Raw genomic sequence first — 72,089 nt, 5'->3', positions numbered from 1 at the left:
AATTACCGAGACTTTTACAAGAAAAAAAACAAGATTTTAATTTCCATCAAAACGGCTCACAAAGAGCATTGTACAATATATGACATAAATAAGACAATAACAATAATAGTATAGTCAGTATACATATAGTTTGAACATCACGAACTACACACATATATAAATACAATGTATATATATATTCCTTCCTTCTCAGGTGAACCCTAACAATAAGTTCCAAAAATATTAAAATGGCAATGTTCTTAATGTGATCAGAACCGTATGTGTTGATTTGAAGCAAAATATGTAATTCTGTCAGAAAAATATATGACGTTCCAATTTTAATAGCTAAAGAAAATATCCTTTTGCAAAATGATGAGAGCATTTTAACATTTGTGTTAAACCTAATAATTTCTTAAACTACTTCGTGTCTAGAAGAGGGACGAAAGATACCAAAGGGACAGTCAAACTCATAAATCCAAAACAAACTGACAACGCCATGGCCAAAAATAAAAAAGACAAACAGAAAAACAATAGTACACACGACACAACATAGAAAACTAAAGAATAAACAAAACGAACCCCACCAAAAACTAGGGGTGATCTCAGGTGCTCCGGAAGGGTAAGCAGATCCTGCTCCACATGTGGCACCCGTCGTGTTGCTTAAGTGATTACAAATCCGGTAAATAGTCTAATTCGGTAGGTCATATTCATGAAAGGGAAGGGGATTGTAGTTACGACGTAAGGAACATATCCGATATCATTTGTGAAACGGTTATTCCATAACGGTCAACCAACTCGTGATGGCGTCCGTAAAATTTACGAAGGGATGATTTCAACTTCACCATTTGGAACTCTTGGTTTAATAGCTTCCTTGTGAGCAGCAAACCTCTATCAAGAAAATCATGATAGGAAATGCAAGCACGGGAATATCGTATCAATTGGGAGATATATACCCCGTATGCAGGTGCTGCTGGAATGTTGCTACTTAGAAATGGAAAGTTCACAATTGGAAAGCTGAAATCATCTCTTTTGTCGTAAAGTTTTGTTTTCAACCGACCCTCATTGTAGAAAATGCATGAAATGTTTGCCACTGGACGTTAAGCCCCCAACAATCGATCAAATGTTGCTTTAAAAATGAATTAAACAATACAAGCCACAATTATATTCAAGACAGCAAGTCTGTGGTCTGTTTTTATAGTAAACATTTTATACTGAATTCGTTTTTGTTCACTGAGAATATATTCCTAAGACGAGTTCAAGTATGTTAATTAATTCATAGGGTATCATGTGGTAGTTGAAATTATCCAGTGCAATCATTTTGTGTCCAATGGTGTCTTTAAAACATATCAAATGTTGTATCCACTGTCTGCTGTTCCGTAGTCTGTTAGGTCGCGGTTTTTTTTAAACTTTAGCCTCCCACTTTGGCAATACCAAATCAAAGAGGGGGAAGGGCGGTTACTCGGGACAAACTTTTTTTTTGTCAATTCATAAAAATATCGTTATAAGTAACAACTTTCTGTATTTTAAGATCTGCTGTGACATCACAACATTGAATTCACCAAGGTATACTTAAGCTTTTATCTATAGATGTCTTATTAAGAATAATAATCACGGAATCTCAAAGTATTTTCTATGTTAAACATATATAATGTCTGAGATATTTTCTTATGCAAATAAGTTTAAAATTTTCATTTTTCTAAGATAATAGAGTAATCATGCAGATATGTAATTTGACCCATGTCTTGCGGTTCATCGATTTTCGGTAAAATCAAAGAAAAACTGGCTAGTTTAACATTGTTAAATACTCCATTTATTTTTTATTCTGTTTATTTTATTATTTTGAGTTTATGTATTAAATATCAATTTCTAACATAACATGATTTTGTTTTCCATTCTCAATTTTAATAGTACTTCAGTTCTTCTTGTCAAGAGTGTCATATTATAAGTCCTTAGTGCACTTAGGAGTCCTAATCAGTGTTAAGACACACTAACTTCATAAAATATTATATAAAATGATATATAGATTTCTGTACATAAGAAAAACCCAAATAATTACACACAAAAAAGAACCAAAGATTTCTTGTTTATGAATGTTGAAAATTTGTTTCTTACTGATGAACAGTCACGAATTAATTTATTGATTATAACATTCTTAAAAAAACTTTTATTTCTTTCAGAAAAGGTATCAAAAGTTATAGGTACTTTGGGAAATGACAATTGTTTTTCTAGCCCGGCTCCTTTTTTTTCCTCCCAAACTCCTATATTTTTTTTTCTATTGATTTTAATAATGTTAGCATTTATCTGTATATTATGAACATACATTAATGTAAATAAAGTGTATTAATCGGCGGATCCAAAGGGGGGGGGGGGTCCGGGGGTTGGAACCCCCCTTTTTTCACCGATCAATGCATTTCAATGTGGGCATATATATGGAACCCCCCCCCCCCCACCCTTTAACCTGTGTTGGGATCCCCTCTTTTTAAAATGGCTCGATCCGCCCCCGATCCACGGCGGTCATTGACATATTATATAGACCCTCCCTGTATAATAAACTCAGTGACCGCCGTGGATAGCAAACTTGAAAATGATAGCAGATAGCAAATACACGTTATTCATTGTCTTTGGTATGTACAAAGTACAGAAAACCCGCAAACCGGATGTCTAGTCTGACTTAAAATTTCGTCCAATGACGGAAAAATATGCGGACGCAGTTTTTTTCGTTTTTCTCCAAAAATAACCCAAACTGAATAATTATAAGAATGGATGACAAATGCGACAATACATGGTACCTATAGGACACAGAGGCATGATGATTAATTTATTGTGGAAGGAAGAGAAGCGACACCCAAAATGAGGTCTTCTCGTTTAATAGTATAGATATATTGCTATACAATAAAAGGGTTATTGCATGAATATTGGGTAATATTGTCCCTCGTAGAACATATATTGCACTCGCAAGCTTGTGCAATATAAAATTCTACTCGGGACAATATTCCCCAATATGCATGCAATAACCCTATAGTATTAAAAAGGCAAGCTGATGCTATAAAAACTGTACAGTTTTAAAGTAAAAATGTTTCTGGCATTTTAGATTTGAAGGTAAATGACATATGTTATAATGATAACAGATTGCAGTTATAAAAGAACTGTTAATGACCTAGCTTCTATGCAATAAACTTTAAAATTGCTTGAAAAAATGGAAAGGGATGGAAAAAACAGATCTTTCATTGATCCATGTAATTTGTGATGGTAATCAAAATAAAATTAGTTAGCATATATTGTTAAAATATTAACCCATTCTAAGAAATCTGCTGACAAACAATGAGGATAAAAATATGTTCAACATGTACTTTTAAACCATTACATGAAATTTGTCGAACAGAACAGAGATATTTTTTAGGACATTTTTAATAATGCACAAAATTGCAAATAAAAGAATTTTTTCTACAAATATGAATCTTTTAAAGACTATTTAGTGGAAGTGTTACAAGGCCGTAACTACCCTTGAGGCAAGTGAGGCAATTGCCTCCCTAAAATTTCGACACTGATTATTTTTTTTTTTATACATATATATAAATTTAATAGTCATTTGTTGTTCTGTCTCAACCTTGATTGCTATAACTTGTCATCATTCCTTTTAAACTATTCTTCCTGGATATAACTCAGCATCTCAGCGGGTGATGTTTCTCGATTACATTAACCTAGTAACGATAATCATCATGGATCTTTAGCTAAAAACAGGCTCTTGCAGAAAAAGGAAAAGCGACACTGAAGGTAAAGAAGGAATAATTCTAGTAAACTAGTTTTTTTTTTAAACAGAGTCACTCTGAGTATTGCATATAACTTCATTAGAACAATCCAAAAACGATAAGTAGACTGACAAATCAAGTACTGGTCTTCGGAAGGGACAGTCCTGTCTGCGTATTCATTTCTCCGTTTCACCAACTTTTGACAAATCAAGTACTAGGCATCACAAGGGGCAGTCCTATCTGCGTATTCATTTCACGAACTTTAATCTTTCTCTTTACAGATAAATAAAATATAAATAATATGAAACATGAATGCATGGATTAGTTTTTATCCATGTTTCTTTAACCTTAAAAGTTGAAAGAATATCCCAGATTCCAATTTGATATTATTGCGAAATGGTAAAACCTTCAACACAGTATTTTGTCTTTACTTATTCGGGACTACTGAATTTCGTTTCTTTATATTCGGGGTTTCGGAATCAGACACCCCAAACCCCTAACCCCTAAATTTATAGATTCTGAAACTAAAATACCACCAACTATTTCCAGAAATAATTTGAAATTACGGTACTATACATGTAAACGTCCAAAACTCCATTCCAATTTTCCTGTACCCATATCATATATACTTACTCTATAGATAGAATCATATCACATGTATGTTATCTCATTCTATCCCTAGCTTGTCTACTCTTTGTCAGCATAAAAGCGAGTTTAATATTTTGTAACTGCGACTGTATGATGGTGCTTACAGGAAAGCTTAATTCCCTTTTGCAAACAAAAGCTGCTACCGAATTGCTGATGGAGAAGGAATGGAAGAAGACATTGATCATTGTGTTGATGATAATGTGCTACCTTTAGAAACACAGACTGCCCTGAAACGACTGAAAACTTGGAAAAGAGCATGCATGAGTGGCGAGAGATTGTGCGGTCTTGCCATGCTCCATGTTCATCGCGATAAGAATATCAGCAGACCAAATTATGATTCTGAAACGATTGAACCGGCCATAGAAAAATTTGGCAAACTCTTCTGAATCGATGTTTGTTCTATGTTCTGGCAACAGACTCAAACCAGTGATATTTGAATGATTGTCTTACATATAAATTTAAATAAAGTTGTTAAAAATTTGGTGTTAGTAAAAGTCTTAAAATATGAAAAATTTATATAAAAAGTGTCCAAATTCAAAACATTATCAAACTCTCTAAAAATGCCTAGAATGCAGGATTTTGCATCATTCATTTCATACCCTCAAAAAAAAAAAAATCGCCTCGCTTCGCTCGGCTCAATTATTTTGCCTCACTAAAATAAGATGCCTAGTTACGGCCTTGGTTACAATAGAAACTATCCCCAGATGAGTAATATTTTTATGAACATAATTTTATAACATTAAGCAGCTTGTTATTTTACTTTTAGATTCCCTTATAAGTTGATCTAGACTTACCGCATTGTGAATTTAATGTTTTCTGTCACTGATTCAAACATTTTTAAGATGGTACCTAACACTACAGAGAGATAACTCTGTAAAATCAGCTAAACGTTTTAATTACGTCGAGTTATTAAAGGAATATTAAGCTTCTCAATGATCAAAATTAGTGTTTGTCAAACTGCTATGTAACCAGTGTATTTTTTCTGATAAATTGGTTGGTTCAAATATTTTGAATTTTTTATATTTTTGTCAAAGGGTCAAAGTAAATACTTTGTCAAAATTTCATGAAAATTAAACAAGCCAAATTAACCTCCCTAGTTTTTTTATTAGTATGATATGCTTTAATAATTGATATTTTCTCTCATCAACAAAACAACAATAACTTTTGATATCTACACTTATTGAGATATATATCTATGCATTCAGCTTGCACTGAAAATAAATATAACAAGCATAATATGGCACGCCTGAACCACTTTTATAGATAATCCTAGATTATCTCAGATAAACCAGGATTTTCTCAGATAAACTAGGATTATCTCACTTTTTTACATTAAGCTCAGATAAACCGGGATTATCTCGATTTTTTCCAGATAATGCGGGTTTTTCTCAGAATTTTCAGATAAACCGGGATTTTCTCCAGATAATGAATTTTCTATATTTTCTCAGATAAACTAGAATTTTCTCGAATTTGAATTAAGCTGAGATAATCCTAGTTTATCTGAGATAAACCGGGATTATCTGAAAATTCTGAGAAAATTGATTATCTGAAAAAAAGGAGCCAATAGAAAGTCACGACACATTGGAAGATATTTCATGGTCATAAGGGATAAGATATAGAGACCATGGTACATCTATACAGACAGAATAATGAAAGATAAGACTCTTACGGGAAACGTTTTAGAACGTTTAATTTTTCTAAATTTTATAAAAAAAAAACAATTGATTTATTCAGGATGTACATGTATTACAGGTATATCGATATTAATGAAGATCAGAGGGAAGTTGTCTTGAGAGTTTCTTTTAAGAGAATTTGAATGTAATATCCGTATTTTTCCTTATGAAGATATTGAAATATGTTACATAAATCTGACATCCGCACAATTAACTAGGACAAATAATTTTAATGTTGAAATAAGTTTAGCACAGATGAAATACACCATTTAGAAGTCCTAAAGGGTTTCCTTTTAGAAAGTTATAATTTTAATTAAAAAAGATATCATACATTTTATTGCTTAATGTTACATTTTAGTACTTACATTTTGTATTTAGTAAATTGAAATATAAAGTTTTAAGTGTTTTTTGTCAATTAGATAATCTAATCGTGATGATGACAAATGCCCAATACCTGAAATATTTATTACCTTACAACTCTATTATATTGTTTATTAGTTTGTTATTTAACGACACGTGCCCAGTGCATTGTTAACCATTAAACAGACGCGGGTCCGTAGAAATACCGCAAAGGACCTCCTTAGTGCACTAAGAAGAAAAATGTGCACTAGGAACCTGATGGAATGATACAACTGTCACAAAGGACATGACATATAGAAATAGACTTTGTAAAAATACATAATTTCAAATTTTATGATGATATCTTTTGTAATTAGAAAGTTATTTTATGTTTTATCGACACGCGCCTCAATCAGATGACTGTCACCTGTGTAATCGATAGAAATTCATGTTTGCTCAACCATGACCGAATCCACTTTGTATACTGATTACACATGTAAAATTGAAGATGCGAAACATGTTATATTAGACTGTCCTTTATGTGCAGATTTACGTGAAAGTTTATTTTATGAAGTTAAAAGAAGTAATGGTGATTTTAGTATTTTATCTGATGATGATAAGTTTATATATCTTTTTAAAAGTACTGCTTTGGTGTGGTTGACAAGACCTGATGAAATATTCTAAGTAGAAGAAATTGTTTTTTTTTATATGCTTGATTGATAGTTATGATTTAACAGACCTGAAATATTTTTATAGACATGATCAATGCAGTTATATGGTGTTTTTTGTATTTCTGGCGGATATATTTTTTACTTCTATGTATTAGCGTATTTTCTATTCTTATTGTAACTCACTTTTCGTCCGTCGTCGTTAGCTCTTACAAAAATCTTCTCCTCTGAAATCTGAAATCTGGGCCAAATTTTAGTTAGGTATAGAACAGTAATTTTGTTCAACCGAAATACTAATAAAAGATTATAAGAGTTTTATTTGGAAGCAATACAGCTTAAGGATACATTTAGGTGAGGTAAGGTTAAAATTAATAAATCAAGAATTTAAAATTGATACTATAAGATGTTAGAGCATATGTTAAGGATAAAATAACCTAATAATATTGATAGGTCATGGACCTTCTAGTCGAGATATTTGAGATTTAAAATATTGGGGGAAAAGGATGACTCGGACTTTAACCTTATTTTTGCATTGGTATTATCAGAGACATATATGTCTCTGGTATTATTTGGATCTCAAAACAAAAGAAAGAAAATCAAGAATCAAAGACCTTTCATGAGCTATTAAGTCTCATATGAAAAAAATAAATGGTTGTTATGGGGCAAATTGTTTTACCTTGTATTGTATGGAAAAACACCAAGGAGTCCGAACATTTGACATGATTGATTGATTGTCGGTTGCTTAACGTCCAGTGGAAAATATTTCATGCATTTTCAACGAGAGCAAGTTAACAATACATATAACAGGAAGGCCTTGTTATGATAGAGGCCACCCGGGATGATGGGCGGGGAAATTTGGACTGCCACTGGAAAACGAGGGTATATTGGATAGGGGCAGACATTTTGCCTTGCAACAGGCCACCTACGGACCCCTCAAATAGTTGTTGCAAACTGACGTGCAAAGAGCGTGGCACTCTCTTTACGTCTTTACACGAGGCATCGGATTTAACGTCTTTATTCTGACCGGACGGGATTGCGAACTTCATACATCCCGCACAGCCAAACGGACCCCCCCCCCCCCCCCCTAAGCTAGCGTTTTACTTCCGATCGGGAGAAATCCAAGTGACCATGTTTCGTTTCCCTAGTCACTCTTGGGGTCATTTGACACAAATTCTAAACCTCACCCAAGTAGATCCTTAAAGAATATACGGTTGATATTATTTTTTAAAACGCATCAGTGTTACATTAATAATATAATTGAATTTTATAATTATACAAAATACACATATGGCGGAGAATGACAATAAAAACCAATGACATCCGTAATAAAGGTAGCTTTTATAGAAAGACAGATTAATATGATTATTCTCTTTTTGGTATTTACCTCTTGAAGTCTTTCTATATCACTTCTATAATCGGGTTTTGAAGAACATGTTTTACTCTCAAATGTCTTTCAAGGTATCTCAGAAGCATTTTTTTCTCAATTTATATCTCAAAACTGGCTTCTTAAAAAAAGTTTACTTAGCAATTTCCTTCAAAGCAAAATAAAACAAAAGGCAAAGTAAACACAAAATTCATTTTTTTATTTTTCTTTCATCAGCTTGAAATTAATACACCCTAATCCGCTATGTTTATTCAACAAATATCATTAACTATAATCAATTAGTAACGATCAGAAGACGATTGTTATTTGGATATGGTTGATTGAACTTGATGATTGGGAATTTGCAATAAGCCGTTGGTCACGTGCCGAGTGGCACGCGCTGATTGAAAAAGTAATTTTACTTCAAACAAGGATTTGTATAGTACTTACTATACAAATCCTTGCTTCAAAATTATAATATCTATTGATACCAAACTTTTTATTTCTTAGTTATATACTCATATCCTCTTATATCCATGTTCTTTGTGGTCTTAAAACATCGTTTTAGTGTCCTTAGTGCAAAACCTTTCTTCTTAGTGCACTAAGAAGTCCTTTGCGGTATTTCTACACACCGAACAGACGCTGTTAATACGGGTGTTTGATCCCCACATTTTGCATTGAATTAGATCTATTTTTTTGCAACTTGTATCTTTATTTTTGTTCTAAGAAAACCTTTCGTACTCAGTGCAATCAGGAGGTCCTGGTCGGTTTTAAGACTTTCTGGAAAATATTTTTTTTTACTGTTAAATGAAATACATGTAAATTCATGGAGAGTCAGTGAGTTTTAATTTATTATACAAATGAGAGCCCAACTTTGGTAGTCCAGATTGAACACATTGGGCAATCGTATATATGCAATCAGGAACAGATGTATCCACAAAATTATAATAACATTTTATGTACTTTCCTGCTTTAATAAATCATTTTTAATACACAATACTATTTATAAATCAATGTTTAAAAGTCACCAATTTATGCTAATTAAGATTAAAACTTCATATAACATATTGTAATACTTAATCTTGTAAAAATTTTCATTAATAAATACTTTTTAGACTAAGATTAAAATTGCATGTATCATTCGGTCATTTCATGTGTCATTCAATCATTTCATGTGTCATTCAATCATTTCATGTGTCATTCAATCATTCGTGTTACGTATCTCTAGTACTTATCTATGGATAAGCGCTAACACTACCAAAAACAAATTCACTAGAACATGTAGAATTAATCGAAAAATTCTAGAAAAAACTACCTCTAAGCTTATACTCTCATTACCAACTTATGTAGCAGATGTTACTATCATCATCCTAAACGGAATACTACCAATAGCCCAACTTCATATTAGACTATTGAACAACATCTTTTGCGTAAGGAATCGAGTGGCGCTATGTTCAAAAATCTGAAACTATAGGGCTAAAAATTTGAAGAAAAAACCCAGAAAAAAGTGGGATTGACCTATTTTATGGCTTTCTTGAGAAAAACAATGAGGGGAGTCACCGGGTATGACTATTTCGGTCTTGTAGAAGAGAAACAGGCGCATCTTTTGCTCAAGGTATCTAGTGGCACTATGTTAAAAAAAATATGAAAAAATGGGGATTTTTTTCATAGCCTCTATAGAAAAATAATTAGGGGTGTCACGGGGAATAGCGTGGTGATAGATATACAGAGTGATTGTAGATATACAAAGTGTTGATATACAGAGTGGTGACAGTGGTGATTAAATTCTTTTAAATTCGACGTCCAATTGTTTGATACTCAAATCGACGCCCAATGACAATGTGCCGTCATGTATTGCCAAAACGAAGTCCGACTTATAGTAGTCTTCTCTTATCGATGTCCACTATTAATGAATAATAGAATAACAAATTGCTGCACTTACACTTAACGTAAGGGTACCCAAATTGCACCGAGTACCGAAATTGCACCTATTTAGACTGTTACTGAAAAAGCAAAATGTACGAAAACGTCACCATGCGACGTCATCAAAACGTCATCTTTTTAAAATTAGCAAATACAATATATTATAAGTATCCATTTCGTAAAATATGAAGAGTAAGCATGGACTAATATCCAAATGTTCAAAATATTTGAAGAAATTAAACAAAAGCTCGGTTATTAGACTTTTGACGATGTGAATTTAAGCATGGATGCAATTTGGGTACTCCTCATTACCGAATCATGGATAGTTTGGAGGTTGATTTAAACCCATTTTTGTATGACTCAATATGGATTCAAAATTAAATCGGTGTACCTATACAATAAAGAAGGATATGGCTACAAAATAAACACAGTATGGACATTTTTTTCTTGATCATAAAAAAACGTAGGTGAAAAAACTGTCAAAATAGGTGCAATTTGGGTACCGTCACGTTATACATGTAAATGCATATTGATAAATGACATGCGAAAGAAAACTAAACGAAATATATATATAGGGCAACACTCCGTCTTCAACAATGGACAAAATAATGAAGTATAAATGCCAACTGTTAAAGTATTATAATTTGGACTCTGTAAGAAGTTATATACACTTAAGGAAATATATACAGAGTGATGATAGATATACAGATTGGAGATAGATGTGGAGGGGTGATAGATGTATAGATGAGATTAGATAAGCAGAGTGGTGGTAGTTAACGGAGTGGTGGTTGATATACAGAGTGGTGATATATATACAGACTGCATGGTGGAAGATATACAGAGTGGTGATAAATATACAGAATAGGGATAGATTTACAGAGGGATGATAGATATAGAGAGAGGTAATAGATATACAGAGTGGTAGTTAATCTACATATTGATGACAGATATAAAAACGTTGTGGTAAAAATAAAAAGTGGTTTTAGATAAACAGGGTGGTGATAGATATACAGACTGGTGATTATATACAGAGTGGTGATAGATGTATAGATTGGTGATAGATAAGATAAGATAAGATAAGATAATTTTATTGACCAATCATGGTGCCCAAAATTTGAGCTATACAATCAAATGAATTACAAAATAAAGCACAGAAAATGATTAGAATGATTAAAGTACAATTAAACAAAAAACCACATGAATACACATTTACACTAATTAACCTGATATAAACCAAGTTATTGATAGATGTACAAAGTGGTAATATATATAGAGTGGTGATAGATATACAGACTGGTGATTATGTACAGAGTGGTGATAGATGTATAGATTGGTGATAGATAAGATAAGATAAGATAAGATAATTTTATTAACCAATCATGGTGCCCAAAATTTGAGCTATACAATCAAATGAATTACAAAATAAAGCACAGAAAATGATTAGAATGATTAAAGTACAATTAAACAAAAAACCACATGAATACACATTTACACTAATTAACCTGATATAAACCAAGTTATTGACAAAACATAGTTGTTATGGGTGCCACTGTGACCTGGAGAAATTACATAAATCTTTAGGATAGTTCTAGGTCTATGGGAGACAACTCCTGATCAATTTTAATTTATATATATATATATATATATCTAATATATATTTTTTCTTCTATTTTTTTTTTTTTTTTTTTTAAACAACAATATTTTCTATAATTTTCTTTCGTTCTTCAAAAAGGGAGTGCAATAAATTAGATAAGTTTGAAGTAACAAACAAATCTTCAGATGAAAGAATCCAAACAAATTTCATTTCATCAGATAATCTTGAAAAATTTTTGAATTTAGAATTTAAATTAGATAGATGTTGAGATCTAGTATCTTTTAGAACAGGACATTTTAAAAGAAAATGTAGTTCGTCTTCAACTGCGTTCTTACATAGCTTACACTTTCTGTCTTCAGCTTTAATTCCAATATACCTCCCTCTTTCTATTTCAAGATCATGACAGCTAGTTCTAAATCTTGTGATTATTTCCTGTCTTTTTTTGAATTCATTTTTAAATATGGTTCAAACATAAAAATATTTTTAAATTTTCTGTAAGTTCTTAATTTATTGCCAGATTGTAAATTAGTACACTTCCCAGAATTGCTTTCTAAACTCGCTAACCAGCTTTCTTTAAATTTAATAGTTAAAGATGTTTTTACTTTTTTTAGAATATGGTTTTGTTTAAAGTTTGACTGGTTAACAAATAGATATTCTAAGTCTAGAAATTTAAATATATGTTTAATGCTTCCTATCCAAGATTCCTGGTTATGTTTGTCCATAGAATGAGATAGATTTATGGCTTCCCTTAGAATAATATTTGAAGGTTCAATATCTTTCATAAGATGGATCCAATATTTTACCATATTCATTATTACATAATACAGTGTAGGGAGTGAACCTAGTTCTCCTCTACATGCCATATTTGATGTTTTTATATTAACTCCAAGTGAAAATTTACAAAGCTTAGTATGAATTTTCTCTAGTACAAGATAATCAGTTTCTTTTGATATAAAGTTATCCAAATGTATTTGTTTCTTATGTGGTATATAACCCCAAATTTCAGATCCATACAACAAGATTGGTCGGATTGTATGGTTATAGATGTGTAATAAAGTACTAGGTTTTGGGCTTTCCACTGAAAAGGTCTTCCTTAATTTGAAATATGCTTTCATTCCTTTGTTATAAAGTTCTTTCTTTGCTATTTGGAAACTCCCAGACGATGAAAAATTTATACCTAAGTATGTGTAGTTCTGTACACATTCTAAAGTCTGGTTTCCTAATAATATTTTAATATTTTTAAGTCTTCCTGATTTGTTAAATACAAGAACCTTGGTCTTTTTTTATGTTAACTGTCATTTTATAATCAACTGTAAATTTATTTAATTTGTTAACACAATTTTGAAGTCCTTGCTCTGATGATGATAAAAGAACTACATCATCAGCATACATTAAAATATTCAAAGGATGTGTATTTAATGGGATTGGGTCACATGTTTGGTCAAAATAGGTTGGCAAATCATTTAAATATATATTAAAGAGACAGGGACTAAGATTATCCCCTTGTCTTACTCCTATATTTGATTTAAAAAGGTTTGTCCTGTGTTGGTCTATTTTCACACAAGTTTCTGTGTTTTCATACATACATTTTATAATGTCATAAAATTTTGTTCCAACACCTATACATTTAAGTTTGTAAAAAAGGTGGAGATGTGAAACTGAATCAAATGCACGCTTAAAATCTACAAAGCATATACTTCGAATTATTTTTCACAAATTTTTGAATGATGGTATTTAACACATACATATGGTCTGTTGTGCGACATCCTTTAGTAAAACCAATTTGCTCACTTCTAATTATATTTCTAGTTTTTAAAAATTTTGTCAACCTGTTATTTAGAATTGAATTAAATAACTTGCCTATGTTATCTGCAATAGTAATGCCCCTGTAGTTTGATGGATCATGTTTAGATCCAGACTTGTGAAGGGGGGTGATAAAGCCTTGGCCCCATAATTTTGGATAAATATGGGTAAATTTTGGATAATAATTTTTTGATAGATGTACAAAGTGGTAATATAAATAGAGTGGTGATAGATATACAGAGGGGTGGTGATAGATATACAGAGTGGTGATTGATATACAGATTTGGGATAGATTTACAGAGGGATGATAGATATAGAGAGAAGTAATATATATACAGAGTGGTGATAGATATACAGAATTGGGATAGATATACATATTGATGGTTGATAGACAGAGTAGTGGTTGTTAGACAGATTGATGATAATATACAGTGTGATGATAGATAGTTAGGGTGGTGATAAATATACAGATGGGGGCAACTAAACAGTTTGGTGATATATTTATATATGAGTCTAAAAGATTGTGTAACAATACCGATAAATAGATGGAAAACAAAACACTAAAAAGTGTTGAATATCATCGCACATCATTTGTGCGAATTATGATATTCAACACTTTTTAGTGTTTTGTTTTCCATCTATTTATCGGTATTATTACACAATCTTTTAGACTCATATAATTTTTCCTGTTTGTGTAGTATTGTCAATTTTGATGATCCAATACCTATTAAGTTTACTTGTTGGTAGATTCTTATAGACTCTCTCTCTCTATATATATATATATACACTAGAACATACCCGTGATATCGCGGGTCCGTGACTGAATTAAAGTACATAATTATGCGTAAGCCTTATTTTAGTATTGGTATTGTCATCTTATAAAGTCATGCCGATTATAAGACACACAGTTTTCTCTGCTTTCAAACTCTTTATGTGTGAACCCTTCGACCAGGAACTTATCAATTATTGGTAATATTAATTATTTGGAAAACAAAAGGTCCTAGAACGGAGTATTTTTTAATCAACAGCATTGTCTTATATAAGTTATGAATAAAGTTGAATTCTTTGATTCGCTGTTTTACGTAAAGTCCAGATTTTAGTATTCGTATTGTTATCTTAGAAAGTCTTACTGATGTAAAATACTACAATAGGGAACACTTTGACAACGATTGAATTTAGAAGTGTCAACCCTGTGATTATGACCCGTGTATATATAACAAAATCCTAAATACACCGTTTGGTGGTGCGCCTGTCAGATGCGGAACGTACAGATAAGATAATAGATAACAGGTGAATATACTTTTGGTATCGGTATCGGATTCGACCCGGAACTTGTTAATTATTGGCTATATTATTTATGTGGAAAACAAAAGGGTCTAGAGTGGTGTAATTTTTAATCTACACCATTGTCCTATATTAGCTATATATAAAGTTGAATTCTTTGATTTGTCGTTTTTACCCGATGACGGCTGACAAATTGGACCTCATTATTTTAGTATTATAGATATATTAATAAGTACGTCTGAGTCAGAACAAAACATTTGCGAAAGCAAATTTACAGATCTAACATTGTTGGGTTGATGTTTAGACGAGTTGTATATATATATTTATATTTGCAATTACAGAGGAAGGATATCTGTTATCCGAAATATCTAACATATTGTTCGTTTTATTGTGTTTTTGGTGATGTTGTACTCTTTTAGACTTGTTATATATTTATATATATCTATTACCACTCTAAATATCTTTAAGTGTATCTACCACCACTCTGTATATCTATCACCATTCAACACTGTTGAATTTCATATTGGTATAGTAGGATATTGTTGAATATCCTATATATATTTAACACATGGCAAGAGTAAAATCTCTTTGTTCTTACTGTGGTATAATCTGGATAATGCACAGCTAAGGTGTGCATTAACTACCTCAGATAAACTGCACAGTTCAAATCTATTTTTACCTTTAGGGGCGGTTCTTGGATTTTGAAAGGGGCGTTGTTCTATCAAGTTAAAACAAAATCCCCGAGTGAAGCGAGACTAAAGACAATATTGACGATTTGAAGCTAAAACACGATACTTTGTCAAATCCAAGGGTTAACGACCTTTTCGCCCCCACCCCCGAATCCACCATCTCCCTTGAAATTACGACAAAGTTAAACTTCGGACAAACATCGTAGTTTCCAAATAGGAAAAAGAAAGGTTTCTCATTCCTTCATTTTTTTTTTATCTAAGCTGGGACATAAACTATTTTATTATATTTTGTGTACAACGTAAATCTAAATCAGTGTTTTAAAGTTAAAAAGAAAATTTTTGTTAATTTCTGCCCAAAAAGAATTGTATCTAAGAAAATCCGAATATAAAGAAATCAATCTGATCTAGATTAGTTTCAGACTCAATGGAATTTATAACGACTTTTTGAATATCCGAATATAAAGGAACTATTTTAGGATCGAATTTAATGAGGACAATATTTAAGTTTGTTTTAAAACAGGGGGATTAGCTTGAGATCAATCAGACTTCATTTAGATGGATGTGTCTTAAAAAGTAATACAGAAGAGAAAAAGAAATTGGGGAAGGGGGGGGGGGTTGCGTTTAGTAAAAGGTTTTGAATGAGAAACGTATTTTCTGTTTATTTAACATTTTAAATTTAAGCAATTTTATTAAAATAAGTTCTCATCACTTGCTCCTCGATTTTTTATATGTCACACGGCGACATATAAAAAATCGAGGAGCAAGTGATGAGAACTTATTTTAATAAGATTGAAATTTAGGTAATATAATATCTTCCTCGGTTCTTTTTCTCTCTAAGCATATCATTGAGGGAAAGCAATTATTCTGATTTAAACTCAATAACCCTTGCAGTTATGTTTTTTTATTTTATTCATACACCGATTTGAAAGTACACAGTTTGTGAAAGTCTTAATCGTCACCAATTAAATAAAAATTGGGAATAAATTTAACAGAAACAATTAAAAAAATATATACCATTAAATCGCAATTTTAGAATGAGTCTAAATATAAAAAAAAATATTAATTTTAAACTTACCAAAAGTCGTATTTTCGCCTTGCTTTACCCTACAAGAAACTTTCCTAGGATCCGTGGATTGCAGAATGACGTCAACATTTCTAAAATGTTCACGTAAATTGATTGCGTCATGTGTTAAAACAGTTATTGGCCAATCAAATCGGTACATGGAATTTAATCTGCACAGCGCGAGATGACCCAATAACCCGAACTCCTACGTCGTTCGGGTTATTGGGTCATCTCGTGCTGTGCAGATTAAATTCCATATACCGACTTGCTTGGTCAATAACTATAACATTATTGACCAAGCAAGTCGGTATATGGGATTTAATTTGCACAGCTCGAGTTAAACTGGTCCGCCGTTCTATCTATAGCTTCACACCGAAGGAACGGGTTGGAGCTATTGTCACATTGGCATTAATTGGATCAGTCTTACATATTCAACGATTCGTTAATAAAATTGGCCAATTAAAGTGATAGGAAATTGACCTCAAATGTTAATACTGCGATGCCGCAAAGTAAACAAGTATCTGTTAATTTACCCCATGGTAGTAGCGCAGATAAATGACCAACGAGCGTGTTAACATGTTCTTGACAAACTGAGCCGGTATCTTTTATTCCCTTAAGAACTCAGTAGGGTAATAAATGTGCTAATTTTTCTTTGATTTGCTATCAGTATAAAACATAATTAAACATAGTCCATGATGTACTAGTCTCGTCGAATTATTAAATCCCGTGGTCAGAATGCTGACCACGGGACTTAGGCCATACCTGTTGTCAGTGTAGCGATAAGTGAACACAACAGGGGTCCAGTTTAAGCTCGAGTGACCCTGTTTAACCCGAACGACGAAGGAGTTCGGGTTAATATGGGTCATCTCGTGCTGTGCAAATTAAAACATATACCGATTTGATTGGCCAATAACTGTTTTAACACATGACGTCAACAATTTTCCCGCATAAATCACATCCGCCCAACAAGACGTTGAAATGGATGGATTTCATCATGAATTATCGGAGGATGATATGATCTTATCACAAGTATTAGAAACATTGGAGGATGAAATGGAACTGAGAAATGTAAATATAGAGGACTTTTTTGGAGAGTTTCCTAGTAATGTGATGGATGAGAATGCATTTAGAGATTTAATCAACACCTCAGCTGTTTCATTTGACCTAGGACTAGACTTAGATCTATGGTTGCAAGTTCCTTCGGAAAACGGAAAGATCCAAAATGTCAAGGTACGTCTTTTTTTAGAATTATCTGCCACGCGCAAACCCATTATTGCATGATTTGAGGTGTGGACCCATAAACGGATCCAAGGGATGGAGTCCCGGGTCCCTCTTTTGTGGAAAAAAATGGTTAATTATATAGGGAATCACTGAAGCATGACGCGCGCCCCCTCCTTTTAGGTCAGTCAGCCCTCCCCCTTAAATAAAAAGTTCTGGATCTGCTACTGCGGAAACTTCCGACTAGTTTTATTGTTTAATTGTTCTCATCCGGAACATTCATGAAATATTTGCCACTGCCGAATTTTGCCTCTGCCATGTGTTAAATTATGTGATATTATCTTATTTTAGGATGAAGAACCTAAAGATCAGGAACAAGGAGTCGAATCAAGGTTTGCAGAAATGACAGACAATGAAATTGATACACTTATTGAAGATGCTGAGAACAAAAACACAAAGAAAGCCACAAAATGGGCAGTTAATGTCTATGAAGACTGGAGGAATTCTAAAATTGGTAGTGGTTTAATTATACCAAACCTGAAGGATTTGTCTGTTCAAGATATTAACAGCATTTTAGGAAAATTTGTAGTAGAAGTTCGGAAAAAGAATGGAGAGAAATATCCAGCGAAAACACTTTATCTTCTTGTAACTGGACTTCTAAGAGGAATGCGGTCACACGGTGTTTCTAATCTTAACTTTTTGAACGAGTCTGATGACAGATTTCTGAGGTTTAGACAAATACTTGATGCACAGATGAAGAAATTAACATCAGATGGGTATGGTACATGTATAAATGTTAAACAAGCAGATCCAATTTCAGTTGAACAGGAAGAAATATTGTGGGACAAGTCTGTGTTTGGTAATCATTCATCCGAAAGTTTATTGCATACTGTTTTTTTCTACAACTGTAAATATTTTGGTCTACGTGACGTGACGAACACCGTAATCTTCAAATTTCTCAAATACAATTAGAAGATGATAACGGAAACTATATTGAATTCCGGGGTAAGGATAATAAAACATATAATGGAGGGCTACGCCATCGCTATATTGCACCAAAATCTGTCAGACAATATTTAGAGAAGGATTGTCAGACCCTAAAATCGTATCAGATGTATATGAATGCAATATACGAAAATGATAAATCTGTTAGCAGTCCTTTTTATCGTAGACCTGTTTTATCAGATGGTTCTGTTAAGTTTGACCACATACTGGGTGCTAATAGATTAGGGTCACTCATGAAGACAATATGCCAAAAGGGAGAATTAAAGGGGAATTTTAGTAACCACTCGGGGAAAAGAACACTTGCAACTAGATTGTACCAAGCAGGAGTCAGTGAGCAGATGATAATGGATAGAACAGGTCACAGGAGTGAAAAGGCTGTTCGTACCTACAAAAGACCTGCGGATTCTATGCTAAAAGATGTCTCTAACATTTTGAATCCATCTAATAAGCAGATAAAACTTGAGGTTCCCAAACCATTAACCGATACTCGTGCAATCCTTCCTGAGCAAGTTGATATTGAAAATACAGAAAATGCATTTAATGTTTCAAAACCAGAAGGAAAATATCGTGGATTGCCAAGTAACAGCTCTTTTCAAAACTGCGTGTTCAATTTTGTAACGAAGATGTGGACCTCACAGATTTTGTTTTCAATTTTTAACACTGAATTGTTATTTTAAGTTGTTTTTAAGCCGTACATAGAAATGTATGAAAAAGCGAGTTTTTTTTTAGTTTTCATTGTGTCATTTTGTGACACTGATAACTTACATATCAAGACTATAATAGGAAGATGTCGATGATACTTTATTTTCATTTTTTTTTAATGACAATTTTTTTTTAATATTGATGGAAAAATATTTTAGTATTAAATCAACCTGTGTTCTTTACCTTATTTAGACTTGTTTTGTGTTGATTGTAATGCTACTACATTTGTTTTGTATGTTTTCTATTCTGATGTTTTATCAAGTGACTGGTTTTTTATGTCCGAGTATAGATACATGTATCCACTTGATATTTCTTACAAAATGGAGAAAAACAAATATCTGTAGTAGCAATGGAATCAACAAACGCAAAGTACTGTACAATAAACATATGTCAAGGACGTGAAGTTCACGTGACCTGTGCAATTATTGAAGTAGTTAATGCACACCTGACCCGTGCATTATCCAGATTATACCACAGTAAGATCAAAGGAATTTTGCCTCTGTCATGTGTTAATCGAAGATAATGTCGACGGATGCAAAAGTCTTTATCAATGTAAACAATAAGGGTGCGTGATCTTAACTTTTAAGTTTGGAGAGATAACACAGAACCGTAACTAGCCTCTTATACATCTTGCATTCTAAACGTTTCTTTCGGACCCTTTCTTAATATAAAGCGCAAGTTTGGATTTATTTGTTTTATTACAAGTATTCAAAGTTGATGTCAGTTGCTTTATGGATCTTATATACTGATTTCGTTTTTGTCAGATAGTTTCCGGCCTCAAATTAGTTTAGTTTAAACATATTTTATTTGTAAAAGTAGCAAAAGTGCTTGGACACAAGTTACATAACAACATTAGTGACGTCCTCTCCCTATATAAATATAAACACAAAGTACATTAGATAATGAAGAAAAAACATAATAGGAATGCATGTAATACATACTACAAACGAAAATAAAAAAAAAATACAATATTTATTTAACTTTAAATGTTTATTTGTCAAGGGAAGTTTGAGCAGCTGTTAAACGTAATGTTAAAGATTTAGAAAAGCTACATTTGTTTTTGTATTAGTATTGATTTCCAAAAAGACTGCATTGTAAAAAACAAAAACTCATTAGGCTCATGCTTAAAATTTTGCGCGTCTCACGCGCTTTTCGTCTTGAAATTACAAAGTTCAACTATCTCCCAAAAGAGAAAATATTAATAAAAATCAAAACCATGACCACATGCACACTTTCAATTTATGTACAAACAGACAGCAAAGTGAAAACTTCCTACATGGAAAACTAAAGCCGTAAAACATGGTCTATGGGAGAAGCAATGTACACCGATGTCGACTTCGATTTAATTAACTCGGGTTAATCGTGTAGGCAAAGTTTAAATCGAACGGGTAGAGTTTTTCTAAAACGTCATCAACTGAACCTTTTGACCTGAGTCGGGGTTTACCTACCTCGATGGCGAGTTTAGTCGAATCGAGTAAGAAAACAAGATGGTAGAACAAGTGAAGTAAGTAAAAACTGAAAACAAAAGATCTTCAAATTTAAGCTACTTCTATCTGACCATGTTTACATTTGGTAACAAATGGTAAAAATAAAAAGTTTATAAAACCAAAATATGAAAAAAGCAGCTCAGTTATTGATACAATACAAAATGAAAATGTGTTCATCGATTTAGTACGATTTGATGAAGCAGTGGGTATTTTGCCGTTGCTGGCAAACTAGAAAAATATTATGGTTTGTTGGCTGTGGTCAAAGTACCTTTGGCAAGTAGCATATATTCATAGCATTAGCTATTTTGATATTTTTCGGCAGTACCATTTAAGATCATTTAAAAACACAGGCACAGGCAAAGTAGAAAAATAAGCTTTTGTGCCAGCTCTGATAAATATTAGTATTTACCTTTAGTTAATTAAATCCGGCAAAATGGCATATACTATAGCAATGTCCATTTTCCCGGCGCTAGAAATAGCGTGACCTATTAATTTGTTGCTTTCTTTGTACAGAGCTAATTTTAATACTTACTTTTGAAAAGTATTATAAAAATGCACATTTGATTTGTTAACACAAACAAATCATATATCATTACTCTTATAGTTAAATAAGATATAACACTTTTAACACTAATATCATTACTCTTATAGTTAAATAAGATATAACACTTTTTAACAAGAATGTGTCACAAGTTCACGGATCGGATCCGCACTATCATTTTCTATGTTCAGTGGACTGTGAAAATGGGAAAAAATCTCTAATTTGGAATTAAAATTGGAAAGATCATATCATAGGAAATATGTTTACTAAGTTTCAAGTTGATTGGACTTCAACTAACTCGACCAAAAACTTTAACCTGAAGCGGGACGAACGGACGAACGGACCGATGAACGGACGGACGGACCAGAAAACATAATGCCCATAAATGGAGCATAAATATGAATATTTAAGATAATCGTGTAAAAACATTTTAATTTTTTTTAAGGGTTTCAAGAGTTTACTCGAAGTTATTGCTCGACTTAACTATCTAGCGCGCTTGCGCAGTAACGTAAACAATGTTACCCAAGTAACCCGAGTTAATAACTGGTTTCCGATCACAATATTCAGTATGTTAAGCATGATAAATGTTTAAATGTTCATTTTTTCATCATGTAATTAAAAACATTAAACATGTTTTTAAAACAAGAAGAAATGTTTATAAGTGCAACACACGGTATTTTGGAACAAGAAATAAATTTTTCTTACACTTTTAAAATTCAAATGAAGTAAAATATTACATGCAAGAGAAATCAATATTGTCGACACAACAATGACAATCTGTTACACAGAATAATAGTGGTGCATATCTTTCCAGTGGGTCTCAATCAACATTTACAGAAATCTTGGTAAGACTGATTTATTCTTAGATGCATATTTTTTTTATTAGTTGTTATTGACTTTTAACAAGCTGTCAGTAACTGCGAGTACTCTCAGATCTGTACTTAGTGCCTCTGCTTTTAGGATATACAAGTAAACGGCCACTGCCACTCTGTATATTTTTTAGATGTATTTCTATTTGTATTCAGCCTTTTTTCAACTGATTTGTATGTGTTTTTGTACGATTTGTACGTTCTTATGTTGTGCAGTAACACCACTGTCCCAGGTTAGGGAGGGGGTGGTTGGGATCCCGTTAACATGTGTAACCCCGCCACATTCTTTATGTATGAGCCTGTCCCAAGTCAGGAGCTTGTAATTCAGTGGTTGTTATCGCTTGTTGATGTGTTACATATTTGTTTTTCGTTCTTTTTTTTTTTGGTACATAGATTAGACCGTTAGTTTTCTCGTTTGACTATGCGGTATTGGCTTTACTCATTGTTGAAGACCGTACGGTTTCTGTGTCATTTGGTCTCTTGTAGAGAGTTGTCTCACTGGCAATCGTACCATATCTTCTTTTTTTTTATATATACCAGTAGTAGTTAATATTTACTCGTTTTAGATTAATTAGATACATTATTTTTAGAAAAGCATTTCCATAGATTCATACAGTAATTGGTTTTAATTCCTTGATGTTTCTACTTTTTATATCAAAGAGACAACAACCCGATCAAAGAGCAGATAAACATGTTAAATCCGGCAGCATTGTTGCGCCTGTCACAAGTCAGGAGCATTTGGCCTTTGTTTGTCTTGTTTGTTTTTAATTTTTGTTCATTTATATTTTGTGGAGTTTGAAATAGTACACATTTATTACTCATGAACAATAAAAGTGACGCTATTAAATATCGAACTTGAGCTGTGTTTTGTGGTAATAAGCATTGCGTATTACGTTATACCTAGGTCACACATTCACGGATTTGAGGCCGGATTAGCTACGGATACTATCCGGCATCATTCGTGGCAATCTGTATTAGTCCGTAGGTATCCGTATTGTTGTCGTATTCATACGTAGTAGATCGTAGTAGTACTTGTATATCCTTGAAAATTTTGAACATGCGCCAAATTTGACCACGGATCAAACGACCGTAGTAACTTTTTACTAAACAGTATAAAACCGTACTAATCCGTTATAGTCCCTATCAAAACCGTATTAATCCGTACTTATTCGTAGGCCAAAATGATTGCTACAGCTAGTATCGGAGAACTACGTACAATTACGGTTACACCACGTATTGGTAAGGATACAATACGTTTTGTTACGGAATGTGCCACGTAACCGCACGTTTTTATTGCGTTGTAATTCGGAAAGCTAGCCTAAAGTATCAGCCATGGTTCTGGAAGTCTATTACGGTAAACTACGTTACAACACGACAAAATATACCTCGTCCTTCATTATCCGTGGGAGTAACGGCAAAACCCGTAGTCATACCATTGTGCATCCGCATAGGATCAGTATCAGCAAACTCCGGACAGTGATCGTTTCCGTTCCGGAACTGTTTTCCTTTACTCCATTAGTGTAGAGTAGTATTCGGGCCCGTATGCGGATCGGAACTGGAACTGCCGGGGAGTTTGCAGTATCAGACTACGGAAACTCCATTTCCGGGATCATCCGTGAGATTTACTACTTAGCGGTTCCGGCCATTTGATCCGTGAATGTGTGACCTAGGCATTAAAGAACGGAAACGAAAAATTCAGCATTTTTTATGTTTTAAAAGGGGCACAATTTATGAACGGCAAAAGTTACGCCACCCTTTTTTAAAATTTGACATTGACAATGTGTTTGTGATAATAAGAATTGTGTATACGTTTTAAAACATTTGGTTGAGGCAAATCATTTTTTGACGTACCTTGTAACACTTATTGTTCCCTTTTCCACGGCGCCAACACTGACTACTGGACTGTTGATACCCAAGGTTTATCCTCCTCCAGCACTGACATCAACCAATACTATAGTGTTATTAATTGGCAGTTTCTGTATTGGCTGTTTATTTTATAATTTAATTGAAAAGTTAAGTAATTACGTCAGAAAATTGAAAACCGGAAGTGAACGTCCTGTATTAGCCCTAGGGCCAATACGGCTTTTTCTCGCTTTTTTCTGTATTGGCCCTGTTTTTCCGTATTGGCCCTGTTCGAAGAGCAATATTAAATCTTGATTTATATCGACAGTGGAACGTTTTCAGTATTTCACATGCTGAATTATCCGTATTAGGGCTTATTTGCTCATATCATTTAATAAATAATTTTACAATAAAAATATTCAATCGTAATTTTTATATCCCCTTCACAAGGAGTGTCAAATTTACATATGTTTTGTATTAATATATTTTTGTACTATTTTATAAAATTGAGAATGGAAATTGGGAATATATCAAAGAGACAACAATCCGACCGAAGAGCAGACAACAGCTGAAGGCCAACAGTGGGTCTTCAACGAAGCGAGAAAATCCCGCACCCGGATGTGGTCCTCGGCTTATTTTAGGTCAAATGATTAAAGCTAACAAACTGAAATTGTTCTGACATTACTTCATCTTATATATGTCTTTTAACATTTTGTTTTGAACAAAACGATTTATTTCATATACTACTGTACACATGTATTTCTAGCACATATCATTTGCCTATTGAACGACATGTCCTAATTAAGTGTTTTTAAAACTTCTAGAAAAATACTGACGGAAATAAGTGATGAGTAGTGAAAAAAAATTGAAAACGGAACGACTGATTAAAAAAATAGGATTTTCGATATACTATATATATTTAGGTTTATATAAATGTATATAATTAGTTATCAAAAGTACCAGGATTATAATTTTATACGCCAGACGCGCGTTTCGTCTACATAAGACTCATCAGTGACGCTCAGATCAAAATAGTTAAAAAGCCAAATACATACAAAGTTGAAGAGCATTGAGGATCCAAAATTCCAAAAAGTTGTGCCAAATACGGCATCGAACCAGGAACCTTTGTGTTTGTAGTCCGATGTACTAACATATGTGGCTATTGTATAATGGGTATGCATGGTCCGACCGGTTCATCGTTGATGACCCTCCAGCTACTTTCAAGATGAATAACAGGAATAAAAGCCCTGTACATTTGTATTGTTTCTATGTATTGTGTGCGATTTTGTCCCATGAACATTTACTCCACATCTCTTTGTTTTTTATTTAGGACCTGGACACGGCTCAATGCAAATTTAGCCCTCCAATTGTAAAGGTCATATGTTTTTTTTTATTATTATTTGATGCCGCGGGATTGGATTTCTAGCTTTAACCCATGTCATCTTTTTAACTTGTATTTACAGCAAAGAAAGCCAGTTTTGTGTTCTGGGATATACTGTAACAGTTTATTTTCCATGATAAAAGGACATTTTTTCTATGTCAGGTAGCATTATTTCTTCTCAAAACATTTTTCGAACAATATCTGGACATCGGTGGGCATGTACATTTGCCAAACCACACAAGACCTTTCTTTAGTCTTCGTTACGCCATGGGTTATCGTTCCTGACGTTATCGAATAACGTTCACACATATAAGCCAATGCAGCGGGTTTTGTGTGACATTCTTAACGGTAACTTTCCCTAAATGCAGAGTGCCGAGAGTTTTGATGCAATACGTAGCGGTTATTTGACATAGATTGTTTTATCGTTTTCCGGCAATCATTCTGCTCATTGTTAATCTTTAAAAAGTATTCCTTTACTTTTTAAATATTCTGTTTCTTTGATATTTAAGCATCTGCACGCTTTATCTATACTAGAACACACCCGTGATATCACGGGTCCGTGACTGAATTAAAGTATATAACTATGCGCAAGCCTTATTTTAGTATTAGTATTGTCATCTGATAAAGTCATGCCGATTATAAGATACACAGTTTTTCTCTGCTTTCAAGTCTTTCTGTTTGAACCCGTCGAACTGAAACAATAATATTAATTATTTGGAAAACAAAAGGTCCTGAAATGGAGTATTTTTTAATCAAAAGCATTGTCCTATTTAAGTTATAAATAAAGTTGAATTCTTTCCTTCGCTGTTTTACGTCATGCCCACTAACAAATTGAAAACTGTACCTATACGCCTTATTTTTAGTCCAGATTTTTAGTATTCGTATTGTTATCTTAGAAAGTCTTACTGATTAAAATACTACAATAGGTAACAATTTGACAATTTAGTAGTGTCAACCCTGTGGTTATGACCCGTGTATATAGCATATTAATCCTGAATACAACGTTTGGTGGTGCGCCTGTCAGATGCGGAACGTACAGATAAGGTAATAGGTAACAGGTGAATATACTATTGGTATCGGTAGCGGACTCGACCCGGAACTTCTTAATTATTGTTAATATTAATTACGTGGAAAAAAAAAGGGCCTGGAGTGGTGTAATTTTTAATCTACACCTTTGTACTATATAAGTTATATATAAAGTTGAATTCTGTGATTCGTCGTTTTTACGTGATGACGGCTGACAAATTGGACCTCGTAATTTTAGTATTATAGATATGTTCTTATGCATAACAGACACAGTTTTATCACTTTATTTCTATTCTTGGTATAGATATAGGAAGATGTGGTGTGAGTGCCAATGAGACAACTCTCCATCCAAAAAACAATTTATAAAAGTAAACCTTGGTTTATTTTTGCAATAAGTACTTATTCATGATTCACGCCGTATCTCCATGAAATTTTGTTTTGAAAGTAGAAATCTAATTTATAGAAGCTTAGAATGATGTGTGAAAAAACGGGGAATTTTACAACTATTAATTCGTTTTAAAATGGTCATCAAAAACACCGCTCGGACAAAATTGAAATTTATTTGGATGAAAATACGGATATAATTAGGGGGAAAAGCACAATACAAGCAGACGTTGAAAATCATACAGAAAATAGTTTGTTTGTATGGAATGTAAAAAAGTGGTTATTTAGCCGAATAACTTTTCCTGTGTCCCATGTATAAACAGTCTCTGAAATTCATTGGTCTGTACAGAGTAAATTCGATATAGTTTTGGAAACATTTTAAAATACAGTGCCAGCTTTGTAATCGTATAAACCAGGTCTACTCAGGACGGACAGCAACATCGGAATGAAGCATTAGAAAGTTAACGAAGGCCGAGAAATACATGGGCACTTGATTCGGCAGAAATAGAATAACAAAATTCAGGTTCCATTACAGTCTGAATAAAGCCAGCCCCGAGTATCCACTTGCGTTTACAAACGCAAGTTGATAGTTGGGGCTGGCTGTAGTCAGACCGGTTCCGTGTTCCCTGATTCCGTTATAATTTTTTTCTCGAAATTTACATGCAAACGACTGACTTTTTATTATTCAAACGGCAAGAGACTGTAAAAAAGCTAGATCTTGAAATCATTTAGATTTTATATTCGTGTTAATGTACGCTTGCATGGGTATTCGGTGTTTTTTTAGTTTTGAGTTGGAAATAATGTACATGTACAAGTTGGGAGACAAAACGACTGAAAGAAAATTAACAAAGTTACCTTTTAGGGCTCTGAGGGCAATATTGCTCGCATACTAGGCGTCGGAATTGGCCCGGAAAGTTTCTTTCTTAAAATTAGTTTTTAGAACAAGTATACATTCAAGTATATATATACATGTATAGCGTCAGTTAAAATTTTCCCGACCATCATCGCAGATGCCCTGCCTCTATTGCAAAACCTACCTATTGTATTTATTGTTAACTTGTTCTCGTTCTGAACATGCATGAAATATTTTCCACTGGACGTTAACCAACTAATATTCAAAGCAATCAATCCTACAATTTACACCCGTCACTTGGAAATTTAGTTGTTAAAATTTAAATCATTGCCTCTAATTTTTTCAAAAATATTTCCACAAAGTTTAAACGCAGACCGCGAGGAAGACCAAAATTGAACAGATACGCAAAACTAAATATCTACGTTACCGCTTGCTCATTATGGAAGTGGGGTAACATGAGACTTTATTTGTAAAAGTACAAGTACAAATAAAAAAGAAAAAAATTGTGTACATTTACATGTTATTTGTACAAAAGTTGGCTGATAGAATGATAAATGGAGATATGTGATATGCAATCTATAAGAAAGCAACAGCTGGGCATTAATTAAACGACATCAACACCTTGAAGACATCAAGCAAATCGTGACTAATGCTAATTGTGATCATAGTATCTTTACACTTCTTATTTGTAGTTTTAGTAAACGTCTGAAAATTTTGAGTATGTGTAGTATAATTGTCACAGTAACATTTCAGTCTCTTGGTAAATATTAGTTTAAGTCTTAAAACTTTTGCACTTCTCTAGAAAATTCAAACCATAATGAAATATGAGGAGATGCGGTAAAATTTCCAATTAATCAACTTTCCACCAAAGACGAACTGACGGAAATGCTAGCCTTCTTACATTGCTACTACATTTCAGATCTCCAAATTACCATTCCATTACAAAATGTATATGAACTGCATATTCAAAAATATGCATTGTCACCAAATTACTTATAGAGCACATATCATCATATTGTTACATTTGTCCGTTCGACCGTTAATCCCGCACTTAGAATATATAGGGTTAATTCGGCTAGTTATTTAGGACTACAGTCGTTTTGCTTCAGTTTTAAAACTATGTACCTGGTGCTACTACTCATATTATAGAATTTTTAATCTTTTTTGACTGGTGCATCAAATGTGTCTTTTATAAACAACTGTTTTCAAAATTGTATTGTATCGTCCCGAATATGCATGAACTATTTGCCACTGAACGTTAAACAACTATCAAACCGAGCAATTAAAAAACTGTTAAATGAATCAAATTTTTTTAAAATACTATATTTTTGCATCACGGGATGCAGTGATGATACCACCATTGTCTAATATGATGGAGTTAAAAATCAGTAATTCGGATGAATCTCACGTGAAATGTTTCATTTAATTTTCACGTAAACTTAACAAAAATCTGAAGGTATTTTTTATGGTTTTAATCAAATTTTAGAACAAAGATATTATTTAAATAATTTTATTTCAAATATTTACGTGAATTTAACGTGTACAAAATTCCGGTGATTTATGCATGGACTATTATCATAAGATTCACATGGAACCTGTTCACGCAAGTTTCAAGTATATGCTCGGTTGATGTGAAAATCAGACGATATTAATATTAATTCATATGAGTGAAATTCCATGTGCTCGACGAAATAAAATTATATCTGATTCAGTAGAATTTTATATTGCATTACTAGGAACTTTACGACAGTCGACAGGGGAAATGAAAATAAAATATACTCATTCAGATCCCGACACATATGTTTTTCTCCATTTCTCTGAGAAGGAATATTACGTTATATTCCGTACACCATAACGTCACCACACGTTTTTGGTCAAATTCTAGACCTATCGATCAACTTTGAAGCCATTTATTTCAAAAACAAGGATGGTGACATATGAGTTTCTATACGTGTATGGATTCACTATGCAATCCTGGATATTATGTTAGTTTTTTGTTTTTCTCTGTATATAAGAAAATAGCCATCCATTCGAAAATCTAAAAAGGTAAACCAGAAAAAAGGCATTTCCCCTATTTACCTAAGTAAATTTGTCGCCAAAATTTACGTTTTCCTATGAAAATTACCAAAAAAAACAAAAATGGTGACCCCCATTTTTTATTACATATCCCGATGTAACTCGATTCAAAGTACACGTATGCCAAAAATTTTGGAAATCGGGAGATATGCCATTCGGTATCGTGTTACCTTAGACAGAACGGATGTCGAACGTACATCCAACGGACGAGTACCGCATAAAACGGACTACTAACGGAAGCGTACCGGATAAAACGGATGAACAATATATACGGAAAAATTAAAGGCGACGATAATAATACATGTACATCGCATCAATATTCAAATTGTTTAGGTGTAACTGGTTTTGGTTTATTCTTCAAAATACCGTAAAAGGTCCGTGTCTGACCTGAATAAGAGCTGCTTGATTGTTAAGAATCGCCCTTACTCTATAAATAATAAGAATTTATGAACCGTAAGAAATCTGACATACCAATAATTGGCATTTCTGACGCGAAATTTTCAATTGGCATTTATCCGTTTCAGATCCGTTCATCATCCGTTTTATCCGTTATACGTCCGGTAAAAGTCCGTTTTTTCATTTGTTCAACATCCGTTTTATCCGTTAAACGTCCGGTAGAAGTGCGTTGGTGAATTTATCTTCCAGACCTCCAACGGATGTATAACACGTAACGGATACAAAGATTCGTACGACTTACGTTTACGATTAAACTTACGTTAAGCGTAAGATTTTACCCGCGAGTGTTTCACAAAGGTGATCGCAAACGTAACGTAAACGTAACGTAGACTTACGATAATAATGGAAAAGGGGTGCTCTCTTTGACAGCCGCGTTCATGTCTATAAAAAGAATCGTTCTTTCAAATCCAGGAAGAACATTCATACCATCGTATTTTGAAATAATTATCAGTTTTTTTGTTAGTATAGTAATGAGGTTTAGTGAGGTAAGCATGATAAGTGTCCAATCTAGTTTTAAGAAATTTTTTGCTTTGATTTTATTAGAAAATTGACTGGCGGAGGTTGTTTTTTTCATGCACGGTCTGTTTTTGCTATTGTTGAAGAATGATGAAGTCATACAAAAAAAAACAACAGTTACATTCATTGGGACTTTTTTACTAGAAATTATAAGTATCTTTAAATGTTATTTATGAACAGGTATAAAATGTGTTAAGCATTGTGAAAGTTTCTTGTGCGTGTCTAGGTTGTTTTTTTGTCAAGGAGAAACCCACTGGCAAAACAACAATCAATTATGGAAATGTAAAAAGTATATGCAAATTTTTATTTCATATTTTATAACGCTATGCGGTGCATTTGTTATTGTATCATCCAAAAAATAGTCATCAGGACATTAGGAAAGCATAAAATAGATAAAAGATGTGGTGTGATTGCCAATGAGACAACTCTCCATAAGAGACCAAAAATAACAAAGAAATTAACAGTTATAGGTCACCGTACGTCCTTCAGCAATAAGCAAAGCCCATACCGCATAGTCATCTATAAAAGGCCCCAAAATGACAATGTAAAACATTTCAAACGAGAAAACTAACGACCTGATTTATGTAAAAATTGAACAAAAAACAAATATGCAACGACAACCCCTGAATTACAGGCCGACATGGGACAGGCACATACATACATTTAGCGGGTTTAAGCATGATAGCGGGATCCCCCCTTTTTAACCTGGGACAGTGTCAAACATAACAACATATGAACGAACTATAAAAATCAGTTGAAAAAGGCTTAACTCATCAGATGGACTAAAATTCATCAGATGGACTAAAATACAAGTGGATGTGTACGGGTACTATTATTATATTTATTAGTATTATTTGAGCCTGGAAGCTATTTTTAAGCAAGAACAACTTAAGCTGAGAATGCTGTTCGGGGTGAGCCAAGGCTCCGTCTTGAAGGCCGTACTTTGACCTATAATTATTAACATTAAATCCATTTAATAAAGTGACTGCTGATTTTTTTCTCAATAAAATCAGTGGCTAAAAATTACCCGTTTTCCTTCGATTTCCTTACTTAAAGAAATATCAGTATTGCTGGATCCTGGAAGCAATTTTTATGCAAACAATTATTATCTGTATTTAAATATTTTTTTGTTAGAAATCAAACTGGTAAGTTAAAAAATACATATCGTAAAGCAAGATCATGGAACGCAAGATTTTTTTTTATCGAGGACCTTGAATTTCAATATTATTGAAAGCTGAACAGACATGTACATTTTGTATATAACTACAACCAGGGACTTTCTATAATAGTATATACTTAGTATAGAAAGTTCTTGCTACAACGAATGGGAGTGTTTATCTACTAACGTATTGAACATAATACTCTCGTAAGATCGGGAGACAATAACAAAAATGATCCAACAGCTGATTCAGCCGGTAACGAATTTCCGATATCATAAAAGATTCCCCAAAAAAAGGGAACTTCCTCTGCTTAATTGAGCCCCTAAATAAATTTGAATATTGTTATATGTGTTCTCGTACAAAAACTGAATAACACTGAGACGGACGGCTACACGAAAAAAAAATTAAAGAAAAATACTGAAACGGTTCACTATCGATCAAAAATTCGGAAAATTACAGATATATCACGTATCATGATACAGCTGTTAAGGAAGCTGGCTTGTCAGGTTTTGGATTTTTGTCAGATTTTCAGAATCCTCTGGTTTTATCCATTTGAATGCCTTGAAAAAATTTGCCTGGTGACCCCCATTTTTCTTTTTGAAATTCTTTAACATGTATAATGATAAACCGATAATCTGTAAATTAAAGTCTTATAAAATTTTAATTACTTTTTAACAGTTTTTGAGAACTTTAACTTGTCAATGATAAAGCTATGAAAAGTCAAGAGAAAATATTTTCCCGCTAAAATTTCAATGGCTCATATCTCGAAAACAAGCACGATGACCTATATATATATTTTTTGCTCTTTGGATTCCTTTATTAAGGTCAAGTAACAGTAAATGAACGCCGTCTAGCGGATTCCGCGAAATATTGCGACGTTTTGTACGAATTACGTCCCTTTGACCAGATTTTGCAATGTTAAAATTTCAGCCGGCGACTTTTCAATGGGACAACGGTAAATCTGACGGAAAGTATGTATCTTCTAGGAGAATGAACTTGTTTGCTAAAATTGAAGAAATGCTACAGGATTTTGAAAATGAATATGAAAACAGTCATGAAGACGACCTTCAAAACGAAAATCAGGTGTCTGAGTTTGGATATCTGCCGACCAGTTAAAACAAGTGTGAAAACTGTTGATCACTGTTGCTCACCACTATTTCTACATAATTGTGATGAGGAAAAACAGTGCGGTCTCGACAGTATATTGAACTCTGACACAAAATAGTACTTTTTATGTCATTGTTTACTTAAACTAACCAACAAATATGCAGAAATGAAACTTCTGGTGAAAGGGAAATATATTTAGACCATTTTGAGACAAAATTCACTTGTCTATGAGTTTGCGTTAAAAATTCAGGATTAATGCGCTTCATAGTACACTAATTTAAGATTTCCAGAAAACAGGGAGTTATTTTGGTAGTACCTGTGTTTTCAAGATCAGAAATTTCATATAAGACTTTAAACATTGGTTGAAAATTGGCATGTAGAAAGGTGATACATGTACAATTCAGGATATACCTGGTTTCCTTGAAGTTAAACTTAAGGTAAAATATTTAGATAGCTGTGAAAATTACACGTCCTTGGTCTTATCCTAGACGTAAAATTTCACGAAAGTGCAAGAAAGACTTCTTTCTAATTTTAGTATGAAAAAAATAGCCTGCTTTGTGCATCATGTACATTTTCTCTAGACTCATAATCTTAAATGAAATGATAGTAATACTTCTTTTATAGATTTTAATTAACAAATCTCTTTTCGAATATAAATCGTATTGCTTGCATGAAATCTTATCTCATATCTAAACACAGCTGGTTTCAACGTTTGACTCTAATTAAAATAACTACGCATACATGTATATTGAAAGTAAATATTACCAGCTTATAATTACGTGCAAGGAAATATTCAATTGATAATTAAGGTAGCTTGCGTCATAATAAATTATGCATCCTTAAGATGCTTATTCAACTGGTCAATTAATAAGCTATTGCGTATGTATATGCAAGGTGGCCATGGAAAGAACAGATGTGTTCCGAATAACATCCGGTGTTCCGAAAGACTACAGCCATCGTCCAATATATACTGCGTAAACCCTCAGGGGTTTACGCACTGAGGTACGTGTTCCTGAGAAAATATACCTCAAGTTAAACCAATTTTCAGACATTTCAAGTACATTTGAATAATATTTATACTTATGTTTCCCGATTTTTCTGGGGAAAAAGATGAATTTATAAAGAATCTGATGCCATCTCATACTTTCAATTAGACCTGCTGAGTTGTTATTTTCAATACATTGCAAGTCAGGTAATTTATTTTCAAACTACCACAGAAAAAAAAAAAACATTTATTTTTGTGATTATCAAGGCTGAGCTATTTATTTTCAAAATCCTCCTGACCCCCCCCCCCCCCCTTTTCCCCCTAGAATATCAAATTGTCGTCCCCTAAGGAGTATAAAACAATTTTTGGACAGTGTATGGTGATTTTTTTTTTTATTGTTTTCGTGTTAAACGTCTAGACTGCCACAAGACTGCTCCATAGGGTTACATTCAAAACAGCTGATTTTTGAAAATAAAAAAAATAAAAAATGCTACATAGAAAAAAATTCATGTTCATATCATGCATGTACTAATGTGAAATTGTGATTTAATCGAAAAAAAGGGGGTTATGCCACGAAGAATAAAAAGTTACGCAATCCTGAAGTCAAAACATTTTTTTTCTACTTTCTGTTTGCTATTTTTACTAGGCCGCACCACTTCCAGTAAACAAGCTATCCTTCCACTTTCTTGGATTGATATCCCCAAAAGATGCAATATTTTTTTTAAAGTCTATATATATGTTTCAATTCAGCATAAACCTATAATCAAACAGAAAAAAATGAGTTCAGAAAAAACCTTAGAATCTATTTAATTTCAAACTGTGCATACAAGTCTTATTATAAAAATGAAGTTTTAAGTTACAGGATGGTGGTATACATCACATGACACAACACTTATCATATTTAAAACAAAACAAAATATTTGAGATTTATAGACTTATTAAAAAAAAAAATTAACTGGTTGTTTCTTGATCATCGCATCTAGTGGTTTAGGGGGATAAAAATAAATTCGTATTTTACGAAATATTTTTTTAATTATTTTTCTCATTAAAATTTTGTAGCTTTACTCAGGATATTTTTTCGAGGCCGTTGATTTCCGTCTCATTGAGATAAACACTATATATTCATTTATTCATTCATTCAATATGCACAGCTTGTGTGACTCTGATTAACCCGAACGACCGACGTAGGAGTTCGGGTTAACTGAGGGTCACACGAGCGTGCAGCTTAAATCCAATATACCGATTTGATTTGCCAATAACTGTTTTAACACATGACGCCATCAATTTACGTGAACGTTTTAGACTCCTATGAAAGTGTCTTGTATAGTAAAGAAAGGAGGAAACGAGGCTTTATGTAGTAAGAGGTTGGTAAGTTTTAAATAATATTTGTTTTTATATTCAGGCTTCTTCCTAAACTGTTACATTGTTAAATTCATTAAGAAAAAAATTTCTAATCAGTGACGATTCAAATCGGTGTTATTGAGTAAAGATTAATTTCTTTTCTTTCCTTAATGATATGTTTGATATGTTTAGAGAAAGATGAACCGAGGAAGATGTTAGTACATAAAAAAATGTTAAATAAACAGAAAAAATGATTCTCATTCCCACCTATAACACACACCCCTTTCCGACCCCAAATAATTCGACACCCAAAGAGTCCCTTTATGTGAATTAATATGCCAAAAAATCGTAATGAATTTCATTGAGTCTAAAACTTATTCAAATCAGATTTAATTATTTAAATATTCTTAAATACATGATTTTTTTTGCAGAAACTGGAAAAAATGTTATTATTTGATCTGACTTTAAAACACTGATTTAAGATTTACATTGTGTACACACGAAATAAATTAAATATGTTATATCCCAGTTTAGATAATAAAAAAGGAAGTAGAAACCTTTCTTTTTTCATCAGGGACCTGGTTTGCCAAGACGTCTAAGTGTTGTTTTTTTTACTGTAATCACTAGTTAACACTGAGGGTTTGAGGCCCCGTGCGCGAGTTTTCGACTCCAATTTCAATTGATTGGGACTGTCAGTATTCCTATCAAAGGTTAGTGGTTTTCTCCGGGCACTTCGGTTCCCTTAACCAATAAAAACTGGGCGCCACGAAAAAGCCGCAATGTTGCTCTTAAAAGTTACGTTAAAAACACAAAAAAATCAATCCATGATTTTTTTTCTTATTTTGAATTTTTAAACTACAATGTTTGTACAAAGTGTTTAATTGAGGGGGGGGGGGGGGGGGAGGGCAGGTTGTTCATCCTTGAATTTGACAACCGTAACATTTTTAAACTCCCTACAACCGTTGGTATTTTTTTTAATTTTATATAATACATGTAACACCCCTTTCAGAATCCAGGAAACGCCCCTAAAGGTAAGAATAGATTTGAACTGTGCAGTTATCTGAGGTAGTTAATGCACACCTTAGTTGTGCATTATTAAGATTATAGCACAGTAAGAACAAATAGATTTTACCCGTGTCATGTTTTAAAGAACTATAGACTACTTTCTAAAACACATGACACTGGTGTTGGTTATATTCGTTAGCGTGTAAAATTTGCGTAGTTTTCGTATTATAATTAGGTCATGCATGATTTTGAAATTAGTTTTTATTATTCAAGTAATCTATTTTACGAAAGCGTATTAGGGACATAGTAAAAAAATTGGCAGTGAACTTTTTTTCAAAGTCGATATTTTGACATTTCAAATCTCGAAATTTTAATTATAACTTGAAATTTTGACTTTTCAAATCTCGAAATTTTGACTTAAAACTTGAAAGTTTGACTTTCTAAAATCTTGAAATTTCGACTTTTTGAAAAGTCGAAATTTAGACTTTTTTCTAAAAAGTAGAAATTTCCACTTTACACTCAAAATTTAGACTTTTTTAAACTCTAAAGTCCCTAATACCCTTCCGTATATTTGAAATATTGGAACATTATATTTAAGAATAAAGAAACATTTAAAACAAGAAATATTCAACTTAAAACTAAAATGAGAAATACTCAATGTAAAACGAAAGTTCATATATATATATTCAATTTAAAATGAGAGTTCCTCTAAAGCACCTTGCGAATTATTGTAAAAGTTTCTGAAGTCACTTTTCTTCCGGTTATATATATAGAAAATAAATATCTAATTTAATTTTCAGACGTACAGGCAGCAGGACAATCGAGCTATGTGTTATTCAACAACATATCGGAAAATTGCGAACACGATATGGATTCCGTATGTTATGTGCGGATTTCTCATGCTCTATATAACATATTCTCCGATTAATCATATATTTCAACTTAAAAAAATCAAATCAGACAATATAACTGTTGAACAAAATACTACGCAAACCAAATATCCAATAGAAGATGTGATGGGAATTTTGAGTGCAAATGGAAAACAGCGTTTTCGAGACACTCAAGAAAAACTTGGATAAAAGCAATGCTTCGTATGCAACATATATTGCCATTTAAAATAACTTATAAATTTTTACTAGACGAGCCATCTTCTGAGTCAATTGCAGAAAATGCATTAAATCATGACATTGTATATCTGAATGTAACAAATCATGGACGAGCGGTAAAATTTGGAGAAAAGATGTACATATGGTGGAAATATGTTCATACAGTATATCCTGATGCTCTCCTTGGAGGTAGAATAGACGACGATGCATTTTTGTGTGTTCCACAGGTATTCTATAGACTAGATAGCATAAAGTCGAGTAATCTGTACTATGGCTGGAGGCATGGAAAATCATTACAAATAAATAGGGACAACAGAGTAGACGAAATGTTTCTGTTTTTAGGACGTGATCTTATGTCCAGTATTTCTAAAAGACATTACTGTGGTCTGGCTAAATGCAAAAATAAAGAGGACTTAATTGACTTAGACTTTGGGGATACTTCCCTTGCAGAATGGCTCTCTACATACAGTGATAAGGTTGTTTTTATTTCGGATAACAACAGAATAGTACATTTCGGTGAAATTTCTAACGCTATTAACAAAAAATATTTAAAACCTGGTTTTTGTCGCAAAGGGTTGGTTTTTCACAAATCGACGTATGTCATGATGGAACTTCTACAATTATACAACGACTTTGCATTTATGGAGAATAGCCAAGTTGTTGAACAACCCATTAAAAGTGATGTTTCCGAACGAACCATTAAATGAATAGACCGATGTGAACATTTTAATTCAATTTAATAAATGTTAGAGCCTAATGTATTACCTTTGTATAAAAATACAGTCAGACTCTGTTAGCAGTCATCCTTGCGATAAAACAGTATTCTAAAGGTTGAAAACTGAACGAACTGATATTATTCCACCTACTTTATAAGACAAGAAAGTATGTGTTAAAAGTCATATGAAACGAGTGACCGGTGAAAAATAATGTTTATCCTATTCTTGAATCAATGCATGTATATATCATAAACTTAGTCTTCTGTGCACGATTTTATCATTTTTTACGCAACCATATCGTATAATCGTCATTTTTTTCTTTCTCTTTCTGTTATGAATTGAAAATATGGCAGCTACTTTAATGTCGTGTTTAGAAGCCGAAGTTTACCGATTGACACCTTATAACAAATTGTGCCCCTCTTCTTGCCGACTTGTTTCTTTATTATTATGAGGCTGACTTCATACAGGAACTTCTTACGAAGAAAGATAAGAAGTTAGCGATATCCTTTAACTCTACTTTTCGCTATATAGATGATGTTCTTTCACTAAATAATTCAAAATTTGGTGACTATTTGGAACGCATCTATCTATGGAAGCGCATATGGTACACCCCTTGTAAAGTTATTTTGTTGCTAATAAGTCGGAATTATTAGTCAAGTTGTGTGTTATAAGCTGGAATCTTATCATCAAGTGGAAGTCAAGTTGTCGGAATGATGTAGAAAAATTGTTTTACAATGTCGACTTGCTGATATAAATATAATGGCATAGTAATAAGAAGCCGGCATGTTGAATTCAACTTGTTAATTGATTAAGTCGACAACTTGTTTATTTGATATTAAATCATCATGTTGAAGTCAACTTGTCGGAATGCTACAGAAAAAGTTTTAATTACAATGTCGACTTGCTAATATAAATGTAAATGACATAAAATAAGAAGTCGACTTGTTTATTAATTAAGTCAACTTGCTTATTTGATGTTAACTTTATTCGTTCTCACGGTCAGATTCCCACGGTCCGTATTTTACTTCCTGTGCTGACACATTAAAGATGGAGATCGACAGCAACAACATCAGCGGGAGCAGTGGAAACGAGTCATAAGTAAGTTTATATTTGTTTTCTTTGGAGACTTAGCGTTATATTTTAATATGAAGCAATACTGAACACAAAATGAAAAAGATCATAGGGAGAAAAACGTTATTGTTTGAATGAAAGGGCATTGAAAAGTTACAGTTTAACGTGACCTGTGATAAGATCTAGAGTAAGACGTCTGCTATTATTAAAGATATATTCTACTTAAAGGGTTTCACCCCTCTCCCCACCATCCCATCACAAGTACACTACCCGTTCTGTACGACTGTCAATGAAAAATGGAAAAAAACTGAATGGTCCCTCCCTTTCGCCTTTCAGAGTCCTTTGTAGATCAATCTCCATGACTCATTTAATTCATAACAGCTAAGCAAAAAAAAATTAGTAATCTAAACAAATAATTTGATTCACAACTAGCAGGGTGGATCTTGTCATTTATAAGGGTTGGGTATGGGGATCCTAGCCCACGATAAAGGGGAGTTCCAACTATATGTCCCCATTCAATTGCATTGATCTTCCAAATAAATGTAAAAAAGGGTTCCAACCCCTGACCCCCTGGATTCGCCACTAATGCCAGGTAGAAAAGCATGATGCGAAACGAAATATGTGTTCACTTTATTTTGATATTGACCGATTAGAAGATTTTGCTATTCATTAATCATTTCAATTGAAGAAATATCGTCTATGTCAGCTGCTTGGTCACCTGCCCGTCTAATAAATGGTCAAAGACTATGGAATCAAGCAATATTTTAAAGGTAATGTTGAAAGTAAAACAAAGAAATATGTTGCTGACATCGAACATCAAATCAACACACTTTGGCTTAAAAACAAACAAAATTTGTCAAAACTTTCTTGTATAGTTTTTATAATGTTTTTCTTCATTTAGACTAATCAGCTCCATCTTCGTGGAAAGTATGAAAAAGGTTTAATACTGTATTGTGATTTATTTTTTGTAAAAACTGCACCTTAAACGGCCAAAAATTACAAAAAATAAAGGATTACCAAAATAGGAAAAATGAGCACACATTTACACGGCTCTAGCGAAAAATATAGTGAACCATGATATAAAGTTTTCTTCATATTTTGTCTAGCATGCGCAGTAAAAGCGAGACATGTAGGTACGGTTTTACAGGCGACGGTGAATATATGGCGTTAACATTGCAACCAAGTTTGCTGTTCATGTCTTTATCTCGTGAAGCATAACGAGTAAGGTTCTTATATTTAGGATGCAGATTTCCTACATATTGTTCTTGCCAGTCAGTCATGTGCCATTTATCTTTGACCTATTTTAAATGCTTGAATGACCCTGAAGAACTCTAATAGTCAATTTTGCAACCGAGTTTACTGCTTAAGTCCATATCTCAAGAAATAGAAGTCTAAGGTTGATAATATTTGGCATTAACGTCTCCAACTACAAGGGGATGATAGTCTGAAGTGTAATTTTAGCTTTGACTTAGGTTGATGATATTAGACAAGGAGGTTCCCCACTACCAGGGGATGTCATTTTGATACCTGTAATTTGATCTTGGCCTTGTTTTTATGGTTGATTGACTTTGACAATATGCGACCAAATTTTATAAATTAGTCAATGATTGATAAAGAACTAGATATCATGTTTAAGGAGGCATGATGTTACAACAAATTTAGCAAAAATTGAAACATATTTTTTTCATAACAAATTTTATTCATTAGGTACACTATTCGTTGTTTCTTTAAGATATGGTACAAAAATCAACCAAACAAAATAAATTCGTTTAGGCATCAGATGACTTTTAAAATGTTTATTCGATTGCAATATGCTGGAAGAAGATATGTCCTCTTGTTTGAAAATGAAAACATGTTCAAATGTAAAAATATCATATGCTTATACCTGATACCTATAACGGGTAAATTTAAAAATGAAATATGTTATAAATATCACCATGAAGATTTATTTTGGATTGTCAAAACTTACTGTGTATTTTTCCATTTCGTATTCCATTAAATGTGAAGGCGCAGCGCATTTCCTAGTAGTTTTATAGTAAGCTGATGACGTCACAGTGAACACCCTATTTAGATATCAAGCCAATCGGATTTTTCATTTTATCATTACATCATACGTGTAATTTCTATCTTTATGTTTCAGTTACTCTGTTGTCTCCTTTGTGTTGCTGATCATGACGTTACAGGAATACCTTACCCAGGCGATGATGCTTCTGTGCCTGAACTAGTCCAATACTATCATCAATTATGCTACACGTCCCTTCAAATATGTGGATTTCTCTTGTTTGTTCACGGAACATTCATGAGTTGTTCCATGTTAAAAAGACTTAAGAGAAGATTAAATATCAGACGGCGTAACAACCAGTCGCCATTAACTACAGTTGTAAGGACAATCCTGGCTTTACACCGTAATGGCCTGTCTAATGTTGGATACAGGTATATGTGGAGGACTCTGAACATAGGCTTTGGACTTTGCGTCACACAATCAAGAGCAAGGCTTTGCTTAAGAACAATAGACCAACAGGGTGTACTTAACAGATCACATCGAGTTCTTCGAAGGAGAGTGTACTACAATAGAGGACCAAACTATCTGATTCATGTCGATGGTTACGATAAATTAAAACCCTACGGCATAGCTATACATGGGGCAATCGATGGATACTCTCGTAAACTTTTATGGTTGATAGCAAGTCCCTCCAACAATAACCCCAGATATGTCGGTTACTGGTATCTTAATTGGATCAAACAAAGAAAGATGCTTCCAAGGGTTGTTCGATCGGATGCAGGAACAGAAAACGTCATAATGAGGGATTTACAAAGATCGTTGCGACATAATCAAAACGATGAAATGTCGGGACAAAATTCTTTTCTCGTCGGCAGATCTGTTGCAAATCAAAGAATAGAAAGGCTTTGGGGTACACTAAAAACGAGTTTCACCCAGTTTTGGAGAAACCGTTTCCAGGATTTCCAAGACACTGGACTTCTTAATGTATCGTGTCCAGTACATAAAGAATGTGTTCGATTTTGTTTCCTCTCCGTTATCCAACATCAATTGGACATGTTTGCTGAGAACTGGAACTCACATAGAATAAGAAGACAACGTGCTGAAGTTGTAACACCAAGTGGTATTCCAAATATGTTATACTATCAGCCAGAGATCTTTGGTGGAAGAGACTGTTCATTTCCTTTACCATGTAACTTACAAACAATTGACAATCTCATAGAGGAATATACAGAGAACTTTCCAGAGCATGGCTGTAGCAATGAATTTATTAACATTGTCGAGTTGCTTACTGGAAACAGACGAGATCAGTTTCCCATCATCACATCATACGATGACGCAGAGCTATTGTTTCGGACATTGATTGCTGTCTTACCGAATTGAACATTTGCTATACATTTTTTATACAATAATGATTTTGCATAAACATTTTTTTAGAAATTAATTATATATATAATATAAGTAGGTTTGATATTTGGTTTTACCATACAAGAATTAAATCAAACAAAATTACTAGGAGTTACTATATACTGTTTCTTGGTCAAGATTTTTTGTTGTTGATTATGGTAAATATAAAAGAAAATACTCTCTACGCCTAGTGCAGCATGATACGATCACATTTATCAAGGGAACAAACAGTAGGGCAAGTGTTGACACAAAGCTCATGCCTGATTTGTAACGCCTGGTCTCTGCACAAAAAAGTTTGCCAATGGGATATGATATTCCTATGTTGATCGCATTCGTTTGAATGGTTTTGTTTCTACTTTCTTGTACTCAAGGATCTAGTTTAATGACAAACTTTTTGCGCCAATACTTTAGGATATGAAACAAAAGACTATTAAGAGGCTGTATCGCTCACATCAACCGTGGCTACATAAGCCAGCCCAATTTAGACCCCGATATAATATGTATGTTCCCCGTTATTGCCCATCAAGGATGGATATAGCACTGCTTGAAAAGTGTTCATACAAAAACAAATGTTATCAAATTTGGTCTCAGTAGTTTTGTTTAAGATCTTTGATCCCCCTGGCCCTCAGCTCAGGGTCCAATGTTAAACTATGTTGTTAGTAATTCCTGCAATCTTGGGTTATAGTCTTGAACCTACCAGACATAGTTTGCCTGTGCATTTTAAAAGATCATTGTGACCAAGTTTCATTGTAATTTGCACTGTACTTTTAGAAAATATCTTTCAATAAATTTCGCCATATGGTATAATCTCAACTACGTTCGTCACTGGCAATCAAGTTGGATTGTACCCTGTCCTGCCGAACACAATTTTGCTAGAAGGCCATCCAATGATAAGTTTTGCTTCAATTTGCTTAGTAGTTTCTAAGAAGAAGATCTTTCTATGCATTTCCAAATAAGATGCACTTACACTACGTTTTCCGCGGGCGGCCATCTACGATTGGAGACATACCTGACAGATATATTTATTGTAAGGATTTACTAGTAGTTTGTTTGCAATTAGTTCTATAAATTCTGTGTAAAAATGTGCTCCGTAGAGCGTAGCAAGTAACGACCGTATAAAGGGTACATTCGGGTAAGTGTTGACACAAAGTAAATGTAGACATATTAAATTGCTAGACTCCATCCAATTCAATCGCCCCGAAAGGGCCAATCACATCTCTAGACCCGATTTGGGCCTCTTGTTTGTTGGAAACGATAAACAAAAAACTTAAAAAATTAAGTAAAACACAATGTATGAAATCTACAAAATAAAAATATAAATCTATAAAGTATACACATGTCGAACAACATTTTTCGTTTCATCAAGTTGAAGCATTTTCAGTCTAGATCCTTTTTGGTACTCTTCTTTTTCAAAACCGCCAACAAATTACATAATCCATTAAAATACCTTCATATGATTTCTGTTCCAAACATCTTCATCAAAATCGGACAAAAAAAAATTGATTTCCAATTTGTTCTTGGTTCACCCCTTTTGGCCTTGTGTTTCTCAAAAACGGTAAATTCAACATCAAATATTTAAAACTATCTCCTACAGGGTCCAATGTGAAATCGTTGTTCCCCTCGGAGGCCTTGGATCAAACCAAAACCGGCCGGAAACAATTTGCAAAGGGAACTAGGTTTTGTTCCAATTGGTTGTTTTGAGCAACTGTTTAACTATGTTCCCGCTATGCCAGATCGTTTAAAAAGAATCAATACAAGAACCAATGTAAACAAGTTTGGTTCCAATTGACCTATAATTGTTAATGTTTGTGTCATTTTGGTCTTTTGTGGATAGTTGTCTCATTGGCAATCATACCACATCTTCTTTTTTATAAGTAAGTTCAGAGAAGATATTTGAATGCATTTCATACAAGTGAGGCAGTTAGTAGATAGATATAGGAAGATGTGGTGTGAGTGCCAATGAGACAACTCTCCATCCAAATAACAATTTAAAAATTAAACCATTATAGGTTAAAGTACGGCCTTCAACACGGAGCCTTGGCTCACACCGAACAACAAGCTATAAAGGGCCCCAAAATTACTAGTGTAAAACCATTCAAACGGGAAAACCAACGGTCTAATCTATATAAACAAAACGAGAAACACGTATATATTACATAAACAAACGACAACTACTGTACATCAGATTCCTGACTTAGGACAGGTGCAAACATTTGCAGCGAGTTTCTGATTTAGGTCTGGCATATCTGGAAAGTAGGATGAAAACAATTTTAAAACTAGATCATCATTGCTGAGTGTTATCCATGCCCGCCGTCATTTTACACCAAATTTATGAAATTTTGGAAGTCTTTTCGAATATTCTCTAGAAAATCTTCAATGGGTTTTTAAATTTTTATTGTAAATATACACACTGCAGGTTAATATTCATAGATCAGTAAAAAAAATATATTGTACTCTTGCATCCAATCACGGCGTTTCTAAGTTGACTTCCTTCATCTGCCTTGGGTACACAAAAGGCCAACCTAATGTTGGGGAAATGTAATATATTGTAGTACCGGTTTCCCTTTAAATGATAATTTAATTTTTTTTTTTTTTTTTTTTTTTTTTTACAAAACTTTGGAATTTGCCCAACAAATTTTGCATGCAGTATCACAATAATAATGATTTGTCCTCTGAAACGTCAAATATTACTTTTGAATCATATATTTTCTTGTTTTCCAAAAACAAATGCGTTAAATTTCCATCTTAGAAACTGCCAACTTTAAGTTTGAGAGTTTTACTCGAGGATGGTATTAAATTTATGTCTTCATCAGTCCAATGATCCTTGATTATGTGTGCATCGAAAATTTTAATAAAAAGAGTCAATAAATAACAAAATGATTTTGGTTTTGGGATTTAAAGGTGACTACTAACACCGTAAATTGAGGTGTATACCCAATTAAAAGTGCTAAAATACAAAAATGTGATCACAAAACTTTTTATGAACAGAAAGAAATTTAAATCTATATACTAGTCTATCATTTAAAACAATTTGCAGCCGTGTTTTATTCCGAAACTGTTATATTATAAAAAAGAAGATGTGGTATGATTGCGAATGAGGCAACTATAAATATCCACAAAAATGACCCAAACATTAACAACTATAGGTCATCGTACGGCCTTCAACAATGAGCAAAGCCCATACCGCATAGTCAGCTATAAAAGGCCACGATAAGACCGGTAAAACAATTCAAACGAGAAAACTAACGGCCTTATTTATGTAAAAAAAAATGAACATTAAGCTGTTAACTAAGCGTCTCTTTTGAGATCAGTTGCAGTACTGTAATTTCAATTATATAAAGAGGCACAGCCTGGACACTGTGTTATGTCTGGACGACCTGATCACTATAAGGCATCAGCCACATTTTGTAGCTGGGTCCTAATAAACCAATACATAACTGAACATACAAAATGCGTTTACAAAGAAAGATACAAGAATAACAGATACTAATAACATCTGTTTCATTGTTAATTTTGACTCAATCAGTGCCCAGATGAAGTATAAAGTCAAGTATATTCAACTTTTTAAAATGAATACTTGAATGTTTTGATAACCCAAGTCAAAGTGGACAGCAGTTTATTAGCATTCACAGTTCTAACTAATGACAGCAGTTCATTAGCATTCACAGTTGACAAATTCAAGGCAATGGCTAGTTTGCATAATAGGCATTTCATAGCAGTTTATTTAGCCTTCACAATTATTAGCAGGTTTTTGTGACGAAAATTTTAAATGAGATACATGTACCCCAAAAAACTGATGTCAGCACTGAATATTCATGAGAACTGGTATACTAACAGCTATCAATAATGCATATTCATACAAAGTGCTAAGTTGATTTTCTAAGCTGAACATCAGAGAAACAGATTTCACCACTAATAACTCGTGTATTACAATATTTCTCCATTCTCCACAGTAAAATTTAAAAAAACTAAGAAAGCCTAGCACTTAAAATATTGAAAATTAACTGTCTCCAGTGGAGAAATATTGCAACACACTTGTTGCAGTGGTGAAACAATATTAATTCTCTTTCTCTTTTGGATTTAAAAAAAAAAAATAATACACGTAATAATAATGTTATGTAATATGTAAAACATTGTATTATGTTTCCAAAATTATGTTTCCAATTTTGGAAACAAACTTCAGTAACATACATCAACTTCATTAAAAGAGGGACGAAAGATACCAGAGGGACAGTCAAACTCATAAAATGGATTGTTTGGTCAATATTAACCATAACCAATCGGCTATTTGCAGCCTATGTTTACCTAATACTCCCTCCCCGTGTTTCAAGTCTTGAATAATGAATATGATGTATTTTTGTTTTTTAACAAAATCATATTAAAATAGTCGTATCTTCATTTTCAAATAACATCTTGCACTGCAAGTATATGATATTAGTTTATTACATTCCTGCCAACATCAACTATTCTATTTGAATAAACCAGTATCCCCCCTTTTTGGGCTGTCTGTGTGATTTCTGTTTTCCCCTACAAATTTATGTCAGAATATACACATGCATTAACTGTAACTTCAACTTACTGTACTGTGGGTTTGTGAATGCATTCCATTTAGCCTAAATTATAATTTATAATTGACAAAAATAGTTTTTCACTAACAAGAATTTACACACAGTTTGGAGCCAAAAATGCACATTTGATCATTCAAATGAAGGTTTACTTTCAAGCTGAAAACACAAGTCAGGTCCAAGTATTTTTATAACAAAGATTAAAATCCAATCAGCTATCTAACTGCTATGGAACTGCTGTCATAACTGTTGTCCAATTGACAACACTTTAAAAGGTACCATGACTGCTAAGAAATGGTCAAATTAGACAGTTTTTTCAAACTGGTATTATATGGAATGCTAAGAACAGCTAAAATAATGCCAAAAATATGAAGAACTGGTAAATAACAGCTATTAGCTAACGATAGCAGTTCAGTTTGACTTGGTAAATTCATAGTTTGGGTGGAATTAATAAAGTGATGACTTCACCGAATATTAATCACATTTTTCTCAGCAACTACCCATCTTTGAATCCTGATGGACAATTCATTATGTATTAATGCCATACCCTGGGTGCAATCAGAGAGCAATTAAACATTCACTTCCTCTTTATCGTGGACTTCATTTTATATGGCCTCAAACAGTTTTTGTGGTTGCATATTGGTATGGCATGAATTGTGAGATCTGTTCCTTCCTATGCCAATTAGAACCAAACTCTATCACAAGTATTCACGGATGGCGTCCTTTAAAAAATGTGTCTGGTAGGTTCAATCTATAAGATTACTGCCAGCATGGAACATAGTTAAACATTGGACCATAAGGAAAGTCTTTGAAACTACTTGCCAAATTGTAACCAAACATGGTCAAAATGGGTATCCAGAAGGTTCGGGTCCGATCCAAGATGGTTAACAACATGCCACAGATCTTAATTGAACATTTGAACTTAAAAGGGAAACACAATCTAAGATAGCTGAAAGTATTTGGCCAATAAGGATCAAAATTGATCATGGTGGTCCTTGGAATGTAACCTTTGTATGCAGTTAAGCTGCTTTATGCAAGCACCCTGGATTTGTGTTCTACCCAATAAATGCTGAAATACTTGCCATTGTTCTTATCTAGCTGGTAACTTTGCTATTTATAACTTAAAGGATAGTTTTTTCATACTTTTCGTTCTGGATTACAAAAGATATGACCAGAAAAACCTTAAATGATCGATTTTCCCAAAAGTTTTGAAGTTGCACGTAGGAAGTAGAGCACATTAGGATTCCTTATGTTGTTTATAATCCCCCGAGTCGAAACAGTCGAGATCCCCACCTTTAAATTAAACCATATATATTCATGATTGAGAACTAATCAAATGAAATATAGGGAGAGTCCTTAGGGTCACCCTACAAACTCCTGTTTGATAACTTAGAAACAGAAATTTATATCCAAAATTTTCCACTTTATTTCATCTGGATTATAAGTCTGCTAGTCACTGATGTTTCAAATAATACTTCCTCAACCATATATATCCATGTATTGGACAACATAACAAATCAAATGAAATATACTAGGATCATCCCACCCCTCCTGTTTGAAAACTTGATAACGATTGAGATCCCCACCCCAAACCATATATATGCATGTATGGGACAAGATACAAAAACATTAAATGAAATATTAGGGCAGTCCCTAGGGTCACCCCATCCCCTCTTGTGTGTGTTTTGAGAACTTGTAAAAGATTGAAAAACCAACTCCTAAACTAAATCATATTCATTCCTGTTTGTCATTTCAAAAAGATTGAATGACATACAATGTCAATCTCATAGGCGTCACATATGCATGTCTTTCTATGTTGTGATGTTATGCTATTGTTTCTGTAAAAGGGAGAAGGTTTGGATCCATTAAAACGTTTAATCCCGCTGCAAATGTTTGCACCTGTCCTAAGTCAGGAATCTGATGTACAGTAGTTGCCGTTTGTTTATGTAATTTATACGTGTTTCTCGTTTCTCGTTTTTTTTATAGGTTAGGCCGTTGGTTTTCCCGTTTGAATGGTTTAACACTAGTAATTTTGGGGCCCTTTATAGCTTGTTGTTTGGTGTGAGCCAAGGATCCGTGTTGAAGGCCGTACATTGACCTATACTGATTTACTTTTTTGAAATTGTTATTTGGATGGAGCGTTGTCTCATTAGCAGTCACACCATATCGTCCTATATCTATGTCACTTTGATAGACCTAACCAACGTGTACTAGATCTTGCCCAATTTTCGGTGACCATAGGAATGAATAATTATTGAAGTTTTGTTTGAAAGACTTCATAACAGCATTATGTAACAATATTTTTTTTTGATAATTGTAAAATTTTATTGATGGAAAATAATTAGTAGGTTTAAAGAATTTCCCTTAATTATAATTTGAATTATTACTGGTCCTATAAAAATTTGCATTTTCATATGGCTAATTATAAAGAAAACATATCTTTCAAGCCCAAGAATGTTTGACCAACTGTTTTTATAATTACCTGCCATTTTATTCCAAACTCAGACATCATAAACTTGGGGTGAAGGTGGGGGACATTAACATTTACTATGGACAGGTTAGTCAGACCTCACCTTTGATCCTTGTAGTAGTAAACATTTGTCTGATTTGTGTCTCATAACTTTTGTACTGTTGAACACAAACTCAGTTTTCTTTCCAGGGAAGCAAGTCCATTCATACTTTTACAAGCTCTTACTAAAGGCAACTTGAACTACTAACAGTCAACTTATACCAACGTTAACTATCAACTAGAAGAACTACAATCATTGCAAACTTGTACCACTGCAGACTCATTACCATGAAAAAAATATACTTGATATATGCGATGCTTTTAAAACTTTGACAAAATATGAATTATTTGCCTTAATGATTAATTCATTAAATGAACATAAATGTACAATATATGACTGTCTAATGTTTGTTCATTTTAAAAAAATCTTTAAAAAAATTGAAGCAACATTGCCACAGTTTTTATAATTATGTTTGGCTTGGTTTTTGGTTAACTGCCTACAGCGCTTACGGTGCTTTGATTAAATTATGTCAGCAGTTTATGGTACCATCCAAGATTACCGCAAGAGGGAAACATTAAAACATTCGACCCTATAGGAAACATTCAAAGATATTTTCCAAGATGACCAACAGCTGTTAACAGAGTTTAACATTTAAACCTATGGTAAAACTTTCACAATTGTTTCCCTCTGGAACTAAATGGTCAATTAGAAGCATACTTGGTCTCAACGACTCTTAAATTGTACCCTTTGAAAATTGTGTTCGACAGGTCAAGGTCCGTTCCAGTACATATCATACATCATGGAACTTAGTTTAACAATGGACCTTTAATAAGGAAAAATACTTCAAAGATCTTTTCTGAAACTTAGTCACAATGGTCCTTGGATCACTTGCTTTAAAATGTTAGTCCAGTAAGTTCGTTTCTAAACAAAAATTGTTGACAACATACATGTAACATATCAAAACATAACAGGACCTTAACATTGAAGAATCTTTTCCTCTGAAATTACTTGGCCAATGGGGTTATTGAGTGCAAACAATACATTTTCTTTTAAGATAGGGTTGTTGTATATCAAATGAAAGGTCATGATATGAACATATGAAATATCAAATTCCCGACCTCCAAAAATAAGTTGAATAGGGTTATTAAGTGCAAAAATCAAACTTTCTAGAACATGGAGTTGTCGCATATAAAATGAAAGCTCATATACTGTATGTTACATATATCATACTTCCGATCTAAAAAAAATTAGGCGGATGAGACCATTAAGTGTTATAAGCGAAAAGTTTTAGAAGGTATGCTTGTCGTATATCAAACGAAAGGTCGTACAAAGTACATTACGAAAACATCACTTTAACAGGAAAGACCTTTCAATTGTTTTACAAACAATTTAGATACTAGTTCTAGTTTGTAAACTGATGTAATAGAAATGACTGATGCCAAATGTGATGCGCTAAAATATATCTAAGTGAATGAAAACCAAAAACTGAAAACAATATATAATTTAATTAACAAAGTACAACTTTTATTATCACATTCCAAAGGTAATCAGAAATGGAGCATTCAATATCTTCAAACTCGTACTTAGAAAGCATGTAGCAAATGCACTAATGTACTATGGAGGCATGTAGCAAATGCACTAACCTAAATTCTGTTTTGAGAGCTTGGCTTTCCTTGGTTGGACTGAATATCAATCCTTAGAGAATTCAAGATAATAATCTAAAACAAGAGGCTGGCTGTCACAACGACAGCAAACCGGATTTATTATCATTTATTTTTGTCCTGCCAATATCACAAGAACCATAACTGATGGACGGTGAAAGTGAAAATTGTCAGTATCAAATTTGACCTCCACTTCGTCATCAGTATCAACATATTAAAATTTGAAAAGCTTAGATGCAACCACTTGAATGGAAATGCCATTTCACATTCTTTCAAGAACCATAACTCCTAAACGGTAAAAGTCAAAATCGCCATTATTGAACTTGACCTTCATTTTGTCATCAATAATAACATATTAAAATTTGGGAAGATTTGGTAGAACAGTTCATGTGTAAATGCATGGACACGACTGGAAACTTCAATATTCTATCTTTCAAGAACCATAACTCCTGAACAGTAAAAGTCAAAATCGCCATTATTGAACTTGACCTTCATTTAGTTGTCAGTAACAACATATTAAAATTTTAAAAGCTTTGGTTGAACTGTTCATGAGTTAATGCACGGACACGACTGGAAACTCCATTTTTCCATCATTTAAGAACCATAACTCCTGAACGGTAAAAGTCAAATTCGCCATTATTGAACTTGACCTTCATTTAGTTATTAGTATTTTAAAAGCTTTGGTTGAACGGTTCATGAGTTAATGCACGGACAACATTTGATTGCCGCCCGCCCGGTCGCCGTACATCCCCAATCAATAACCGACATTTTTGTCCCTAAAATCCGGTTAACGAGTTCTATAAAATATATAAGTTTCTCAAAGGTTTTGCGACGGTGCAAATATTAAACTTTACAATATAAATAGATATCCTTTACCAATGAATTCAAATAGCAAAAGCTATGCTATTTAACAAATATATAGCGAATAAGCTTCATCTAAATCATCAAATAAAGAAATATGAAATTTATAGTTTTAAACAAGGGAAATAATGATGACATAATAAATTTTGTTTATATAGATTAGACCGTTGGTTTTCCCGTTTGAATGGTTTTACACTAGTAATTTTGGGGCCCTTTATAGCTTGTTGTTCGGTGTGAGCCAAGGCTCCGTGTTGAAGGCCGTACTTTAACCTATAATGGTTTAATTTTTAAATTGTTATTTGGATGGAGAGTTGTCTCATTGGCACTCACACCACATCTTCCTATATCTATCTACTAACTGCCTCACTTGTATGAAATGCATTCAAATATCTTCTCTGAACTTACTTATAAAAAAGAAGATGTGGTATGATTGCCAATGAGACAACTATCCACAAAAGACCAAAATGACACAAACATTAACAATTATAGGTCAATTGGAACCAAACTTGTTTACATTGGTTCTTGTATTGATTCTTTTTAAACGATCTGGCATAGCGGGAACATAGTTAAACAGTTGCTCAAAACAACCAATTGGAACAAAACCTAGTTCCCTTTGCAAATTGTTTCCGGCCGGTTTTGGTTTGATCCAAGGCCTCCGAGGGGAACAACGATTTCACATTGGACCCTGTAGGAGATAGTTTTAAATATTTGATGTTGAATTTACCGTTTTTGAGAAACACAAGCCAAAAGGGGTGAACCAAGAACAAATTGGAAATCAATTTTTTTTTGTCCGATTTTGATGAAGATGTTTGGAACAGAAATCATATGAAGGTATTTTAATGGATTATGTAATTTGTTGGCGGTTTTGAAAAAGAAGAGTACCAAAAAGGATCTAGACTGAAAATGCTTCAACTTGATGAAACGAAAAATGTTGTTCGACATGTGTATACTTTATAGATTTATATTTTTATTTTGTAGATTTCATACATTGTGTTTTACTTAATTTTTTAAGTTTTTTGTTTATCGTTTCCAACAAACAAGAGGCCCAAATCGGGTCTAGAGATGTGATTGGCCCTTTCGGGGCGATTGAATTGGATGGAGTCTAGCAATTTAATATGTCTACATTTACTTTGTGTCAACACTTACCCGAATGTACCCTTTATACGGTCGTTACTTGCTACGCTCTACAGAGCACATTTTTACACAGAATTTATAGAACTAATTGCAAACAAACTACTAGTAAATCCTTACAATAAATATATCTGTCAGGTATGTCTCCAATCGTAGATGGCCGCCCGCGGAAAACGTAGTGTAAGTGCATCTTATTTGGAAATGCATAGAAAGATCTTCTTCTTAGAAACTACTAAGCAAATTGAAGCAAAACTTATCATTGGATGGCCTTCTAGCAAAATTGTGTTCGGCAGGACAGGGTACAATCCAACTTGATTGCCAGTGACGAACGTAGTTGAGATTATACCATATGGCGAAATTTATTGAAAGATATTTTCTAAAAGTACAGTGCAAATTACAATGAAACTTGGTCACAATGATCTTTTAAAATGCACAGGCAAACTATGTCTGGTAGGTTCAAGACTATAACCCAAGATTGCAGGAATTACTAACAACATAGTTTAACATTGGACCCTGAGCTGAGGGCCAGGGGGATCAAAGATCTTAAACAAAACTACTGAGACCAAATTTGATAACATTTGTTTTTGTATGAACACTTTTCAAGCAGTGCTATATCCATCCTTGATGGGCAATAACGGGGAACATACATATTATATCGGGGTCTAAATTGGGCTGGCTTATGTAGCCACGGTTGATGTGAGCGATACAGCCTCTTAATAGTCTTTTGTTTCATATCCTAAAGTATTGGCGCAAAAAGTTTGTCATTAAACTAGATCCTTGAGTACAAGAAAGTAGAAACAAAACCATTCAAACGAATGCGATCAACATAGGAATATCATATCCCATTGGCAAACTTTTTTGTGCAGAGACCAGGCGTTACAAATCAGGCATGAGCTTTGTGTCAACACTTGCCCTACTGTTTGTTCCCTTGATAAATGTGATCGTATCATGCTGCACTAGGCGTAGAGAGTATTTTCTTTTATATTTACCATAATCAACAACAAAAAATCTAGACCAAGAAACAGTATATAGTAACTCCTAGTAATTTTGTTTGATTTAATTCTTGTATGGTAAAACCAAATATCAAACCTACTTATATTATATATATAATTAATTTCTAAAAAAATGTTTATGCAAAATCATTATTGTATAAAAAATGTATAGCAAATGTTCAATTCGGTAAGGCAGCAATCAATGTCCGAAACAATAGCTCTGCGTCATCGTATGATGTGATGATGGGAAACTGATCTCGTCTGTTTCCAGTAAGCAACTCGACAATGTTAATAAATTCATTGCTACAGCCATGCTCTGGAAAGTTCTCTGTATATTCCTCTATGAGATTGTCAATTGTTTGTAAGTTACATGGTAAAGGAAATGAACAGTCTCTTCCACCAAAGATCTCTGGCTGATAGTATAACATATTTGGAATACCACTTGGTGTTACAACTTCAGCACGTTGTCTTCTTATTCTATGTGAGTTCCAGTTCTCAGCAAACATGTCCAATTGATGTTGGATAACGGAGAGGAAACAAAATCGAACACATTCTTTATGTACTGGACACGATACATTAAGAAGTCCAGTGTCTTGGAAATCCTGGAAACGGTTTCTCCAAAACTGGGTGAAACTCGTTTTTAGTGTACCCCAAAGCCTTTCTATTCTTTGATTTGCAACAGATCTGCCGACGAGAAAAGAATTTTGTCCCGACATTTCATCGTTTTGATTATGTCGCAACGATCTTTGTAAATCCCTCATTATGACGTTTTCTGTTCCTGCATCCGATCGAACAACCCTTGGAAGCATCTTTCTTTGTTTGATCCAATTAAGATACCAGTAACCGACATATCTGGGGTTATTGTTGGAGGGACTTGCTATCAACCATAAAAGTTTACGAGAGTATCCATCGATTGCCCCATGTATAGCTATGCCGTAGGGTTTTAATTTATCGTAACCATCGACATGAATCAGATAGTTTGGTCCTCTATTGTAGTACACTCTCCTTCGAAGAACTCGATGTGATCTGTTAAGTACACCCTGTTGGTCTATTGTTCTTAAGCAAAGCCTTGCTCTTGATTGTGTGACGCAAAGTCCAAAGCCTATGTTCAGAGTCCTCCACATATACCTGTATCCAACATTAGACAGGCCATTACGGTGTAAAGCCAGGATTGTCCTTACAACTGTAGTTAATGGCGACTGGTTGTTACGCCGTCTGATATTTAATCTTCTCTTAAGTCTTTTTAACATGGAACAACTCATGAATGTTCCGTGAACAAACAAGAGAAATCCACATATTTGAAGGGACGTGTAGCATAATTGATGATAGTATTGGACTAGTTCAGGCACAGAAGCATCATCGCCTGGGTAAGGTATTCCTGTAACGTCATGATCAGCAACACAAAGGAGACAACAGAGTAACTGAAACATAAAGATAGAAATTACACGTATGATGTAATGATAAAATGAAAAATCCGATTGGCTTGATATCTAAATAGGGTGTTCACTGTGACGTCATCAGCTTACTATAAAACTACTAGGAAATGCGCTGCGCCTTCACATTTAATGGAATACGAAATGGAAAAATACACAGTAAGTTTTGACAATCCAAAATAAATCTTCATGGCGATATTTATAACATATTTCATTTTTAAATTTACCCGTTACAGGTATCAGGTATAAGCATATGATATTTTTACATTTGAACATGTTTTCATTTTCAAACAAGAGGACATATCTTCTTCCAGCATATTGCAATCGAATAAACATTTAAAAGTCATCTGATGCCTAAACGAATTTATTTTGTTTGGTTGATTTTTGTACCATATCTTAAAGAAACAACGAATAGTGTACCTAATGAATAAAATTTGTTATGAAAAAAATATGTTTCAATTTTTGCTAAATTTGTTGTAACATCATGTCTCCTTAAACATGATATCTAGTTCTTTATCAATCATTGACTAATTTATAAAATTTGGTCGCATATTGTCAAAGTCAATCAACCATAAAAACAAGGCCAAGATCAAATTACAGGTATCAAAATGACATCCCCTGGTAGTGGGGAACCTCCTTGTCTAATATCATCAACCTAAGTCAAAGCTAAAATTACACTTCAGACTATCATCCCCTTGTAGTTGGAGACGTTAATGCCAAATATTATCAACCTTAGACTTCTATTTCTTGAGATATGGACTTAAGCAGTAAACTCGGTTGCAAAATTGACTATTAGAGTTCTTCAGGGTCATTCAAGCATTTAAAATAGGTCAAAGATAAATGGCACATGACTGACTGGCAAGAACAATATGTAGGAAATCTGCATCCTAAATATAAGAACCTTACTCGTTATGCTTCACGAGATAAAGACATGAACAGCAAACTTGGTTGCAATGTTAACGCCATATATTCACCGTCGCCTGTAAAACCGTACCTACATGTCTCGCTTTTACTGCGCATGCTAGACAAAATATGAAGAAAACTTTATATCATGGTTCACTATATTTTTCGCTAGAGCCGTGTAAATGTGTGCTCATTTTTCCTATTTTGGTAATCCTTTATTTTTTGTAATTTTTGGCCGTTTAAGGTGCAGTTTTTACAAAAAATAAATCACAATACAGTATTAAACCTTTTTCATACTTTCCACGAAGATGGAGCTGATTAGTCTAAATGAAGAAAAACATTATAAAAACTATACAAGAAAGTTTTGACAAATTTTGTTTGTTTTTAAGCCAAAGTGTGTTGATTTGATGTTCGATGTCAGCAACATATTTCTTTGTTTTACTTTCAACATTACCTTTAAAATATTGCTTGATTCCATAGTCTTTGACCATTTATTAGACGGGCAGGTGACCAAGCAGCTGAAATAGACGATATTTCTTCAATTGAAATGATTAATGAATAGCAAAATCTTCTAATCGGTCAATATCAAAATAAAGTGAACACATATTTCGTTTCGCATCATGCTTTTCTACCTGGCATTAGTGGCGAATCCAGGGGGTCAGGGGTTGGAACCCTTTTTTACATTTATTTGGAAGATCAATGCAATTGAATGGGGACATATAGTTGGAACTCCCCTTTATCGTGGGCTAGGATCCCCATACCCAACCCTTATAAATGACAAGATCCACCCTGCTAGTTGTGAATCAAATTATTTGTTTAGATTACTAATTTTTTTTTGCTTAGCTGTTATGAATTAAATGAGTCATGGAGATTGATCTACAAAGGACTCTGAAAGGCGAAAGGGAGGGACCATTCAGTTTTTTTCCATTTTTCATTGACAGTCGTACAGAACGGGTAGTGTACTTGTGATGGGATGGTGGGGAGAGGGGTGAAACCCTTTAAGTAGAATATATCTTTAATAATAGCAGACGTCTTACTCTAGATCTTATCACAGGTCACGTTAAACTGTAACTTTTCAATGCCCTTTCATTCAAACAATAACGTTTTTCTCCCTATGATCTTTTTCATTTTGTGTTCAGTATTGCTTCATATTAAAATATAACGCTAAGTCTCCAAAGAAAACAAATATAAACTTACTTATGACTCGTTTCCACTGCTCCCGCTGATGTTGTTGCTGTCGATCTCCATCTTTAATGTGTCAGCACAGGAAGTAAAATACGGACCGTGGGAATCTGACCGTGAGAACGAATAAAGTTAACATCAAATAAGCAAGTTGACTTAATTAATAAACAAGTCGACTTCTTATTTTATGTCATTTACATTTATATTAGCAAGTCGACATTGTAATTAAAACTTTTTCTGTAGCATTCCGACAAGTTGACTTCAACATGATGATTTAATATCAAATAAACAAGTTGTCGACTTAATCAATTAACAAGTTGAATTCAACATGCCGGCTTCTTATTACTATGCCATTATATTTATATCAGCAAGTCGACATTGTAAAACAATTTTTCTACATCATTCCGACAACTTGACTTCCACTTGATGATAAGATTCCAGCTTATAACACACAACTTGACTAATAATTCCGACTTATTAGCAACAAAATAACTTTACAAGGGGTGTACCATATGCGCTTCCATATCTATCCCATCGAACTAGAGATAAAGGATACTACAGATACAGTTTAAGTCGGCCTCATATCTTGACTTACATCTAGAAATTGACAATGAGGGTCGGTTTAAAACAAAACTTTACGACAAAAGAGATTATTTCAGCTTTCCAATTGTGAACTATCCATTTCTAAGTATAGCAACATTCCAGCAGCACCTGCATACGGGGTATATGTCTCCCAATTGATACGATATTCCCGAGCTTGCATTTCCTATCATGATTTACTTGATAGAGGGTTGCTGCTCACAAGGAAGCATTAAACCAAGAGTTCCAAATGGTAAAGTTGAAATCATCCCTTTTTAAATTTTACGGACGCCATCACGAGTTGGTTGACCGTTATGGAATAACCGTTTCACAAATGATATCGAATATGTTCCTTACGTCGTAACTACAATCCCCTTCTCTTTGTGACCTACCGAATTAGACTATTTACCAGATTTGTTATTACATAAGCAACACGACGGGTGCCATATGTGGAGCAGGATCTGCTTACTCTTCCGGAGCACCTGAGATCACCCCTATTTTTGGTGGGGTTCGTGTTGCTTATTCTTTAGTTTTCTATGTTGTGTCATGTGTACCATTGTTTGTCTGTTTTGTCTTTTTCATTTTTAGCCATATTTTCGATTTATGAGTTTGACTGTCCCTCTGGTATCTTTCGTCCATCTTTTATAGTAAACAACAACAATTCAACGTAGATATTGAGCACGTATTTAACATGTACAATCAGATAATGATATGTTTTCGTATGAGGTTTTACACTATTATTTTTGGGGGGCCCTTTATAGCTTGCTGTTTGGTGTTAACCAAGGCTCCGTGTTGAAGACCGTACCTTGACCTACAATGATTTACTTTTATAAATTGTGACTTGGATGGAGAGTTGTCTCATTGGCACTCATACCACATCTTCCTATATCTATATAATATTACGGAAATGTAAAATCAAACATTATATATAATGGTAAGAATTCAGAATTATTTGCTTGTGAAAATAAGTTTGGTTTTTTTTAGAATGAAATTCAAAACAGTGTGGCTGTGGCCATTGATTGACACATTAAATTCATCCATTGACTGGGACAATTTACGTGAACGTTTGTCTGTAACGACCACTGTTCACGACGTACCTACGATAGACATTTAAACTGTGGGGTCACCAAAGGTTTCTTAACGCCTTTAATTATAAAATAATTCGAAAAATTAATCAGGAATAACCTTTATGTTTTGATTTATATAATTGATATAAATCAAAACATCGTGTTATTTCTGATTAATTCTTCGAATTACTTTATTAAGGTGTTGAGAACCTTTGGTGACCCCATAGTTTAAGTGTCTTTAAAAAGTACATAGTGAGCCGTGGTCGTTACATACAAACGTTCACCTAAATTGTCCCAGTCAATGGATGAATTTAATTTGTCAATCAATGGTCACAGCCACACTGTTTTGAATTTCATTCTAAAGTGTAAGTAAACCTGTCGGACTCAGAGTAAAAGTAATGTTCTTGTACCAAATATCATCTTGACATTAAGTTTACAGAGCGAGGATCACGTTTCATAACATGACTGTTTCTTTCTTTCTTGATATGGACCAGAGTCATCAACTGTCAATACAATAAAGAAATTGAATATTTTAAGGGCATACGATACAGTTACAGGGGACGTCAAACTGTGACATATCGGGAAAAGATGCATTTTTCGACTGATTTTTTTCATTCAAACTGATTTAATTTGAAAACGAGTGCATGGACCCCTATTTTTTAAATTGACATTTTGTTTCATTTTGCATGGAGATTAATATGTGGACCAAGTTTTATAAAACTGTAAATAGTGCATTTTTTTTTTTTTAATTTTGATAAATATACAGCAAAAAATGACGTTTTTTTCTCAATTCATGACCATTTGAAAAATATGTGTTATTTCTGAATAAAAAATGCATAAATTTTTATGATACTTATAAAATGCAGAAATTACAAATTATTTAACAAAAAACAATTTGTCTTTATCTTTTTAAACAAAAAAGTTATGGCTTTCTTTCGAAAGAGAAAATACGGCCACAAATCCGAATTTTGAGCAAATATACAAAATTTCGACCTTATTTAACTCAAAAAGTAGCACATGAAGGTATACTTTGTATTACATATTTGATTTAATCAGGTAAAAAATAGCCTATATGCAAATTTTCATCAACTTGTAAATACAGGATCAAAACTGTATCGTATGTATGCCCTAATAATTAATACTATAGGGTTATTGCATGGATATTGGGAAATATTGTCCCGAGTAGAATTTTATATGGCACGAGCTTGCGGGTGCAATATATGTTCTACGAGGGACAATATTCATGCAATAAACCTTTTATTGTATAGCAATATATTATATTTGAAAATTAAATTGGTTTAAACTAAGAATTTGTTGTTGTTGACATCATGATTTTTTAAGATTTATTGCACGCTAAATTTTGGTTACTTTCTGTGGGAAATATTATATTGCTATGCAATCAAAACAATTATTATACGCTTAAGTTGTTTGTGTGGCAAGATGAAATTTTCAAGGTTTCTAAATAAATGACAGGTATGCATGCAGTTTAAAATTAAGATCACTGAATTTGGTTATGATACAAAAAAAAAAAAAAAAGACAAAATACTTCAACCCTACAGTATGTGTGACGTAAGAAATAAATGTCATGGTTTGATTGTGAATGTATTCATTCCCTTCATAAGACTTTTTTTCATATATTTTAATATCAATATGTATGAACTGCAACCTGTAAACCGCAACCCACAACCCGCAAAATAGCACTTCCCGAGTCTTGCCTGTGTATACTGTTAGTATGTTTATGGGGCCAACTATTGCTGTCTGTCGTAAATCATGGATAGATACCCCATTGGAAAGTCCACCGTGTAACTTATCTTGTGATTTACGAAGATAGACTCTACGTGACATACATTCCTCTTCTATAAGTATCTAATTCTTCTGTTGAACATTTATAAATGTTTACAAATAAGTAAAATCAGTCAAATGTACAAAAAACTAGAACAAGAAAAATATTAAGGAAAAATATGAATTTCATAAAATATATTAATGACATGGTTTTTGAAAAAATGTTGAAAAAAATGATTATAATCGAAATCTGTTGTGGTGAAAGTTTAAGACAATTACATGTATAACGATATTTTATTTCCGGCAAAATCTATCCCGCCGGTCGTAACTCTTATCAAAATCTATCCCGCCGGTCGTAACTCTTATCAAAATCTATCCCGCCGGTCGTAACTCTTATCAATATCTATCCCGCCGGTCGTAACTCTTATCAATATCTATCCCGCCGGTCGTAACTCTTATCAAAATCTATCCCGCCGGTCGTAACTCTTATCAAAATCTATCCCGCCGGTCGTAACTCTTATCAAAATCTATCCCGCCGGTCGTAACTCTTATCAAAATCTATCCCGCCGGTCGTAACTCTTATCAAAATCTATCCCGCCGGTCGTAACTCTTATCAAAATCTATCCCGCCGGTCGTAACTCTTATCAAAATCTATCCCGCCGGTCGTAACTCTTATCAATATCTATCCCGTCGGTCGTAACTCTTATCAAAATCTATCCCGCCGGTCGTAACTCTTATCAAAATCTATCCCGCCGGTCGTAACTTTTATCAAAATCTATCCCGCCGGTCGTAACTTTTATCAAAATCTATCCCGCCGGTCGTAACTCTTATCAAAATCTATCCCGCCGGTCGTAACTCTTATCATCTAGATTGAACAAACAGAAGTGAAAATTATTCGGGAACTTAAACTGAACTTCGCACGTATTCGATAAAGACAAATCGACTAAAGAATGGAATCGTTCGATATAATTTTTAATGTCATGTTACTCTGTCCTACAAGCGCTTTGTAAAATCTATCAATTACTTGTATTTACAATAGAAATAAACTGTTATTTTATAATATTAGTAATTTCAATCTATATATGCCAGCGTTCCAAGTTTGTTGTTACAATTAGATTTTAAAATTTGACTTTTGTAAAGAATGTTTGAAACTGATAAATCTACGAACCGTAACTCTATTGATCAAATGCCATTAATTTACCCTGTGTACCATTAAGTATATGTTATAACAAAGGTCGTCTGGAAAGTTCCAATACATTATTTATAGATAGATGGAATTTATACATAATTTTAATCTGAAATAATTGGAATTTTAAACAAAATCATAATAAATGTATAATGTGTTTGAGTGAGGCCAACGAAATTCCTTGATGCCTTCAATTGTTAATTATTAAAACCCCGGGGTTATTTTGACCAGATTGATTTTAAAATTGTATAAGTATAGAATAATACTGAAAAAAAAAATCTAATTTTGTGAGAGCGTCAGACAATTAAATATAATTATGACCCATTTAAACATGTTTTGTGAAAGACTGCGATTTTCCTACCCAAATGACATTAAATTAAGCCCTTGCTTTTATTCATTTGTCCCATTAAATGACATAGATTTTATAATGTTTGATTTGAGGGACTTGTATAATAATTACTTGATATATGCAATCATTAATCGTAATTATTTTGATATCACAAAGGAGAACAGACATGTGCCTCATCAAACAAATTCTCGTACAGACGAAAACATGGTAGTAAAAAAGAAATACAAATTAACAAATAAACTAGATCAAAAGTCATAAGTCCGAAATACCAAATACAGAAAATGCCGACACAGAGGCTCCAAATCGCCCCAAACTGAGACAAAACACCAATACCTCGATCAGGTGCATTAACCAGTGGTCCGAGACCACAATTGTCGTCCCTTGATTTTCGTTGTTCGATTTTACGATGTTTTTTTCGTTGACGAATATAGTCCCTACTGTTGACAGTGGGTTACTTGCCAATATTTTTCATACACCGTCCAAATTTATTTCTCCATGTTTTATGCCTCAAATTGGAAGTTAAGGGGGGGGGGGGTAGTAATGACCGTCTAAAACAATTTGGGTCCAGAATTTTAAAGGAAAGTAGTGATTTGGTCCGGCTGAAAAAGGTTAAAAATTAGCACTTCGGAAGCTGTCAAAATATTTCAAGACGCCCTAAACATAAAATTGACCATATTTTGAGTTAGAGCCGATGAAGTTTTCTATAATTTTGATATAATTTGTTCCAAAAGTAGTACAACACACTGTAACAAATTTCATTGAGAAAGCGCAGGTGGGATTTTTTAAATTTTCATTTATGTTCTAAAAGAAATGCACTACGAATTACTTGTGGTCTCGGACCCAGTGGTGCCGTTTTATCTGTATACATGTATAAATAAAAGTGTTAAGATTTGCGCAACGGTATCAATATATAGGACCTTAACACATGACATAGGTAAAATCTCTATATTCTTACTTTGCTATAATGCGCAGCTAAGGTGTGCATTAACTACCTCAGATATATTGCACAGTTCGAATGTGTTCTAAGCTTTAGGGGCGGTTCCTGAATTTTGAAAGTTTTTTTTTTCTTCTATAAAATTAAAAAAAAAAATATCACCAAGTGTAGCAAGACTAAAAACAATTTTGACGATTTTATGCTAAAACACGATACGTTGCCCAATCCAAGGGTGGACGACGTATTCGCGGCTCGCCCCCACTCGCGTCGATAATATTATTATAAGGTTAACCAGGTTCACCCGAGCCGTGAAGATTAAATCATATATACCGACTTGCTTGGTCACTAACGATAACTTAAAATTGAAGACTGGTATTTCTTGTTTACTAGATATTTAGATTGAAGCCGAACGCATCGAGAAAATCTGCGAGTAATCTTAAATCGGTACTAAGATGTGTGCAAAGTGTCCCTTTTTTTTTTTTTTTATCTCTCCTGGCCCTAAAGAGCCAAGTGAGCTTATCTTATCACTTGGCTTCCGTCGTCCGTTTACTATTACAAAAATCTTTTCCTCTGAAAAAATTGGGCCAAATGAAACCAAACTTGGTCTAAATCATCGTTATAGTATTTAGTTTAAATGTATCTGAAGACCCCACCTATCAACCAAAATGAACGCCATGGATAAAATTAGAACATAGGGGGAAATGCAGTTTTTGGCTTATACATTTAGCTTTGAAACTAAAGCATTTAGAGCAAATCTGACATGGGGAAAAATGTTCACCAGGTCAAGATCTATCTGCTAGAAAAAAAACTTCCGACGCATCAGACAATCTGTTGATGGGTAGATGCTTGGGAATTGGTAATTTTAAAGAAATTTTGCTGTTTTTATACATTATCATAATAGATAGAGATAAACTGTAAACAGCACAGTTGTTCAGAAAAGTAAGATCTACATATAAGTCAATTCGACATGACCAAAATGGTCATTAAGGTATCTAGAACTAACATGGCTGACAGATAAAAATAGAACATCAGGGTAAAATGAAAGTTTTGTCTATTATTTTTTGAATATTTATAAACAGAGAAAATCTGAAAGGAACAAATATGTTCAGAATAATGAGCCATGCCAATTGTCAATATATGTCAAAACTGTAAGACAAAATCTTATAGGATTTATGGCTCATAAATGACACATTTTTTCTTCTTCATTTTTGCCTATTATCATGAAAACTATCATACTTTAGAGAGAACCATTTTTTTCTGGTATGCCTCATATGATTTAGATTATAATAGAAAAATAAACACTTTAAATCACAAAAATGATCAGCAAGACTGTTTGCTGTACATATGTACGTGAGAATAGTACTGCGTCATTAGTTTGCTGTACATATGTACGTAAGATTAGTACTGCGTCATAATTTTGCTGTACATATGTACGTGAGAATAGTACTGCGCTATTAGTTTACTGTACATATGTACGTGAGAATAGTACTGCGTCATTAGTTTGCTGTACATACGATACATATGTACGTGAGAATATTACTGCGTCATTAGTTTGCTGTACATATGTACGTGAGAATAGTACTGCGTCATTAGTTTGCTGTACATATGTACGTGAGAATAGTACTGCGTCATTAGTTTGCTGTACATATGTATGTAAGAATAGTACTGTATGGAACGCCGACACTGTCTTATTATGATATTTCTCATTATATGATGTTCATTTGCCATTATATGATGTCATTTTACCCTTATATGATGTGCACTTGGCCTTATATGATGTAAACTTGTCACTATGTGATGTGAACTAGTCCTTATATGATATTTCTCATTATATGATGTTCATTTGCCATTATATGATGTCATTTTACCCTTATATGATGTGCACTTGGCCTTATATGATGTAAACTTGTCATTATGTGATGTGAACTAGTCCTTATATGATGTACACTTGTCATTATATGATGTGAACTTGTCCTTATATGCTGTCCAAACACATTTATATGAGGAGCAAACATCTTTATATGATGTCCACAATTCATTATATGATATGCTTTCTCCATTATGGTATGTGATTGAGTCCTTATAGTATGTGATGCTTTCCTTATACGATGTAGATACGGCATTATGTGATGTGCAATCACCTTTATATGATGACAATTTGACATTATCCGATGTGCAAATTATATTATATGATGTGCAAATTATCTTATATGATGTTCAAATGGTCTTATATGATGTGCAAATTATCTTATCTTCTTCTTCTGTGGGCTTTTTAAGGACGGCTTTCCTACTGGAAATTGCGCCCTATATGTTCCTAATCTTTTTTTTTCAAAAAAAAAAAAGAATTTACTTAATGTTTTTTTTTTTATGACTTTTGTTGTGAGTTTGACAAGAACCTAGTGTGTCGCTCATTTGTTGTTTTTAATCAGGTGTTACTTATTTGCTTATGAAATATACGACTTAAGTTTTGATCAGTTGCCCGAGCCAGTGGTCCCGTGAGAATCGTGTATACGCACTATCCCACGGAGGTACTAACCATGGTAGTGTAGGTTAATTGCAAACTGGAACCAGACATTGACCTGTTCTCTGTCTGGTGATCAGTCAGGCAGAGGACATGCCACTGTCTAGATCCCGAAATGCAAAAAACTGTTTCATGATATACCCCCCCCCCCCCCAAAAAAAAGCCAAATTGTATATATATGTATATATATATATAAAGAAAAATAAATTAACTTATTTCTATAATAAAATACGGGACTTTATACTTTTATATTAATTTATTAGGATGCTCAAGGATTCCAGTTTGAATTGTACTTGCTTGTTTTTCCCGTAAGTACATTCGATGTACTTGTGCTGACGCCATTGTTAAACAAGCTACATACACGACAATCTGGTTAAATATTTAACATAATTTCATACCCTGTATATCACGACTACCATGTCAGGGGGTGACCACTGGTTGGCACCGCTAATCTACTTGTCTATATGTTGTGTCGATGACTTAACATGAATTAATACTTGAATATTAAAAAAAAAAGTGTAATAAATTTAGCAGCTTAAATATGAAAATGAATGTATTGAAAATTAATTCTGTAGCTACGTAAGTAGTGAATTCTTAATCGAGGTGAGTTGAAAAATTAAAGATATCGCTCTCTTATTGAGTACTGTTCCTTATCTTATCTATCTATCTTCATATTTCCGCACTCAGTCACAACTTTGACTATTACGTGCCGTTGCATGCGTGGCTTATTTACAATTAAAAATAAATAAATTTGCAGTAATATTACTTTACATTGCATTGGTGCTTAGAAAATAAATAAAGTAAAAATATAACAGTGATTTAATTAATTTTTTTTTTTGAGGATTGTTATCCTATGTATATTTCTTGTTAAAACTATGTACATGTTATGCATTTTTTAGAATATTTGTGAAAGAGCAGATATAGAAATCTGCTCTTTGAAGCCGTCGACTGTTGTACAAAGGATTGCTGATGTAGGAAGTAGGTTCCATTGTACTATTGTATGTGGATAAAATGAAAACTTGTATGAATCTTTATTTGTTTGAATTTGTTTAAAGTGGTTTGTATGTTTATATCTTGTTCTACTGTCTGATTTAACTAGAAGATCTTTAGGGTAAATTGCTATATGTTGGTGTATGATCTTATAGAATACCACTAGTCTTGTTTGTATACGTCTCAGTTCTAATGTAGGCCATTGTAGGTGATCAAGCATGTTTGAGACAGAGCTGGTATTGTGATATTTATTACATGTGTAGCGAGCAGCTCTGCGTTGGACCATCTCAATTTGGTTGATTTGACTTTTGGTGTGAGGGTCCCAGACGCAAGAACTGTACTCAAGCTTAGGTCTAACTAATGACATGTATGCCCTTTCTTTGATTTTTTGGGATGAAACTTTAAGGTTACGTTTGAGAAAATTCAGTTGTCTGTTTGCATTAGCTGTTACGTTATTGATGTGTTTATTCCATTTTAGATCAGATTGGATGGTTATGCCTAAATATTTTGTAGCTGTTTCAGTTTGGAGGATGTGACCATGCAGGATGTAGTCATGGTTGACTGGTTTCTTTTTTTGTGTAATTCTTAGTATGGAACATTTGTCTGGATGGAATGACATTAACCAGTCTTTTTCCCATTGTGCCGCTGAATTTAAATCCTGTTGTAGTTTGGCAGCATCATCTGTGTTTTTGATGTTTCTATAGATGATGCTGTCATCGGCAAATAATCTTAAGGTGCTGTGATGTAAATATTCTGGGAAATCGTTTATGTAAATGAGGAATAAAATTGGGCCAAGGACAGTGCCTTGTGGCACCCCAGATGTTACCCCAATTTTTTCTGATTGTTCTCCATCTAGCATGACTGTTTGTGTACGGTTGTGTAAAAAGTCACCAATCCATTCCAAGGTATTATTGTCTATGTCGTAGTATTTTAATTTGTAAAGTAATCTTTTGTGAGGGACTTTGTCAAAAGCTTTGGCAAAGTCCATCACAACGACATCAGTTTGTATGTTAATATTGTTGTCTCTTGCAAGGTCCTGAATGAAAGATAATAGTTGTGTCTCACAAGAGCGTTTTGATCGGAAGCCATGTTGTAAATCATATAAAATATTGTTTTTTTCAAGATGTTCCATTACTTGACTAGCTATGATATGCTCCATTATTTTGCAAAGTATACATGTTAGTGAAATTGGCCTGTAATTTATGGCATTGTTTTTGTCGCCTTTTTTGAATGCAGGACAGACATTTGCATGTTTCCAGTCTGTAGGTATTTTATGAGTGTTGATAGATTTTTGAAAGATGAGTGTGATGATAGGACTGAGATGATCTTTCATTTCCTTTAATACCTTCCCACATAGTTCATCAGGGCCTGTGGCTTTATTCGGATTAATGTTGTGAAGAAGTTTGTTGACGCCCTTTTCTGATATTTTAATTTCATTCATTTGAGGATGTGATGATAAGTTTTTTACTGGTATTGGATCTGCAGATGATTCAGTAGAGAATGCCTTTTGAAATTGCTGGTTGAGGATGTTTGCCTTATCTTTGGTGTTTGTTACGAGCAATCCATCCTTTTTTAGTGCAGCTACACCTGAATTATCATTTCTCATGCTCTTGATATATGAGAACAAGTTTTTTGGTGTGTTCTTTTTGTTGGTGGTTCCAAGTTCTTCAATTGGGAGGTCTAGGATCATGTTTTCAATATAATGCCAATAGGCTGAACGCATATCTGCCTGCAATGTTTTTTTCATGTGTTTGTATCTAATTTGCAGATGATGATTTTTCTTTGATTTTTTGTGCAGACGTTTAGTTTTATTTATTTTGATTCTTAGTTGGTCTGTGATCCAAGGCAATTTCATTTTATGTGTTATTTGTTTTTGTGGTATGTTAGTACTGATTGTCTTTATAAGGTCTTCTTTGAATGTTTGCCAAAGTTCATTGGTGTTACATGAATTGTATTTTGTTTTTATCTTTTCTTCTAGTACTTGAATGTCTGATTTAATGTTTTCCCAGTTTGCTTTTTTGAATTGGCAAATTTGTCTTGCTGGTTTTTTGTTCCTTTTCAGAGATATTGAACATTCAGTGAATACGATGTCATGATCTGCATTACCAATAGGTGGCATTAATTCCAGTTTATTTTTTATGTTTGGTGCATTTGTTAAGATAAGATCGAGTATTCTTTCACCTCTTGTTGGTTTGTCTACTATTTGCTCCAGGGAGTGGTCATTTGTTATGTCAATTAAAATTTGGTGTTGTTTGTTATCTGGCTTTCCAGGAATTACTGATGGTATTTGCCAGTCTATATGACCAAGGTTGAAATCCCCCCCTAAGATTATAGTAGCTTTTGAGTTCCCATTTGTACGGCTTAGAGATGTATTAAGTTCTTCAAGTGAAGAACCTGTGTCTGAAGGTGGTCTGTAGTAGCAACCAAGAATTAATTTTCTGGAGTTGGCTATATTTACTTCAGCCCATACATTTTCACAGTTTGTTTGAAGTTCTGAGATTTCATCAGATATGATGTCTTTTGATATGGCAATTAGGACACCACCATGACTTTGATTTTTTTCATTTGGTGGACGATCTTTCCTGTATACATTGTAGTCTGTTATTGGGAAGTAATCATATGAGGATGTTTCTTTATCTAGCCAAGTTTCAGTTCCAAATATAATATTTGGCTTGACAGAGTCTAAGATCTCTTCTAGTTCAGGTTTTTTGTTTTTTATTGATTGGAAATTTATGTTAAGTACTCTAAGTGGTGTATGTTTGGGTGTTTTTCTACCTGGTTTATAACTTTTCTTTTTCGGAGATGAAGTTGCTTTTGGTTCTCCAGGGCTCATACATGAATGTTCACTTAGGCTTGAGAATCGATTACTTGTTTCTATTGATGACATATTAAATAGAGATGATGAGAAATTTGGCATTCCACATTGGATGCAATCCCAAGAAATGTTTGATGAGTCCATACAAGAGTACATGCCAGAATTTATTCCTTGACAATCTATATGATACCATGTCTGACATGTGTCACAACAAATTGCTTTGTGTTTCCACGTGACAGCTTTGTTACATGTCCCGCAGGGCCACCTAGGTGCACGTGGACCTGGATTTAGTTCTGTGTCTCCTGCTATTGTTATGAGCAGAATAAGCAGGTATGTATTTGTATGTTTGATATCTTTGTATTTAAGTTTCTCCAGTACAAGTCTCATGTTGATGGAGTATGTTGATGTTATCTGTGTATGCTGAATACTACAGTTTTCATTTGAGTGCTTGTTTGTGTGTGGTGTAATATAAATATTTATGCTAATCATCAATGAAATCAACACATAGATTGTGATATGCAAATTCATAGTTGTTTACTAAGTTATAACCTTTTGATTTTTGTGCATATGTTTTTATTATATAGATACAGAGTGCACGAGTTTGGAATTGTGCAACTTAATCAGATAACATAAAATACCTGGGGTTGTATAATCTTCGTACCCTGGGCTCCTCAGGGTCACAGCTTGGGGAAGATATAGATAGCATGTTAGTAATATGAAGTATAGATAGCAAGACAGTATAAAGTAATGCCAAGAAATAGACCGGAAGTTTCTATACCGGATGTTTATATGTTGTCATTGGTATATGCGGTAGTCTTTGTTTCAAGAAGAATTTTGTTTAAACTTTTTGTGAGTTATTTAAACAGATTTTGAGCTCAGTAGTGTTTTACTAATGTAGGTTTTTGAACTGTGAACAATTTTTATACTTAGATGTTTCGTAATTTCTAAGAGAAACAATTTCTTTCTCCAGCCAAAAAAGTCGTTCATTCATTCAGCCACGCATGCGCAAGGCAAAGAGTTTCTTTTGTGTATTTCTTTCTATATAGTGAAGGTAGCTATCCTGGTGTTTTGATGTAGGTGAATATAGCATGATATGTCTTTAACTATTAAAAGTATTCATTAACAAATTTAACAATTTTTTTTTTTCCTGGGGCAGAAAATGAATTCTCCCTAATATAGGTAGACCCCTATTTTTTATATGAATTATATGTAAAACGTAAAACAAAATACAGCATTTGAATTTAGTTCAGATAAAAACTGATAAAATCTAAAAAAAAAAATTGCTACGTATTGTTGACATAATGTAGTCTTTTCGTACTCAGCACATATTCATAAATGGGAGCAAAATTATAACCTTTTGGTAAATTTTTAAGTGAAAAATCAGTAACATTTAACTTTTTTAGTTTTTCAAATAAAATTTTCCTTTCTAAATTGAATAATTTACAATTTAACAATGCTCTACACTTTCGATCTGGTTGCAGTTTATACATAGATTTGAGGTAACTACTCCAATTTTATTCAGGTGCTTATTTAGTCCAATGTATCCTGTTCTTAATTTGAAGAGTAATATTTCTTTCTCTCTTGTTAAATTTGGAATATT

At 33.4% G+C, this 72,089-nt stretch overlaps 1 protein-coding gene and 2 long non-coding RNA genes across 3 annotated transcripts; 2 read left to right on the top strand and 1 right to left on the bottom strand.

The window, feature by feature from the left end:
* Positions 1-17,601: 17,601 nt before the first annotated feature.
* On the top strand, positions 17,602-19,824 carry LOC143052939 (uncharacterized protein KIAA1958-like). The gene is made up of 2 exons (XM_076226144.1): positions 17,602-18,005; positions 18,345-19,824. Exons 1-2 carry the CDS (start codon positions 17,754-17,756, stop codon positions 18,963-18,965), a joined length of 873 nt encoding a protein of 290 aa, XP_076082259.1. The 5' UTR covers positions 17,602-17,753; the 3' UTR covers positions 18,966-19,824.
* A 19,447-nt stretch (positions 19,825-39,271) lies between these two features.
* Positions 39,272-42,984, top strand: LOC143049044 (uncharacterized). Its single transcript, XR_012970024.1, has 3 exons — positions 39,272-39,649; positions 40,329-40,392; positions 41,763-42,984. It is a non-coding gene; the product is annotated as an uncharacterized LOC143049044 (long non-coding RNA).
* An 11,814-nt stretch (positions 42,985-54,798) lies between these two features.
* On the bottom strand, positions 54,799-58,659 carry LOC143049034 (uncharacterized). The gene is made up of 3 exons (XR_012970017.1): positions 58,282-58,659; positions 57,539-57,602; positions 54,799-56,169 (listed from the first exon to the last, which is right to left on the bottom strand). It is a non-coding gene; the product is annotated as an uncharacterized LOC143049034 (long non-coding RNA).
* Positions 58,660-72,089: the final 13,430 nt, after the last annotated feature.

The sequence above is a fragment of the Mytilus galloprovincialis genome, chromosome 1 (assembly GCF_965363235.1).
Source record: "Mytilus galloprovincialis chromosome 1, xbMytGall1.hap1.1, whole genome shotgun sequence".
In the NCBI taxonomy this organism is placed as follows: Eukaryota; Metazoa; Mollusca; class Bivalvia; order Mytilida; family Mytilidae; genus Mytilus; species Mytilus galloprovincialis.
The sequence above is the reverse complement of the archived record's forward strand: the minus strand, read 5'-3'. Positions and strand labels throughout refer to the sequence as shown.

What these genes read in the sequence shown, in the direction of transcription:
- LOC143052939 (XM_076226144.1), top strand. Translation starts at nt 17,754, where the DNA reads ATGGATGGATTTCATCATGAATTATCGGAGGATGATATGATCTTATCA. An exon ending in GAAAGATCCAAAATGTCAAG is followed by an intron (nt 18,006 to 18,344) that starts GTACGTCTTTTT and finishes ATCTTATTTTAG; the next exon opens with GATGAAGAACCTAAAGATCA.